This window comes from Pteropus medius, unplaced genomic scaffold (genome assembly GCF_902729225.1).
Source record: "Pteropus medius unplaced genomic scaffold, Ma_sr-lr_union100, whole genome shotgun sequence".
Classification (NCBI taxonomy): domain Eukaryota; kingdom Metazoa; phylum Chordata; class Mammalia; order Chiroptera; family Pteropodidae; genus Pteropus; species Pteropus medius.
Window position 1 is genome coordinate 15,007,923 of NW_024354502.1, and position 72,089 is coordinate 15,080,011.

General features: G+C 33.4%; 1 protein-coding gene and 1 long non-coding RNA gene across 4 annotated transcripts in view; both read right to left on the reverse strand.

Moving 5' to 3' along the window:
* Window positions 1-311, reverse strand: part of LOC120595649 (uncharacterized) — a 12,275-nt gene extending 11,964 nt beyond the window's left edge. Inside the window, exon 1 of the long non-coding RNA XR_005650927.1 lies at window positions 1-311. This exon is cut by the window's left edge and continues 426 nt beyond it. This is a non-coding gene — a long non-coding RNA (uncharacterized LOC120595649).
* A 5,828-nt stretch (window positions 312-6,139) lies between these two features.
* EMC2 (ER membrane protein complex subunit 2) lies at window positions 6,140-46,876 on the reverse strand. 3 transcript variants are annotated; one of them, XM_039853893.1, is made up of 11 exons: window positions 46,745-46,876; window positions 40,114-40,227; window positions 39,506-39,570; window positions 37,473-37,558; window positions 31,595-31,652; window positions 21,777-21,862; window positions 21,570-21,629; window positions 16,813-16,894; window positions 15,800-15,910; window positions 14,672-14,776; window positions 6,140-6,553 (listed from the first exon to the last, which is right to left on the reverse strand). In XM_039853893.1, exons 1-11 carry the CDS (start codon window positions 46,782-46,784, stop codon window positions 6,467-6,469), a joined length of 894 nt encoding a protein of 297 aa, XP_039709827.1. In that variant the 5' UTR covers window positions 46,785-46,876; the 3' UTR covers window positions 6,140-6,466. The 3 variants fall into 3 exon arrangements, with proteins under 3 accessions (XP_039709827.1, XP_039709829.1, XP_039709828.1); XM_039853895.1 differs by lacking the exon at window positions 6,140-6,553 and adding an exon at window positions 10,540-10,766; XM_039853894.1 differs by lacking the exon at window positions 6,140-6,553 and adding an exon at window positions 13,187-13,222.
* Window positions 46,877-72,089: the final 25,213 nt, after the last annotated feature.

Consider the following 72,089-nt stretch of genomic DNA (forward strand, 5'->3'; position numbering starts at 1 on the left):
TTTCTGGACACAATACCTTTATTGAATATGTTTGCAAATACTTTGTGGCTTGTCTTCTTTAATATGGTCTTCTCCGGCTTATCTTTCCATCTTCTTTAACAGGGTCTTTCTCAGAATAAGTTTTTTGTGACAAAGTTCAATTTGTTCATTTTTTATATAAATGATTATACCTTTGTTGTCACTTGAAGAATTTTGGCCTACTCTATGTCAGAGATTTCTTCCTGATTTTCCTATAACTTTCATTTTCTTATGTTATATTTAGATCCATGACCCATTTTAATTTTTTTATAAGGTGGGAAGTCTAGGTTGAGGGTTTTGCTATGTCCAATTGTTCCAATGTCATTTTCTGAAGAGTCAACTGTCCCAGCACGATTCCTCCATTGAATTGCTTAAGCACCTTCCTCAAAAATTAGCTTGTCATACTGGTGTGGATCTGTTCTGGACTCTCTTGTGTTCCACTACTCTATGTCTATATGCTGACAAAACCACACGAGTAGTAGCAATATCACATTGTTGTGATTACTTAACTACATAATTCTTACTATCTGGTAGTTTGATGATTCCTTCAAAATTATTTTCAAAGCTGTTTAGGCTATTCCAGTTTATCTTTTCATATAAATTTTACAAAGTTTGTCTATCTACAAAGTATCCATCTGGGATCTTGATAGAAACTGTATTAAACCTCCAGATAGTTCATTTGGGGGACTACTGACATTTTTTATTATCTTCCAATCCATAAACATGGTATCTCTCCATTTTCTAGGTCTTTCTTTCATTAGCATTTGTAGTTTTCAGCAAATATATCCTGTACATGGTTTTAAAATTTTATACTTAATATTTTTGAGTGTTTGTAAATGATATTGTTTATTGCTAACATGTAGAAATACAATTGATTTTTGTTGCCTTTGTATTCTATGATCTTGCTAAACTCATTAGTTAAGGATATTCTTGGAGATTTCCTGAGATTTTCTATGTAGACCATTAGGTTATCTGTAAAGTTACTTTCGCCTTTCCAATCTGCATGTCTTTTATTCCTTCCTTACTGCACCAATAGATTAAGCACTATGTCACACAGAAGTGGTTGAGAGTGCACATCCCTGCCTTGCTCCCAATCTCAGGAGGAATGCGTTTAGTCTCTCATCGAGTATAATGATAACTGTTATTGCTGATGTTTTTGGTCAGGTTTAGGAAGATTCCTTCTGCTACTGAATTAGTTTTTTAAAATCGTAAATGGGTATTTAATTTTTCTAAATGCTTTTTTATTATCAGTAGATATGATCATGAAGTTTTTATTTTCTTCTTAATAGATTGCATTGACCAGTTTTAAAATATTGAAGAAGACTCGCCTATCTGAAATAAACCCCACTGGATTGTGAAAAACCTCAAAATGTTTTTCCACAGTGAATGGATTACCACACTGTGGCACATCCAAACGATGGACTACTACTTAGCAATAAAAAGGAACACACTATTGACACATGGAACAACACTGATGAGTCTAAAAGGAAATATTTCTGAATAAAAGAAGCCAGTCTGAAAGAGTTATATATTGTATGATTCCATTTATATAACATTCTTAAGGTGACGAAATAATACTGATGGAGAAAAGATCAGTGGATGCCAGATATTAGTGTTAGAGGAGAGTGTAGCTCTTAAGGAGTAGGAAGAGGGAGTTTGTGCAGTTCTATACCCTGACTGGGGTGATGGTAACATGAACCCATGCATGTAATATTTCATAAACAAAAAAAAGAACACATAAAAATTGTGAAATCCAACTAAGGTCTGTACCTGAGTTAATAGTATTGTTGCAACATCAATTTCCTGGTCTGACAATACTGTAGTGACCTAAAATAACAGAAAGAAGCTAGTACACGGGAACTCTGTACTGTTCTTGCAACTTCTTGTGAGTCTCAAAAGTATTTTAAAATATTATTTAAAAAATACCAGTGGGAGAAAAAAAGAAGGGCCTAACCTCTGGAAGATGAGTCAAGGAAGGCTTTGTTCCATACAGAGGGAACAATGAGTACCAAGTTTGTGCAAGAAGGAAGCAAAACTTAAGCGTGGCTAAATTCAGAAATAAGAGTGGGAAAGTAAAGGGAGATAGTTGAATCCTCTTTCCTGGTTCTAATACTATATAGAACATTGAAGGCCATGTTTAGAGCAACGAATGGGAAACAACTGAAAAGTTTTAATGAAGGAGAGGATAAAATGGCATCATTTGTGATGTTAGTAACTTTCTAACTGCAGTGGAGAATGCACTGGGAGGAAGTGAAGATGCAGAAAATCTAGCTATCTGGCTACTGTTACAGTGCAGAAGTCAGGTGATGGTAGCTTGAACTAGGGTGGCGGCAGCAACGGAAATGAAGGAAAATTGACAGATCTGAGATATTTAAGGCTAAAACAGATGGAAAATTAAAAGACTGAAAATGTCCATTAGATTTGTGACGTGAAACTAAACTATTTCAAATGAATAATGGCGAGGAGGCAGATGCCAGACTGGAGCCAATTTAAAGAATGGAAAGAGAAGAAAGATATGAGTTTAGACTATTGAAGAAATCTGGCTGTAAGAAAAAAAAAAAAAATGAAAGAAATGGGGTGGTAGCTAGAGGGGGGGTTAAGGAAATAAGGGAACATAATTTAAAAAGTTGTAGTGAACTGAGCATATTTTAGTGTTAATAAGAAGAATCCAGTTGAAATACAAGAAAGAACAGATAATGAAGAAAGGAAACAGTCTAAGGATAAGCATGAAGAAATGGAGTAGTTTTTGAGAAAGCAGGAGGTCCAATGGTAGGAGGGAGTATGGTAATTTCAAGATACTAAAGTATAAAAAATGAGGGGGACAGTGGTGGTGGAAAATACCTCAGAGAAGAGGATAGCTACTTCTACTATAAGAGGAAAAGAGGTAAAGTTGGCTACAAGAGTATCTGATACCAGGTATGTTTTTATCTGGTAAATTCTTTTTCTCTATGAAATAGAGAGCTATATTAGTTTGCTAGGGCTGCCTTAATAAGTACACAGAGGACTGGGCATCTTAAACAACAAATTTATTTCATCACAGTTCTAGAGACCAGAAGTCCAAGATCAAGGTATCAGCAGAGTTGGTTTCTTTTGAGGAATCGCTCCTTGGTTTGTAGATGGCCATCTTCTCTTTGTCTTTACTTGGTCTTTCCTCTGAGTGTCTGTGTCCTAGTCTCTCTTATAAAAGTATCAATTATATTGGATTAGGGCCCACCCATATGGCTTAACTTTACCTTAATTACCTCTTTAAAGACTTTCTTTCCAAATAAAGTCACATTCTCAGGTACCAGGGGCTAAGACTGCAATATGAATTGGTGGGAGAGAGGACACAATTCAGTCCATAACGAGAGGTTACTAAGAGTAAAAAAGGAGATAGGATACGTCAGAGGTTCAAAGTGAAAGAGGTTTGAATTAGTTCTAGTCTGAAATAGTTCTCACACTGGCTATAAATGAAGCAACATTTTAAATGGGTAATTTAAATTCAATTTCATTCAAAATAAGAGTCTAACTTAATTATTCCACTAAAAAAATTGTTTTACAAGTCACAAAATCTGAAGTCTAATCCCCATCCTGCTAACAAGGAATATCCCTTGAATATATGTGGCCCTATCTTTGTTACTCTAAAATGAGAACAATACATCACAGAATAGATACATGCCTCAGGGTATACTACAAAGAGCGCTAACAGGAATCCCTGACATCCTGGTCCTATTCCCTGCTTTGTCAAAGAGCTTAAGTTCTCTGAAACTTGATTCTTCATGTTAAAATTAGGTACAACTAAATCAGCTCTACAGTCTCTTCTAAAATCCCATAGTTCTATAAAATGAAGTAAAATGAAATTATTAGAATAATTAGGTTGTGGCATTAGGGGAAAAAAGGTCTTTGAAATATTTGCCAGTAAAAATTGTATGCTTCCAGCATACTAAAACATCGGTCTTTCATTTCTATTTTTTCTACATCCTCCTCTGCTCCTGAGTCAACATTATCTTTACAATTAAACTTGTTTTAAAATGCCTTTTTCTTACTTCTGTTTGCTTAAATACTGGGTGTTGACTTACAACAAGACATTACTTCTTTTGTTATATATAATTATCTACTTAATTTTTAAGTGATGACATTCTGAAATAGCATTCCTATAGGATTTTGCATGGTAAAAAAATGTTGAATGATAGATATGTCAGAAACATACATGACTAAAGTAACAGAAATCAAGAGTTTATTTTTCTCATGTAGTAAGTACAGAGGTTTGCAATTGCTCATGTTGGCTGAGGTGTTCAACACTGCCAAAGGGACCCAGGCTCCCCCCTCATCTTTCTAAGGAAACTTCTTTGAAATGTGCTTTTCAGTCTCATATTTGCTGTTTCATAGGTTGTAAAGTAGGTGTTGTATTTCTAGGCATGTTGCTGGCATTCGTGGCCAGAGGGAGGAGAAAGAAGAAGTTTCACCTCACGAAGTTTTAACTTTTTAATTTGAAAGAAAGACCGTTCCCAATATTCTTCTAACCTTAAATAGATCATTTGCCCACATTTTAGATATCTGTGCTCTCTCATATGGTGGCCATGAGTCACATTCAGCTATTTAAATTTAAAGAAAGTTAAATTAAAAATTCAATTTCTCACTTGCATTGCACATTTGAAGAGCTCGATAGCCACACTAAAGGCTACCATACTAAATAGCAAAAATACAGAATATTTCCTTCACTGCAAAAAGTTCTGCTTGGAATAACAGAGTTAGAAGGAATGAAACCATTTGTTTTAAATCAACCGTGATGCAGCCCCTAGGGTTGAGGTAAGGTCCCAATCTCTTTGAGGAACAGGGATCTCTGCTCCTATCTGAACAATATAGGATACTGCTTATAAGGAAGAAGTGGGGGTAATTTGGTTGGGCAGCCAACTGTCTGCCACAATGGGATTGTCAGTACATTTAATATGCAATAATTTAAAAATTCTTGGCAAGAAGGTATCAAAATTAGCAAAAACAAAGTGAAACTAAAGCTGATAGTTATAAGAGGCACTAAATTACTTATTATACAAATTTAATTGCTAAAGAAAACACTACTTTAGTGACTGATGGGAGGAAGTTAGAGAGAAGAATCATAGTAGAATAGTATTTGGGCACTATTTTCTTTGTAGCAAACAAATTTGAAATAGCTGATTACGTTGAAAATGCACTTACTAAATTCATAGGCGAAAAGAGTACACCTTGTGATAACAAAGACTAGCTGAGAAGAATTATCTTCATAGGGGAAGAGTTATTTCAATATCTGCTCATTATGCACAGCAGAACAAATGAAAAGGACCATGATATGAAAGAATAAGATTAGATCTCCATGATCTCCATTTGCCTAAATCCAGCAATGACAAGTGTACAGGAGTTTCTAAATAACATTGGTATAAATAAGATTATGCATATAATCTATATATATATCTAATTTATGTGTATAAATTACAAACCAATACTTAAATATTTGCCCTGAATGAACAACTGCCTATTTAAAAAATTTATTTATGTCTAAATAAGGTGTTTAACTTCAAAGTTCTTTCTACTCTATTGAAACATGCAAAATACTGTTGAAGGTAGCATAATGGTTGTTTGGTATGCAAAGAAAAAGAGAAATTCTAATTATTACTAAAAAGGTAATGAGATATGAGAATTGTAAAAATTTTTCTTCTAAAGTAAAAATAACTCAGCACTGGAACTCCTTTAATTCCTATTCTCTATAATCTGCAAATACCCTTTTATGTAATTTACGATTAAAGGATCAATAAATATAAATTTCATAAAGGTTAAATTTGAGCATTATATGAACCTTAAAGCATTTTATAGGTTAAAAAAATCTCAATTATGTCCTATGGCAGAACAAATATTTTTACAAAGAGATAATGCTGCATTCTGGAGAATGACATTTCAGCATGATTTACCAGAGTAACATTATAGTACATAAAACAACAGCCTACTAAAATACAGAGCAAAATCCAATCTGACACTATAAAGTCAAAATAATTTACCAGCATTTGCTTCTGTCAGCTATTTTTGCTACGTATTTATCACAAATAAAAAGGAGTTAACTAGAAATTGAGTTCTAAAACAACATATTCACTAATTAAGTATGACAAAAATCTTCATGTGCAAGTTTAATAAATCATTATGGTTTATTTAATGAAGTTATTTCTACATCAGATTATGGTTTAAAAGCAGTTATATATGTGTGATATGAAGAGAATGATGTACAATCAATAAGACTCTTCATAAATCTTGCTTCCATAGACTTTCCCCATCTTGCTGCTTAGGAGTAAAAGGCCTTTTCGGTTTATATAAACACATTCTTTATGACTGCCGTAACAGAAAATTAGTACATAAACAGCAGTGGGCATTTAGTAAATAAGTCACAGGCCAATAAGTTCAAATGTACAGTTGTGAAGTATAATGTGAAAGAGTTTTTGAAACCTTAAGACTGGGTAATCTGCAGTGTTTCCAACATGTCTTCAACTGCCTTAAGAGAGTATTTGGTTTCCTTCTTACTTCGACCTGCAAACTAATTTAAAAAATGCAATTAGGCTCAATTTCAGTGGCAGTTTCAAAATCAAAATCTTACCTTCACATTGCTAATGAGAGTTAACATTATTTTATCACCAGCATGAAATCAAATATGTTATCTTCAATAAAAACAAAATTTGGGTTTTAAGGACATTAGTTTCATCTTCAGTTGAAGTGTATAAAAATTTCACTGCATAACTGGTCAATTTAAATGTTTAAACAGTTTGATACCTATAAAAACATAGATTTGATATTTAAATCTGTCCTTTTTGGACCAGAAAACTTTTATGAAATAAAAAGCATAATTTACAAATGAAATTTAAGTTTATATTTACGTAGGAGTGGGGACCATTTCCTACTTGTCTAGCCTCAACAAATTTTTACAATTTTAAACAAAGGTGAAATACAAAGTACTTTTTATTAAGCATTTTAAAGTGCAAGGTATCTAAAATTATTTAAAATTGTTCGTAATTTTTTTAAAAAACTTCCAGATTTGTTAGTTGCCTAGATAATATTATGTTTCTGCAGCAAAGATCTGTCAAATAAAACACTATGTTACATGTTACAAAGCTGTAAATATGTTTTAAAATATGCATTTCTAGTTTAAGCTGTTATTTAATATATAAAACCAAATTGGGATTGGATTTTACAATGAAAAAAATATTAAATACTATCTTTTTATATTTAAAAGCATATTCACGGCATACTAAATTCAATAAAGTACATATAATCAGTGAGGAAAACACTGTTGAATATCCTATGCTGATTTCAAAATGAGTTTTCTAACTAAACTGACAATACCCATCATCTATCAGTTAAACACTATAGACTTACTAGATAAGTATTCCTTATGGGGGTAGGTTTATAATATCTATATTACCTGTTTTCTCCCTGATCAAAGTATTGATTAACATTTACTACTAACATATAGTGTTTTCAAGTGACATTTTCATGTGACTGATCTTTCCTTCAAATACCAATGCTGTGTTAAGTACTTAGTGCTTGATTTATGATGTGTTCCTTCTCTTTTGTAATTAACTTAATTTGGCAAACTTCTCATGACCTGTTGAGAAAGATTAAGTGATCAAGTACAGGTAACATCATAGAAGCAATAGGTTTCAGGAATGGTAACCTGCCTCTGACCTTTCTGGCTACAGTTTAACATTATGATTTCCCTACTTCCTAAACCATCAGCTCTGTGATTCAATCTTGATTTGATAGAGTAAATAAAGGGGATTTCTAGAGGCAAAGCCAGGAAAAGGGAAAAGCTAAAGCTTCTCATAAGAATCAAGATAACTTTATCTTGCATAAGACATTGCTAATTTAAGGAATTTAAATGTTAAATACACAAGTCAGAATTACAAAATATGGTAAAAGCAACACCACATTTAAAACTTTGCCTTTTCATAATTTCCTTTGGTGAGTAAAGGATGTGGGGTGTGCTTATTACTCTTATTATCCAGTTGAGAAACTCACTTTCACAAGGACTTACCCAGAACAGAAAGCCTTTTCTTTTACCACTGCCTATCCAAAGTAAACAGGAATGGTCCTAATCAGATACTTAAAGGTCTAATTCTAAGAAAAAGCTTTGATGGGTTGGAGGAGGGGATACAAAATAGGATACCACATAGTAACATTTACATAGCAAAACAAAAATAAAAAATTTCTGCAGAGCTGAAGTCATAACAAGTATTTGAAAATACAGCATTTTTTTTTTTTTGGTTTGTATTTAAACACAGTAAAAAACAGTAAATATGAATTTGTGATTTATTTTAATTAGCTAATTTTAAAAAATCACTTAAGACTGTGTATCAATATTACTGACAATCAGTGCTATTTGGAATAAACCAAACTAACTTATTTGTGTCAGAACAAATAAAAAGAAAGTTGGAAATATAAATCTATCACTTTGAATTGTGTCTGACATGCAATTATTTTGTCTATTCCAGAATTATATGGCAATTTAACTGATTAAGCCGGAATCCTATTTTTCCCTCAAATCATGATTTAATTTTCTATTTCCCAAAAGGATAGTAACAGAATCACCTCTGCAATCATAAATAACATGGATCACTAGCACAGATGAATTTAACAGTGTACCAAAGAAGCATTTATCTGGAAAATTATTGCGTGTAGGTTCACATTAAAGTTTTCATGAGCATTAATCAAACTTGCCTGCTTCTACTGAACATGCTAAACCAATTACCTAATTGAAGAGCAAGTAGTAGCCATATTCTGTTTCATTATTAAATAGAAACAAAAAAAGCAGTTCTTAATACCTCATTTTCTCTAACTTATAAGTACCTAGAAAAATATTGTAATAAGGAGTATTTATTATATTCTTTATATCTGTTTATATGCCTCGACAAGAGTCATGAAGTTCTCAATTAGAACCCAGATTTTTCTAAATTACTAAAATGTCAATCTCTGAAAGTTATATTTCACATTAATCACAAATTCTGCATTTTTGTTTTCATATAGTTAGATTCTGCTTAAGTAAATTCTTCTTTCTTAATTCCCTGTTGGATCTTAAAGAAAACTTACCAGAAAGAACACAAATAATTAAAACTCGATTATCAAATTCAAAAGTCAACGAGTTATCCATTTTAATAACTGGGGTAAGTTGGACTAAAATTTACCTTTATATAGTTTGTGGGAAATAATGTGAGTGTACAAAGTAATAGGATAAATAAAATAGAACAGTTGATAGATGAATCTCAGAAACATTACACTGAGTGAAAGAAGCCAGGCACGAATGAGTATATAACCTATGTATGATCTCATTTATAGAAAGTTCTAGTACCGGCAAAACTAATAGATAGTGATAAAAATCAAATTGGTGCTTGTCTACAGTAGGGGGTGGGGATGACTGCAAAGCAGCAGAACGAAACTTTCTAGAGTAATAAAAATGCTGTATACTTTAAATGGGGTGGTAGTGAGAGGGGAATATACAATTGCCAAAACTTAACTGTACATTTAAAATGTGTGCACGCTATTATATGTAAATTATACCTCAATAACACAGATGAAAAGAAAAAGGCAAAACAGAAGCAGAAGGATGGGACTATGGAGTTATACAATAGTATAAAACATTGCCAAATTACCACATATTTCCCTTCTTATTCAAAGGTAATGTACTGCATCTCAATTCTAGGTTGACTATGTGATTTGCTTTACTCACTGGAATATTAGCAACATGTGACATATCCAGAGGTTTGAAAAAGCCCTTACAAATTGGAGTTTGCTTGCTTGCTACTCTTGGAACCCTGAGACCACCATGTTAGTAAGTCCAAGGTAGCCTGCCAAATGAGACACACAAGGCCTAGCATTCCCAGCTGACAGAGAGCCAACTTTCAGACATTTAAGTGAGGCCATCAACCATAGCATAGGACAGAAATATAAATAAGCTCAGTGGAGACCAGCAGAGTTACTAAACTAAGCCCAAGCCAAACAGCCTACCTACAGAATCTAAGGAAATAAGCCGATATTTTAAACCATTAAGTTAGCAAAGGGTAAAAGACACAATATTTATGGAATATGATTCACAGAAAGAGAACCCAGAACCTCTGCACAGAATATGAAGCTTCAAAAGCAACAAGAGATTTATTTAAAACCTGTTATTTGTGTCTAGAGGCAGAAATAAGTTTTGCATGATGGGTGATTCCTAGTTGAGGAGTACTGGATGCTGCCAAACAGAGACCTGACATGACCAAAGAAGAGTTGTGTTATCTTCCTGGACTGGTGTCCAAGACGACAGAAACTGACAAAAATTCTGTAGTATCCTGTCCTATCAATAAAGACGTGATTTGCCTTTTCTTGATTCTATAGGACAGGATACTACAGACTATGTGAATTCTGAAGACTATAGAATTCACAGGGCAAAACACAAAGACTGAAGAGCACAAATGATGTTCGCAGTGCTCTTTCCAAAAAAAATGAAACTTTATTAAATAAGTCTATGAAAAGAAAATGGATCTATTAAGATACAATGAAAAACTGTTTTAATGAGAATGGCAGGGAGGGCAAATATTACTAAAGAACAGTTTGGATCTTTGAACAAGGGCTTAAATTACTGAAATGGTGGAGTCATGTCTAGTGGCAAAGTGCATCTCATAAGGCAGGGAAAGGCATATTTCCTTGGTCTTGTATTACTGAAGAGATGCAGGGTAGGGGGGAACCTCTGAATTTAGTTACTACTGACAGCTTTAGATCTGAAATGAAAAAGAAACAAGTGAGGGAAGGATATCAGCTGTTCATATGAAAAAAATAATTGATAAGAAAGTTGGAAACTATAACTACAGCTTCAGATACATTTAAACCCAACACCTCTTTATAGAGGCAGTATACTGTGGCCATTAAGAGCACCAATTTTGGAGTCCAACTGCCTAGTTTTGAAAACAGCTTTGTCGTTAACCAGCTATGTCACCTTGAGAAATAATGTAATCTTTCAATGCTTTAATTTCTTCATTTGTAAAACAGCAAAAGTAACTAGCTTATAATAAATTTTCCATAAATGTTTGCTATTATAACTGTTGTTATAATTGCAATGAACATAGCAGGCATAATAAACTGAACTTAGAACATGTGATTAGTAAACACAATGTAATATGCATCACTGTGATTTGGTAAAAATTTTGTATTAACTCCTTTATTCCTTAGAAAACTTTTATTATGTCCATCTTGCAGATGAAAAACTAGGCCCAGAGATGGTAATAAATATCCGAGCCAAACTTTGAAGCCATACAACATGGATCTAACATCTGTGTTCTTCTCTTAACTACTACATGGTACTAGCTTCCATGGAATGGGACTCATGATAGAATATGGTGGTAGAAACATTCTGGATAGCTACATGGGGGTGGGGGGGCAGGGGAGGGGGTGACTCCTATCTCATATCATGCATAAAAAATCAGTTCCAAACAGATTCTGCATCTAAATGTGAAAAGCAGAAGTTAAAAAGGAGACTCTAAAGACATACAAGATTATCTTGATGAAAAAAAAGTATCTTTATGACCACAAATAGCAAATGATTTCTTAAACAGAACACAAAATGTACAAACTGTAAATGAAATGAATGATTAGGTTGAACATATTTAACTTTAGAACTTCTAATCATCAAAATCATTTGAAAGTAAAATTAAGAAGATGAAGAGATTTCCTACACATATTCCAAACACAGGGTTCATAATCAGGAAACTAAAAAACAAAATAAAAAGTTTTTAAACCAATGAAAAAGACTGCAAGAAAGAGGTTATCTAAATGGCCAATAAACATATAAAAAACTATTGAAATACACTAGTAATCAGGGACATGCAAAATGAAACCATGAGATACCACTACACAGACAACACAATGGCTGTAACTACAAAAACTGACAGGACCAAGTGTTAGTGAAGGTGTGGAACTGAGAACTCTCTAACACTGCTAATGGTACTGAAAACTACTAATATGAAAAACAACCTTTATCTACTAAAGTTAAATATACATAAGCCCTATGATCTAGCATTTCCACTCAAAGGCATACTATTAGAAGTATACGTATATGCACACCAAAAGTCATGTACAGTAATATTCAGTGTAGTATTATTCATAATAGCCCTAAACAGCAAATAATCTAAATGCCTATCAACTAAATAGAATGTAGTATGTCCACACAATAGACTTCAGTACAATGAAAATGAATGAACTACAGGACAGATAAAGCTCATAAATATAATAGTGAAATTAGCCAGACAGAAATGAAAACATACTATGTAATTTCACTAAGTTCAAAAAAAGCCAAAATCACAGGATTATATATCAGTACTTCTGAGTAGGATAGAAGTAGAAACTAAAAGGACTTATCATGAGGGCTTTAGAGTGCTGTAATGTTTCTACTTATTGATCTGGATACAGTACGATTCATTAAATTGTACAGTTATGACTTGGGTTTCTTTTTACTATATATAATTTAATAAAAATTAATTTTAAAAATATACTCATCCCATGTCAAAAAACACACTCTGAGCAGCTAGTTGTTTCTCAAAAATGTCTTAAAAACAAGAATGTAGTTTGCATTTCATTAGTTTTATATTATACAAGTCTTATCTTTAAAACTGTCTCTCTCTCTCTCAGCCTACTGTGTGTGAAAGAAACACCATCATAGATCTGAGCTATCTCAAACTGCACTTGAAGAAGCACAGTCTAGCTAGTTAATACTTTGATTTACATGTCAACAGAACAATCTCTACTATATACAGGAAAAATACAAAGTTACTTTAAATGATGTGATTATGGAGTCAATAAATTTTTTGACTCTCCCCAACATTCTCAGGAGTACAAAAACAAAGAAACAAACGGCACCAAAACCAAAATAACAGAAAATGAGACCAAAAGACATCTTCAAAACAACTACACTGTAGGCAATTCTCCAAATCTTTAGAATGCGGTTGTATCGACAACAGCAGTAGGACCCACAAAATACCAATAGCTGTGTGATAGGAGCAATACGAAGTGAAAAAGAGGACAACTATTACTCTACAAGCCCCAGAAAGGAAAAAAGTATAAACTGATGAATCTGTAAAAGGCTCGCAAAACCAGGAGTCTCAAAGGCTCCAAATTAAAGATAAGTGCAAAAAACTTCATGTAAATGTAACATTAAACAAGTCTAATAGTCTGAGACCTCAAACTTGCTGAAATATCCGGCTAAAACTCTCTTCAGAATGAAAAAAATAAACATCTCATTGAAAGAAAACTACTGGAAAGTGAAACCAAATTGACCAGGACAGAAACACTGCGGGAAAGAGGCAAGGTGGGTTCAGGTTGGTTCAGATAAGAAGGGGAGAACAGTGACGAAGTGATGCCCGGAGGCAGCAAATTCCAGAAGAAAAGGCAAAACAAAAGAAAACAAAATGCAACTTTTAAAGCTGAGCACAGCACCTCAAAATTCAAGACCTAAACTCGCAACACTGTTTCTGAGAAAGACTGGATACACAGAGAAGTCATATTTGAGTTCTTAACAAAGAAGAGGAAGCTATAGAGAAGCCAGTTGGAAAAGTTATCCTATCTTCCGACTCCCCCTATTCCATGGAAACTTCTTCCTAATAGGCCAGGAAAACTATCTCACTGAAACATGAAGAACAAGAAAAAGAATATGAATTTCCCTATAATTATTATAGAGGAAAAATAAATGACAAAGGATCTGAAAGAAAATGAATGATATAGGAGGTGGGAAAGGAGAGCTAATGAGCTTATAACTAGAGACCTACAAAAAAAAATCAAACTAACAAAAAAACATTTAAAACTATAATTTTAAAAGTAAATTTCTCAAAAGAGAACTGAATCTGCATATTAAAGGGTCTACTGTATATTTGGAAAAACTGACCCAAGAAATATCAACAACACATACTTTAGTAAAACTACTGAATTTTAAATATAAATTATTTTGGACAACTTATTAGGGAAAGAAAATCAGGATGGCATCAAACTTCTTGACAATATTTTATCCTAAAAAACAATGAAACAATATGTTTGAGACTTAATTATATAAGCCAAAGTTTGTATAAAAAGCCTATCATCTTTCAAATATAAGGACTATAGACAGGTAAGTTATAAACATACAAGACGTAAGGTTTTCCATGAGTTGCTCCTCAAGAATCTATCTCCTCAGGACGAGCTTCAGAAAATCAGATAAGATCTGACTTGTAAGCAGGGTACATAAGCTTTGTTATATACTCTGGTTGGTTTACTTTTAGGGTTTTCTTCCTCTTATTACTTGAGAAATCTCTGATTAATAGCACACTCATATATCTGATCTGCTTCTGAAATGCATCTTGCAATTTGTTTATCCTTTACTGGATTTTCGGAATTACTTTTTATTTGCCAAATACAGAAATACTGAGACTTCTAGATGGCAAGGGTAATTATGGGATCATAACAGTAACAGCCTCCTTTTGGGAAATAAAAGGGATCCTACAAGGTAATTCTACATACACAGTTTTTTAGAACATATTTGATAAAGACTCAAAGGCATAAAAGTCCAATGACAGACATCTGGCTTTGTAGTTGGTAAAAACAAAAACAATTAAAAAAATACATTAACTGACCTTTGTCATAATATAAAATTATCAATACTAACCTGATAAGCTCTGTTTATTTGATTAGCTGCCCAACTAGCATATTTCATGTTGTCCTTTTTTGTTTTTGCACTTGCTTTTGGATTAGAAGCAATATGACTTGCCGACTAAAAACAAAAAAGAAACATTAAAAACAAAATGTCTTTTTTCAAGCAAGATAATCAAAAACATGTAAGAGTCACAGTTACAATGGGATAGACAATAACAAAGAATTTTTAATACTTGTACCAAAACTATTTTTAAAATAAAGTTGAATGAAATTGTTTAAAAATGAAAATCCATTTTAAAATACAGAATAATGTGAAGTAATAGGAAGAGAAAGGCTATCTTAGATAATATCTAAAATCATTTTATTAGCTCTTAAAAGTAAAATTCCATTTATTGCCTGAAAATTATTTCATTTGTTTTTTCTTGCCTCCATCTCTGCAATTAATTCTTTTACATGGAGCCTCAGTAAGACATTCATCTAAAAGTCCATGAAAAGACTAGGATAAATTAAAATTTCAAAGAACTGGCCTATTAAAGTTTATTTCTTCCATGATTCTGATTATAGAGAGGATCTCATTTTATTTATATGTAAAAGCTCAACAAATTCTTCCTATACCAAAGCCATTATTAACTGACTTTACTAAGCTTGTCATTTGGCACACATAAACAATAGAAATATTTAATTACATGTTTCACACAATTTTCAAACTGTCTATGCCATAAAAATATTTTAATTTGACATTAGAGATTTTATTTCTAATGTCTTTTGTTGGCATAGTTTAAAAATATCTCATACAATTATTGTTTAGGGTAAGAAGTACAATAATGTTGGGCATAAACCAAAGAATATCAAAATAATCAAGGAACAGATAATATGGTTTGTTATCTGTTACTATTAAATTTTATGAGGGAAGATTTCATTTCTGATACAATAAAAAATACTTTACAACAAAATGTCAAATAGCTAGAATGTTCTTACATTCAAAATCAAAACTACCTTACAATATATTACTCACAATTAACTAAAGGGAAAAAATTCATATGCTTACAAAAAAAAAAGAGGGAAGTGACTAGATAGGATAGTTAATGGATTTTAAATGACAAATTTCGTAAAATAACATTAAACAGGCACCTCAGCTCACCATGTAAAGTCCAAACAAAGCTCTCATGTTTCTGTTGTTCAGTTTCAATGCCTGTGCAAAATACTTTCTTGAAAGTTCAAGATTTTCAAGTCCACCTTGGGTATATTTAACCTGTTAAAAATTGCAGAGTGCTGAAACTTGTTTATTTTACTACTTTGAAATATAGCATGTTTCATCATATCATAGGCATTAGTAACTGAAACAGATATTCTGTAAACAAAGATGTTTAAAAAATTCACCTTAAAGTTGTTAAAGCTAATCTTTAAAGCATAATCTCCTCAAAAAAACTATTCTATTAACAGTCTTTAATAATAAAGTCCAACTAACCTTATAGCATTCAATTATATTGCTATCTTTAATAGTAAGAAAATAAGATAGTAAGAAAATACTTCCTACTTCCCAAAATAATGACTTTAACATAAATTTCCTAGACTACAGATTTAAAAATAAAAATCAAGACAAAACAAATAAAAGCTCAGACACAAACAATAGTTTAGTAGTTACCAGAGGGAAAGGGGGGCGGCAGGGAGGGAGATAGGGTAAGGGGGTCAAATATATGTTGATGAAGGAAATTTGACTTTGGGTGGTAAACACACAATGCAATACAAAGATGATATATTATTATAGAATTATATACTTGAAACCTATAAAATTTTATTAACCAATGACACTCCAATAAATTAAGCAAAATTTTTAAAAAATCATAATCACTGTATATGTCATAAAAGCTATTAAGTGGTGACAACTGTGACACAATTCTTAATCAGAAAAGAAAATAGTGTACAAAAAAAAATCACAAAGAATTTCAGTTTTAAATAGTGCTTTTAACTGAGAAGTATTTCCATTACAGTATTAAAAATTTAAAAGTTTTACTCTCACAAGTCAATTTTCATCAGATGTTTTAAATATTTATATACTTGCCTAACATTAAACACATAATCTTAGTTCCATAATAATACCCAATACCGACAAAAATAAAATCACATACAATTCTTGTTTTTGAAAACACTTACTTCAGCATACTGCTGACAGTATAAGTGGCTGTGTGGATTAGTCATCATAAGCTCCTCTAAACAAAAGGCTGCTTTAGCGTAGCTGAAAATTATCAAGAGAAGAAATTAATTTTAAGAGTCAAAAATTTTATCTTAGCTATGCCTTAAAATAATTTTAAAACAATTTTAGTGATATTAGACATTTTACTCCCTAAATAATTTAAATAATTTTATTAATAAAGTACTTATTACCCTGAATTCATGAATATAAATAACATTAAATTTTTAATGAAATGAATAAACAGAGGCTTAAATCCTAAAGCAACCTATGAACAATCAATAAACATTACATTTTTATAACTGGGTCACTACTAAGACATCCAAACATTAAGAACACAGACTTCAAGACCTTGGATTAGGTTACATATAAAATAACTTCTAGAAGTCCGCAATCATTTGAGAAAATATTCAAAGAGCTAAAGTTGTAAGGAGGAAATCAACATTTTATTAAATATTCTCAACTAAAAATTATCTGCAGACTTATATTTACCAACATATTCTATTACAAAGACTATTCATTACTTAAGCTTACTGTCAAATACAAAATTATAATGAAGTTATAAATTTCTAAACCCATGAAAACTAGTCAAGTTCGTGGCTTTGTTATGCACTCTACTACTATTTAATCATGTGGGAGAAACAAAAATCTTGCTGAAAATCTAAGGAGAGAACTGCTGCAAGGGTTCTGGAAAAATGGTTTTACACATGTAACTTTAATTCCCTTCAATGTATTTTATATGTTTAAAGCCATGTGAATATCCTCCCTATTTACAGTAAATACTAAAGAGCACACGTGTTCTAAGATTTATTCCCAGTGAGGAGGTGCTAAGAATACCCAACAGAAAAAGGCTACGTACAGTTATTTTTGGTACTTGTCACAAATATACAATGTCTAATACACTTTATTTTCAAATTATACATGTTGCAGTTTCACACATGTGATTAATAAGAGCTAATTTCTGTTACATGCTTATTACGTGTTATGTCTCTGTGTTACACGTATTAACTTGTTTAATCCAACCCAAACTCTAGGAAGCAGGAAACTACTATTAGCATTCTATAGTTGAGAACACTGAGGCAGAGATTAAACTGAAGCCCAGGCTGTGCCACTCCAGGCAGTCTACACTCTTAACCACTCACTACGAGTACTGCCTGTAAGTACTACATTCCATAATGAAAAACATTGGTGGTGATGGTAGTAATGAAGATGTTAATGACAACATGAAAATAGGTACAGCGATCAAATCCAAAAGGCCTGAGGAACCAAAAACATCCTGCTGATCACCCAAAACTCACAGCATATAGATTTATGAAGGATGTTCTATATAGACTCTTATCAAAGGTCATGCAGCTTTTTAGTCCTTTTCATTTTTATATTTAAAATCTAGTACTGGTTCTTGACACATGATAGATATATAATAAATGACTGAGCAAATGAATAAACAAATGACTAAACTCTTTAGAACGAAAGTATTATATTTATTTATCTATCTGACATTTATTCATCATTCCATAAGAGAAGAGGAAAGTGGTCTCTCCCTTAAACATCTAACTTCATCAGAAAGACAGTTCCTTTCTAAATGTGTTCCTTTTTCTAGGATGATGCCAAAAATTCAAATTAATGCTAGGAATAAATGTTCTTAGAAATTTAAATAGGTTAAGCACAGCTATGGCTCTAGTTCTTATGCAGCACAAAGTAAGATAAAATGGGTGGATAGGAGTTTCTACTGAAAAATGAATGCCAAGATATTTTTCTTAAAAATGATATAGCATCGCATACAAGGATAAGGATCCCTTCCCCCGACTTTACAAAGTATAAAATCAAACTAATTTTGCAAATAGAGTAAATAAATATCTCACTCAATATGGTCAACTGGTATGACTAAATATATACTAGAATTTATAAATGAGAAGCAAACTTAAATGAAAGTTAAAGATATTAAAAAAGTATATGGCCCCTTTTTTCTCCAGAAAAACACTAAATACACTTATATGACACCCTACTGTGGAAATTTGGAGTAAAAAATGCTAAATCTAGACTAGCAAAACTATTACCTATGACCTCTTACATATAAAGTAGCTTGTAACTATTCATATGCAGAAAAGAATGACAAAATGTTAAATATATCTAGCAAATCCTAAATTGCTACATTTTTGCCATTGTGTCCACAAAACAATACTAAACTGACATCCCACAATAAGTTACCACTTCTACCAAAAAAGTCCTACCTACTACAATGACTGGCCCACATAAGTCAAATGAATTAAGTGAACAGATTTTGAGTTTCATGTTGTTTCAAAGCATCTGAAGATATTTATTTCCACCCACCCTAAATCTTAATATTCCTAAGTGTTCAACTGGAAAAACTAAATGGTCATTTTGTGAATGACTAGCTTTAAGATCAAAAACAGTTTTGTGATATAAGATAAAGAAGGCTAAATACAATTATCATTTCCTCTGAAAATAAATTTTTCAAGTGCTTTTCTGTTTTTGTATTTCATTTCTTGGAATTTTTCAGTTATTTCTCTTAAGTATACATTCAACCCTATCTCAACAAACTCTTTAGAGATTCAAAATAAAACAAAACTGAATGTGGTCATTACAAGGTAAAGCAAATAATAAATTTAACGATAGGTTAAAATAAAGTGTAATCTATTTGAGAACTAAATATAGAAATATTATAAACACATGTAAAAAGAATAAAATTGAGAAGAAAATAAAAAAAACAAAGGTGATATATTTATATAGTTCTTAGAGGATAAAAAAGATGAAAGCAATAAAAATTGATATATCTGACCATCTAAAAATATAAAGTTTCTTTAGTTAAAAATCAATATAAAAAAGACATATAACAAGGATATATTTCTGAAAGGACAAAGGTTCTCATCATTTATATACAAAGCTCTTACAATTTTTTTTAATAATTGTAACCAATTTTCACTCATCGAAATTTGCAAAGATTAAAAAGAATGATAACATCCAGTATTGTTAAAGGGATACTCTAATAATTGCTGGTGTAAGAGTAAACTGATATTACCTTTCTAGTGAACAATCAGGAACAATTTATCAAAACCACAGAAAATGTGCATGCCATTTAATCAAGTAATTCTAAAAATTTAGCTAAAGGAAATAAAATAATCAGTACAGCATTACAGTTAAAATGAAAAAAGAATCTTCATATCCCCCTAGGAAATGAGTTAATACTAGTGAACATTAATAAGATGAACAATATAAAACCATTGAAATCACTTTGTGGAATGTTTAGTGTGATAAGAATTTTTGATAAAATATAATTAAGTGAAAAGCATTAAGCTATGAAAGATAATTCTATTTTACGTTTGTTTCAAGAGGTATTGAAAAGAATCAAATATAAACTGAAGTTAACTTACAATGATGCAATTATACGTGATTTTTGTGTTTGTCTTTATGGGGTTTTCCAAATTTTCTGTATTAGGTATCTCTTTAATTAAAATAGAACATTGCCTTGATGATTTGAAATGTTTTTAAATGCTTTTAATTACAAGATCTTCAAAAAGCACAAAAACTTAAATGACTGTATTCTGTTTTAGGGACAAAATAAAACTAATGTTACTTTTTTTACTATGCTCTGAAAATTCAGTTTCATGTTATTCAAATTATATACTGTATACTTTATAAATATTAACTTAAAAACTATGAAAAATGAAATTCTTGCCGTCTAAACCAAATATGCCACCACTTTCACATATATAAGAGAATTCTGAGTATGTTTACATATGTGAACATATAAGCATATATACATCTATACTGAACATGATTTGGCAAATAATTTTATAAGGGAAAACAAAGACAATCTGATAGCCATAGTATAGTAGAAAACTTAAGAATGCTTCCCAGAATACAGTACACCTTCATTAAATTATGTGGATAACTATCTTAATTCTTCATTTCACATTACACATATAACCCTCGGCAAATGCAAGAGACAAATGTCTTCATTCTATTTCCTGTGTCAGCTATTTGTAGCACGAGAATGAGAGTAACATATGCCTAGTGAGAACATGTACATGAGAATCTGATTCTATTCTCTCAAAAAGAAGGAAAGAAACCATGTGATGTACTTCGGATTTAGAAGAACTAAGGGGAAAAAAAGAAAAAAAAACTCCTGCCTCTAGATGGAGGTTGGCATTAATGCTGTGATATTAGAAAACCTGCACTAAGACTGGGCTAATCCTCTCACACTGGGATTTCCTCCTGTCACTGGAGCAATAAAAAAGCTAACAAAAACATTAAATATCCAATAAGCCAGTTCCTACAGCATTCAACATTCTTGATTATTCTTGGTTTTTTACCCAGGCAACAGAATTTTTAAACAGCAGGGAGTTTAATACTCTTTGTATATAAGAACAATTTAAACTCTAAAAATTCACAATTTTGATTCACTAAAAACAACCTTAGCTCAGTAAATGCAAGCCTTTCTAATTCCAAACAATGCCACATGTATTTGAAAGAAATATTTCCCAGACAAAAATAATTTAGCAAAACACAAATGACTTAGAGCAATTCACATATTATAATCAAGTGTTGATTTATTTTTCATTTAATTGTTTATTTTGTTCATTTAAAATAGCACGATTCATACCTTCTCACCAATCCTTTGGAAACCGCTATGCCTTCTAAACTTATATAGTAATGAAAGTTGCACTCTTAACAAAATTTGATTTGTGTAACAACTTACTCATGTTCATTGATATAAAGTTCTGCAAGTTCATGCCAGGCCTCTTGGTCTCCAACAAATCTGGTGAGAGGAAAGAGGAAAAAAGTATGTAGATATTCTGTAAATAAACAGCATGTAGGCAAAAAAGGAAAATCAAATGCAAATTCCATTTTAATTAAAAAAGATTTATCAGAATAACAAAACACAATCCTCTTGTAAGACACTCACTGTTCCAGATACTCATTCAGTTCCCGAATGGCTTCTACATTTTTTCCCTGGGCTTTTCGAATGGCAATCTTACGCTTTCTTGCAGCCTGTGGGTTGACATTAATAAAGGATTAGGCCCTCATGATTCCCTGGGTTTTGTAAAGAAGGTAATTTGACTGTGCAAATTATTATCTCAATGCCAGCGAAATTCCATTGTAGAACTACTGCTTAGTGGGAGTTTATAAACACACCCCATGACATCTCATCGGGGAATTCAAACATTCCTCTAACAATCACATATGCTTTACTTTTGATGTACACAATGCATGCATCATTTCGTTCAAATAAATACCCATCCAGATTCTGATAATTACAAACCAGCAGGAAACCCTAATCTTTATCCAGCCTAAAGTCCTTTACTCTGTCTCATTCATAAGATCTGTATCTTAAGAGATAGAGGGATAGTGGATTAGAAAAAAAATCTCACCATAGCCACTTGAATGTAATTATACAAATATGGCTTCTGATAACTCTTTTCACAGTTTAAAAGGAAAATCTACCTATGAGTCTTTCAGACGAATAATACAGGTCCTGAAAAACATTTTATAATAGATGAAACATTTAAAACTTGAATGTTAAAGTTTTCTTAAATGATAAATATAAAAATCAATGCCATTTATTTATGCATTATCAAATATGTACTGAACAGCTAAGTATTTGATAGGCACTGCGCTAGACAACAAAAATATAAGGAGAAAGACACACCAAATAAAAAAAAAACTGACGGAGCTCTATAATATTAGCTAACATACGTTGTGGCACAGTGGAAGAGGTGGAAGGGGAGGAATCAAAGAGGGTTCCAGATGTGATACCTGTACTGAAGTAGAAAGGGCAAGTAAATATTTAGAAAGCAAAAGAGGAAACTGTGTGGGAGACACTCCATAACTGCAGCAACTGTGGAGCAAAGGCACTGAAGACAGCAACACTGTGTGCAATCAAAACTACACAACTGAGGCTGGAGTGAACAGTCAGGGACTGGAGGGCACTACAAGAATTATTAAATTTACATCCCATCCATCTCTGTTTAATTCAATGCAGAAGACTAAACAATGAAACACACGAGGGCCAGACTGTTATTGTTTTATAATATACACGCTCCACAAAATGCAGACAAGGGAAGCAAAATGAATGGGTCCTCTTGAGACTAATGGAGCTACCTGCCATGGGGTGAGAAAGGTGGAGAGTTTTGCTCTGAAGAAGTGGAAGTTAAAAAACCAGAGAGATAAAGAGACTTCCCAAGAAGACAAAGAGCAATATTTATTATAATAGTGATAATAAAAAAATGACCTATATGTTTGAAATGTATATTCTGGAGTATTTGGCTCATTTTGAAGGCCTAACACAATGCCTGCCACACAGAAGGTACTGAAGTATATTTGAAATAATTTTACTATCTAATAAATGTAAAGTTTAGAAAGTCTCAAAAATCACAAGGAAATTAAAAGTTCTAAACATAACTCAATCCTAAAGCCTTTAGGAAAAATATTAGATTTCAAATAAAAGCCTTATCCCATATCCTTTGGAAAACAGGTGAGGGATAAATTAATATATAATTAAGATACTAATTTCTTTTAGACATATAATATCTAATTTCTCCAATCCAACAAAATTTGAAATATATTTGTTTATCCCTTTCATTTTTCATGATACTATTTCTTCCACAGGCAATATGGTAGACAGCAGAGAGTCCAGATTTTTTCACTTACCAGCTTTCTAATCAAGGGCAAAATATTTGATGTCCTTACTTGGTACCACCACCAATTTCCAAGTATCAAGGCAAAGTAACTCACACAATACACTGAATATAATAGTATTAAATGAATGCTATCTTCCTTCTTTCTACCTCTGGTTTGTGCTTAACACTTATGTGTTAAGACTTGCCAAAAGGTATGCCTATGAGATCTTTAAAGAACTGGCACAGGCTTGCTTAGTTTGACTTGATATCTCGCCCCAATCTTTATAGGAGATACACCAGCTGAAATGAGATATTGTATAGATACGGTGAAACTTGTTGAAAATATTGCATTCAAATGCCATAAATCAGACAAAAAGTCAAAGCATAAACATGAAGAGCAACTAATACTTCTATAGTTATAGTAAGAGGCGTGGTATGAACACTGTTAACGGACACCATTATGCATGAGTTTTGTGAAGAAGGGTGTACTAAAAATGCCTGTCTTACTTTAATTCATTTCTCAGTGACTTGACAATAGAACCAACCATTCCTCTACTGTCGAACACACCCAGTATTTTCAGGTCAGCAGCATTCTGCAGAATACAGTTGTAAAGTATTGCTATAGTGTTTTAAAGATAACCTTTAAAAATGTATTTTAAAAAACATTTCTTTTATAAATTATGAAAAATAGAGGTTTAAAACTTAAATGCATCAAAAGAGGTAGAAGTATGATCTGAAAGTTGATTCCCATCCTAGATCCTTCTATGAAACTTTTTAAAAGAATCCAAAATATTACAAATAAAATAATTTATTAACTAAGAGTTTTCCACCTAACAAAACTTCAGTGAGGTATAAGATTTTAAATATAAGGCTTTACTAACTAATTTGAGAAACATGCCCCCAAATCTCTAATATAGAAGCAATATTGTGCTTAATCATGTAAAATCTAAGATTTGGGATTTTACCTCCTAATATTCTAAAGTTTAAAACAAACTTTTAAGTGGTAACTATTCAATTATGCAAAGCCAGTCTTCCTAATGAAACTAAATACGACTGCTTAAAAAAAAAAAAAACCTATATGGCAATTACTATCACACATACAATACACTATTAAGTCACATATTAAAAATCAACCCTTTCAGGGTTACAAGAAAAATAATACCACATTCTGACAAAAGAACCAATCTTTATTTATCATGATCATTTTAAATCTAACATTAAGCAAGGATTTCATTTCTGGCCAAGATGAAGTAACAGGGACCAGATTTACTCTCTTGCCTGAAACAAAGAACTGGACTAAATATATAAAACAACCATTTTTAAAGCACAAAGTAACAGGCAACAAAGGAGAGTGATCCCTGAGAGGCAGGAAATAAATGAGGTGAGCCCTATTTTTATAGCCCTGGCATGCTGCCTTGAGAGTTTCAAGGGTGCTGTGCAGAGAAAACCCTGGCTGAGCCCAGCAGACTCTGGGAGTTCAGGAGGAGCACAGAGTCCAGGAACATCAAAGAGGCTACAGATCATAGGACAGAGTACTGGAGAAGAGAAAAAAAAATTCAAAATAAGGACTCTGAAGGTTCCCTTTGAGTACTCAGCTTGGTACTTGGTCAGTGTATGTGTGTTAGGAAACTACCCAAGGCCAAGCAAAGAACTATCAGAAAGGTTTAGGAGGGAAAGTGCCCAGAGCTCATACAGAGCTGAGAATTGTGCCTCTTCCTACCAGCCACACCGGACAACATCATGATTCCTGGGGTACTGGACAGAATATCCAGAAAGATGTAATGGGGATTAGCTCTGGTGTAAACACTGATCTGGTCCTATCTTACAAAGACCCAAAATTTTGCAAGTAACTTAATTGTATCCCACAAGAAAGTACAATAATATTTATAGGAATACAAAAATGAAAAAGGGCAAAAGAAACTTTTGAGGATGATGGTTTTATTTACTATCTTGACTGTGGTGATTGTTTCTCAGGTATATACAAATGTCAAAACTTATCAAATTGTATACCCTAAGTATGTGCTGTCATTTCTAAGACAATTGTATGTCAAAATAGTATAAAAATAGCATTAATTAGACTAAACATTATGTAGACTTGAGTAATTATATACATTTCCATTTGTATTTCTTTGTTGTACTTTTTTTTCCCCTCATAAAATATGCCAATGATCTGAATCTTCTAAATTTCTAGTTTGGATCAATATTTGCAAAAGTCCATTTAAGTCTTAAAAATGAAAACTGTTCCACATTTTATAAGTGATTTTAAAAATGGAGTTAGAATTTGTGTTGTAAAATATGAAACTTCAAAAAGTATTTACTACCATGAATAAATCTTCATCAAACTCGCTACATGCCCTGTGTAACATTACATACAAGGGGATCATTACATACAAGGGGACCAGCTAGCAAGTTTTCCTGAAAGATATATAGCATCTTAAAAAAAATAGGCTACTTAGGGAGAGCTACTACCTAGAAAAGATTAAAGGATTAAGGTCTACCAGCAAAGCACAATCTAGAACTCCCCCTACTTCAGATTTTGGGACCCAGAAAGAAACAGACCATTGGCCAACAGAGTAAAAGCAGAGTTCCAGGTTCTCCTGTCTCCAGTACTTATGCCCATAACCGTGGGAAATGTTGCATTCTAAAAGCATCTTCACCCTTGGCAGAGGCAATTACATTTAACTGCAAAATAAAGCTAGAAATACTTGCTGTTTCACAATATACAGTCCAAAATTCAAGGCAAAATCTGATCTTTCTGAAATATGAAATTCAATGAAAGACAATTATTACTGTACTTTCCTTCTGAAAGGCATTCATTCAACAAGTATTCACTGAAGGCCTACCCTAGGCTAGGCATTGTTCCATGCAGTAGAAATAGTTTTTTCCAAGGAGCTTTCAAAGGATGAAAAGCCTACCTTTATTTTAAAAGCAAGAAAACAAAAAACTGGTGTTGAAGGAATCTAAAAGATAAAAGCTGACAGTGAGCCTAATCCAGCACTTGATTTTGATAGGCTAGTGACTAAAATTTTCACACATGAGAGTTACTTTTCTAAAGTATCATTCACACCTAAGTTTTGTTTGTGTACTTTTATTATAAAATATACTTTCATCCATTACCCCACCCCTTTCAATTCCACTCGTCCTGAGTTTAGATCACCATAAACTCTGACCTAAGACAGAACAGCCTCCAAATTACTTATTTCATATCTTTTCAACTCCTTCAAATCATCCCCCAGATTACTGATAAAGTTCTCTCTAAAAATATCTGCTGGGATTTATTTCCCTAGTCCAAATCTGACTCATTCTCTATTTTCTAATAAAAATTAAAAATTTAAAGAGTAACACACAGGTTGTTCACAAAAATAAACTTTCGTTTACATCTCCTGTCACTCAATACAGTGAACCAATTCAGAGGCATAAAATACTGTTCCTCAGAGCCCTAGTTTCCTCTGAGCTAAGTCAGTGAGGAAGACGGGGGAGGTTAACCAGGCAGAGCACCAGAACCATGCCCTCTTCAACCAGAACAGATAAAAAATTTCATCTGAAGAAAGTGTTAAAGGAAACAGTTCAGAAAAATACAAACGGCTTTTTAAGCATATTAAAGGATATTCAACATCACTCACAATGCAAATTATAAGATATTTTTAACCAATCAGACTGGCAAAAGCTAAAAAAAAAAAAAGCTCATAATATGCCATCATGTGGCAGGATACAGGGAAAGCACTGTCATACACCACAGAAATGAGTATAAACAGCTAAAAAAGCCTCTGTGAAGGTAAATCTGGTGCCAGCTACCAAAATTTAAAATGCATGGAGCCTCCTGACTCAGATATTTCACTTCTAGGAATCTATCCTACCAATGACATCAACTGCAATGCTATTTCTGGGAAGAAACTATCAGAATCCACCTAAAGATTCACCAAAGGAGACTTAAAGAAACTTTTTAACATTAAGACATCTATGCTATGCAATGCAATGGAATGCAATGCTATGCAGCTACTCAAAGCATGGTGTAAAAGATGTGTTGACATGGCATGACCTCTCGAACATATTGTTAGGTAAAGAATGCCACCATTTGCATTTCTAGGAATTCTATCAAAAGGAATACACATACCTGAGTGCACATATTTTAGTGTGTGTACAAGAAAAAAAATCTCTGGAAGAATATATAATTGTTAACAATGTTTGACTAAGTAAAGGAAGACGAGATCAAGAATGGGAGGAAAGACTTATTTCTCACCATACATTCTTTTATATTTTTCATAACTTTTAACATGGGCATAAATTACTTTTTCAAAAAAATATTTTGCAAATTTTAAAAAATACATGGGGAGAAGGTGTCCCATTTCAGCACTCTCCTGAAAAAAAAATTTGAAAACTGTCATACTAATCACTTTATTCTTTCTTCCCTAGGTAGGCCTGTGCTTTAATAATGCTAAGGCTTACTCAAGCCATTCATGAAATATGATCTTTTGCCAAAGCCCACCATCTTTGTCTCAAGCCACACTCATCTTTCAAGGTCTACAAGGCTCAAAAATCACATAGTAAGAAACTAAAGAATCAGGATTTAATAAATTTATTTCCAAGTCCATAATCTGTTCCTTCATTACATCATGCTGCCTCCCTAAAAGCGAAGTCAAGGACAGTATCTCATTCCATTTACGCCCAGCACTGACATACTGGGAACACTCAACAAATGTTTTTTGAAAGACTAATAAATGCATGTGAGAGGCAAGGAGAGCTCCTTAAAGTTTGAATGAGCAACCTCATTTCTATATTGGATATCTAGGAACACAGAAGCACAAGACCAATAAAAAAAAATCACATAATTGCTTTTAGACAATGCAAAGAACTACAGTATAAAAGCTTGAATTGTAACTATAGATGAGGACAAAACTGGACTTTCCCACCTTTGAGATAATTAAAAGTTGCTTTGAAAAAAGAAACTGTGCTGTCTTCTTCATAATTATTTAATCTAAGTAATCTTTCCCTACAAGACTTTATTAGTTCTAGTCGTGGACAGCTTTGTTAACTCCCTCAGTGTCCACCACAGTGCTTTCTGTGGATACAGTAACAGAGACAGTGTCTTTGTTCTTAGTAACACCAACACTTTGGTATCTCATGAAATATACTCAATAAACATTTACAGAAAGACAGAACAGGAGGGACTGAGGAGAGATTAAATAAAGATAATATTTGATGAAAGAATCACATATTTAGCAAAGCTGAATTTAGTCACCTTGTTCTAAATGTTTACCTAACATGGAAGGGATTTAGTTACTCCCACTTCATACACTGGCTATGGGGGTGGGGAGGCCATCTGGATTTTTCTTTTAGCCAGTCTTAAAGCCATAAAACGTAGAAAGTACTACAAAAACTGAACAATATTTAGTTCCATATTATTTTAGATCTTGAAAAAGTAAACTAATTTATTTAAAATATCAACTTAAACTGACACAAAAGTAAAATGCTTGACTCTCAATTCCCAGAAAATAAAGTACAAACTATTGGTTCTTAGCCTAGCATGAGAAAAATATATGAAGATCAAATTTTTCTCAGAAATGTGATTTCACTTTTTCAATATACTGCTGTGTGAAAAATGAATACTTTTTTTAAAAAAGTATTGAAAAACCAATACTTTTGAATACTTTTGAATTAACTGTATAAGAAAATCTTCAAGAAAAGAAAAATGGTGGTTTTTATAAGGTATTATTTTATTAAGACATTAGGATAGTTAAGATTAGGAAATTACTCAAAACTTTCTAATTTTAGCTTTCTTCTTATTGAGATTATCTAGGAAAAATTAATAAAAGCTGTTTCTTATATTTGTTTTTTATAACAGGTAAGATTGCAGCTCTGCCAAAACTTTTCCCTGAATTTTCTATATTTTGAAAATCTTCATAAAATAATAAATCCTTGCCATTCAAATATCTGCCAAAAAAAAAAAACCAAAACCTAGGATGTTTCCCTGGGATGGGATAATATTAAAAGCTCAAATATAAACCATTTCACTATATATAGATATGTCAAATCACTACACTGTATAATTTAAACTTACATTATATTACTGGTCAATTACATCGAAATAAAGCTGGAATAAACTATTATTTAAAGACTATATAAGTAGTATTGTAGAATATCAAAAGAGGCAAGCACAGACCAGAGATTTATGACCAGTGAATGCATGGGATAAATGCTTTCTAGAAATTGCAGACTTCAATAGTAGATCATTTCCCAACTTAGCATAAATAATTTATTTAAAATGAATCAAGTTACTGACATTCAATTATTAAACATTTCTGCATTTTACAGTCCACAATCACATATTATTTTTTAAATGTGATTTTTAATGAAATACTTGCCAAATAAGAGAAAACCATCATATGTATTATGTGTTAATATAAGAATTTGTCCTTTTATAAGAGGAAAATACAAACTCAAACTGGTGTTTAAAAAACCCTAAAAATATTTTTCTTTTAGCAGGCATATGTATGCATGGACATAATAACAAAAACATTAAAACGCTGACATGGTATCTAAAGTCTTTTACTTTTCATTTAGTAAAAGGTAAATCTAAAGAAGGCCATTATACCAATAGTAAATGAAAATGTTTTCAGCAATAAAATTGTTTTTCACCAGGATATTTTTAAAATAAGTAATACTATATAAGTATATTTGGAACAAATATTCTGTCCAATAAACAAATATAAATATTTGTTCAGAATCAGGGTAAATTAAAGATATTTGTATATATTTATTTACGTATATATATATATGGCAGAAAAAAGTAAACCCAAAACCAAATATCTTCATTAACTCTATATACTAATTACTGAGATAACTTTCATTTTTCATTAAGACAACTAAAACATAATTAAGCAAACAAGTCAAGTTCCTGTTTCATAAACTTCAACAAAATATTATAAAAACACTGAGTCTGCTAGGCTTTTATACAAGCACATAAAATTCTTTTCAAATCACTAGTTCTTTCTAATAAGACATCTTATAAGTGAAATTTTAATGAAGTTTTAAATCTATTTTTTAAAATGGCTCATCAGAGGACCAGAACAGACACTTCTCCCTAGAGGACATACAAATGGCCAACAATTATTTGAAAAGATGCTCAACATCGCTAGTTATTAGGGAAATGCAAATCAAACCCACAATAAGATACCATCTCACACCTGTTAAAATAGCTATAATCAACTGGACAAGTAATAACAAATGTTGGAGAGAATGTGGAGAAAAAGGAACCCTCATACACTGCTGGTGGGACTGCAAAATGGTACAGCCACTATGGAAAACAGTATGGAGGTTCCTCAAAAAACTAAGAATTGATATACCACATGATCCAGCAAGCCCTCTAATGAGTATTTACCTCAAAGACTTGAAAACCCATATCTGAAAAGATATTTGCACACCGATGTTCACAGCAGCATTATTCACAGTGGTCAGGACATGGAAGCAACCAAAATGTCCTACGATAGATGACTGGCTAAAGAAGCTGTGGTACATATATACAATGGACTATTACACAGCCATAAGAAGAGATGAAATACTGCCATTTGTGACAACATGGATGGACCTCAAGATAATCATATTAAGCAAAATAAGCCAGACAGAAAAAGTTGAAAATTACATGATATCACTTATATGTGAGATATAAACCTAAAAGCAATAAATGAACAGGACAAATAAACAGGGACTCATGGACATGGACTATAAACTAGTGGTTACCAGAGGGCAGGTAGGTGGGGGAGGAGGGAGAAGGTAGACGGGATAAAGCGGGTCAAATATTGGAGGGTAGGGGGTAGGGTGAAGTGGGTAAAGGGGACCAAATATATGGTAGCTAAAGGAAACCGGACTTTGGGTGGTAAACACACAATAGAATATACAGATGTCAAATTATAATGTACACCTGAAAATTATATAATTGTATTAACCAATGCTACTCCAATAAACTTAATTTTTAAAAAATGGCCTATTATGAAATAGTCAAAATAAGAAAACAGAACATATGTGTTTTTCCATTATTTCCAAAATGAAATGATTTTGCCTTTTGAAATAAACTTTAGATGATCTTCAGGATAATCAGCTGACTTACAGTGTTAGTTGGATCTTCATGTAAAATTCGATCATATAGCTGTACAGCATCATCATATCTATTTAAAAAGAAAAATAAACATCAAAAATCATGACCTTAAAATTTAGTGACAAATAGTAAATACAAAAAAAAATTAAACTGACAGGGCTTTAAATGCATTTACAATTGCTATCTAACCTTTAAAAGCGTAGTTTCTTCCTATCTTCATATATAAACAGTAGAGTTTGCTACAGTGTCATTTTTTTTTAAGGAAAAAAGTAACATATAGAAATACTTCCTTCAAATATATACTGATTCAATTTGGCCTAAATATGAAAGTAAAAACTAGCAGCACAAAGAAATACTTTTGTGGTCTTAGTTATTATACCAAGAATTGCAGCCAATAAAACTTAAGAAAAAGTTTAATTTTACCAAATACATCCACAAGGAAATGATTACGTATAAATTTTCCTTTAATGAATATGTATATTTTTCTCTTAATGACATTCTCTAAAGATATCTCATAATGATAGATATGAATATCTTTATCAACATGATGACACATCTTTTAACTGAACACTGCCCTGCAATTTTAGTGTCCATCCCTGTATTTGTGATTATGATAACACCGACAAGTATGAATACTTTACCTGTAAGACTACTGGGAAAAACAAAAGCAGACTTAATTTGTAAATGTGTCCATACCACGTGAAGGACAAACAGTATCCCTGCACACAAGTCAATCAGACTTAGCAATACTTCAATAAAGTAAATTAGTTTGAACATTAAATACATGGTAATAGGTATGCTAGTGTCATAACAATCTGCAACTAAATGGGGAATCAAAATCATTAAATAATAAAACAAAACTATCGAGTATATAAATAAGGGCAAAATTAATTCTATGGAATAGATTTTCTCACAAGACAGTACATGAGAATCACCTGAGAATCGTTTTCCAACCATAAAACCTCTGGGAAACATATCGGAAAAGACATAAGAAGATATGAAACCATTCATTGTTTTCATAGTTGTACAAAAATCATACACACAAGGCATTCATACCTAGTTTTATATTTGAACATATTGAAGTTATACTATAATTAAAAATAATAATTTATGTAAAAATTGACTGTGATTTTATGTGTCAACTTGCTTGACTGGCCATGGGGTTCTCAGATTAAACATTATTTCTGGGTGTGTCTGAAGGTGTTTCAAGATGAGATTAGCATTTGAATCTATGAACTCAGTAAAACAGATTGCCCTCCCCAATGTGGACCTGAATAGAACAAAAGTGGAGAAAGGAAGAATTCAACCCTTTTTAAGGCCTCACTGTGGAGCTGGGACATCTCATCTCATCAACCCCCACCCTGAGATTGGATTTATACTATGGGCTCCCTTAGCTCTCAGGCCCTGGACTCAGACTCAGACTGAATTACAGCACCAGCTTTCCTGGATCTCCGGCTTACAGATGGCAGACCCTGGGACTTCAAAGCTTCCAAAATTGAGCTGAGCCAATTCCTCATAGTAAATTCCCATTTATATATGGTTCTGAACACACACACACACACACACACAAGGTTCTATATCCTACTGGTTCTGTTTCCCTAGAGAATCCTAACACACTGAAGTTCCACAAAAATTTACCTTCAGTCAGCAATGTTCTCATACTTTACCTATTACCTATTGGGCTTTTTTAAAGAAAATCTGGATTACATCCCTAACAGATTGATCTCAGTAAAGTGAGGACCAGGCAACTACTTATTTTTTAAAATGCCACAGATTATCACAATTTATTCAATTATGTATGAGAATCGATGGCTAACGGTCCTATGTGACAAAGACACATAATAGCCACTCTTTCAGATTAAAAACTGTAAAACTTTACTAAGTAAAATGGTGATGTGAATTTCAATTAAAGAATAAGGCTTAAGGAAGTCTAAATTCAATGAGTTTCTCAGAAAACCTGAGTTAATACTTAAGAACAAATTATTTTATATGGCTGGGAGCAGGGTAGAGGAATACTAACTATTAAAATGTGTGTGCTTTGGAAACTAGTACTTCTCAAATCTTTACAACATAATTTTAAAAATCATTCACCTTGGACTATGAGATGTGTTTTGCTATTCACATATTTTAAGAATGGTCTAGGAATTCATACTACTTGAAATAAAATAAAAAGTGATATTAGAGTAGAACACTGACTGATTCAGGAGAAATCCTTTGCAAATTTCTTCCATTCTGTCCTCTGGTTCAAAATTAGTTTCTGCTAACCTATATTATTTATTTTCCTCTATCTATACCCTTTGATTACTTACGATGAAGATCTAAGGAGATTAAAATTTGCACATACACAAACACATAAGCCAAGGAATAAAGGAGTTGAGAAAAATTCTATTAATTCATTTGGCTTGAGAAAAACTACTACCATCGTGGTACAAGTTAACTCTGCCTTACCTAAAACACCAAACTAAAAAGGTAACAAGTAATAAGCTGATTTTAAAATTCATATGTAAATCCAAAGAACTCAGAATAGAAAATAATCTTGAAAAGAAAAAAAGCTGAAGGACTCAGACTGTTCAATTTCATAACTTACTACAAAACTATAATATCAATAGAGAGTGGAATCAATATGGGTGTGGTATATGACAAACACATAGATCAATGAAATAGAACTAAAAGCCCAGAAATCAATCCTCACATTTACATTCAACTGCTTTTCAATAAGAGTGCCAAAACAAATAAGGAAAGCACAGTTTTTTCATGAAATGGTGTTGAGACAACTGAATATTAGAAGAATGAAAAGACAGGTATAATCTTTGTGACCCTGGATTAGGCAATGGTTTCTAGACGTGACACCAAAGTACAATCAACATCAACAACAACAAAATGAGCTGAACTTCATACTATATCAAAAACTTCTGTAATCAAAGAACACCTTTAAGCAAATGAAAATGACAACCTACAGAATGCCAGAAAATTCTAGCAAATGATATATCTGATAAGAAACTTATATCCAGGCTATATATGAACTTGTGGGCCCACCCAAGCTGCTTCCAATGGTTTATTCCATACAAATGGGTTGTTTTGGCTGTGGAGTTTCATAAAATACCTCAAGGGCTCATAATACCCAAAGGAGAAGCGTCTGGCCTTGCTGTGCCCTGTACCTCTTGCTGAGCAGTCCCAAGCCCCGCTCTAGTGGCAGCCGACCTTGGTTTCTGACTTGGCCAATCAAGGCATCTATAAGCCTAGCACAGGTGGCGACCATCTGTGGATTGCTCTGTGACTCTTATCAGGTGGCCCCAGAGGTGTACAAACAGTGGATAAATTTGGCCTGCAGCTGGACCCCTCCCAGGATAGCAAGTCTATTACATAAAGCCACTCCACTAAGACCAGGAGACTTAAGAACCCGACCTAATACTTAGAAACAGACCCAGGGAAGCAGCCAAAATGGTGAGACAAAGAAGCATGTCGCACATGAAAAAAAAAACAGAACAAAGTTCTAGAAAAAGAACTCACCAGAATGAAGACAAGCAATATACTATATGCAGAATTCAAAATACTGGTTACAACCATGCACAAGAAACTTAGGGGAAGAGTAGATGAACTCAGTGAGAATTTTAACAAAGAGAGAGAAAACAAAATGGAGATGGAGGACATAATCGGGAACCGGTCAGAAATGAAGAATATACTATCAGATGAAGAGTACATTAGAGGGAATCAACAGAATGGATGAAACAGAGGATCGAATCGGCAACACAGAAGATGGGGTAATGGAGGACACCCAATCAGAACAGCGACAAGAAAAAAGAATCCAAAAAAAATGAAGATAGTTTAAGAAGCTTAGAGGACAACATCAAGCGTAACAACATTTGCATCGCAGGGGTTCTAGAAGGAGGAGAGAGAGAACAAGGATTGAAAATCCATTTGAAGAAATAATGACAGAAAACTTCCCTAATCTGGTTAAAGAAATAGACATACAACCCCAATAAGTACAGAGAGCCCCAAACAAGATGAACCCAAAGAGGCCCACATCAAGACATATAATTAAAATGCTAAAGGTTAAAAACAAAGAGAAAATCTTAAAAGCTGCAAGAGAAAAGCAATTAGTTACCTAAAGGGATTCCTTTAATACTGTCAGCCGATTTCTCAATAGAAACTGTAGGCTAGAAGGGACTGGCAGAAAATATTTAAAGTGATGAAAAGCAAGGACTTACAACCAAGATTACTTTACCCATCAAAGTTATCATTTTGAATTGAAGGACAAAGAGCTTCCCAGACAAGAAAAAGCTAAAGAAGTTCATCACCACCAATTCATTATTTACAGGAAATGTTGGAGGGACTTAAGAAGAAAAAATATATATATCAAAAATATAAATAAAGAATGGCAATAACTACATATCTATCAACAAGTACTTCAAATGAAAAAGAATTCAATGCTCCAATCAAAAGATGGGGTGGCTGAATGGTTAAGAAATAAGACCCTTACATATGCTGCCTACAAGAGGCCATTCACATTAAAAGACACACATAGACTAAAAGTAAATAGATGGAAAAAGTATTTCATGATAGACCTAGAGGGTACTGTGCTGAGTGGAGTAAGTCACATAGGGAAAGATATGCCATATGATTTCACATATATGTGAACTCTAAAGAACAAAAACAAACAAATAATAGATACAGAGAACATTTTGAAGGTTACCAAATGGAAAGGGGTGGGGGAGTCGGTAAAAAGAGGAGAAGGGATTAATGGGTAGTTACAAAATAGTCATGGAGATATAAAGAATAGCATAAAGAATATATTCAATAATTCTGTAGTAACCATACATAGTTACTACAGAATTATTGAATATATTCTTTATGAATATATTCTTTATCAGAGGGGCACTAGTTATTTGAGTGATCACTTTGTGAGGTATAAAGATGTCTAATTACTATGTTGTACACTTGAAACTAATGTAATATTGTATGTCAATTATAACTGAAAAGTAAAAGATATTATTAGAAAAAAACAGAGATATTAACTCATACCATTTATGACAACCTAGATAAACCTTGAGAGCATTATGCGAATTATAATAAGTCAGACAGAAAAAAAAATACTGTAGGACTCATATATGTGGAATTAAAAGAACCTGAACTCACAAATACAGAAAGCAGATTGGTGGTTACCAGATGTAGGGATAAGGGATAGGTGAAATGAGTGAAGGTTCAAAAGATACAACCTTCCAGTTATAAAATAAGTCCTGCGGATATAATGTACAGCATGGTTACTACAGCTGACAATATTGTTTTGTATATTTGAAAGTTGCTAAGATCTTAAAACCTCTCATAAGAAAAAAAATTTGTTAACATCTGTGTGATGTCAGATGTTAACTAAATTTACAGTAATCATTTTACTATACATATATGAAATCATTATGTTAAATATCTGAAACTAATACACTGTTACGTGTCAATTATATATCTATAAATAATAATAGCCTCTATACCTTGAGGCCTGTGAGGGTCCCACACATACAGCATTACCGATTCCCAAAATAACCCTGAGAAGTTGGTAACATTCTTGTTTTACAGAAGAGTAAGGCTGAAAAAGCTCAGAGTTAAATAATTTGCTAGGTAAATGTCTAACAAATCCTAGAACCAGGATTTAAAGCCACATTTACTCCGAAGCATGATCCCATTTCACCAGACCACAGATGGTAAGTAGATTATATTCTCACTCAAATCTTTCTTACTGGGAGTAACTGCCAGGATTTATGCTGAGAAGCACTCTGAAGCTGAGCAACAAAAGATCTTGCACAATCAACAATGTTGCCAGGGGTGCAGAAGGACCTAAAGGTAAGCCCCATATTTGCCATTTTAAAATGGGATCACACTATTTACAAGATTTAGTTACCTTTCCATGGCTTCGAATCTCATTCCAGTTAGCCGCTTGACTCTGTGACTGCCAGGGAACTGTCTTCTCAACTCCTGAAGACAAAACTGAGAAAATAATTGGTAAAAAAGACTTGAAGAGTAATAATTACATTACATATACTAAATGGGCTACAAGGAATGGCCAATATAAGCCTTCAATGTATCTTCTAAAATAATTTCCTTAGCATGATTTAATGACATGAAGTAAAATTCATCAGTAAGAAATAACGGGGTGAAAGAAAAACTCTGAAATTACAAATAAAAGCAACAATCAGTTCTCAGACACTGATCATATTGTTAACTGGGAAAATGAGCATATCATGACATCTACTAATAATTCTGCAAATACTACTACCATTTACTCCTTAAAAATTGCTTACATAATGTGTCGGGCTCCACTTAAATGCCTCCAGTGGTTTCCTGGTCTTTTCTTCCTTTTACACAAGCATTCTCTTAATAAAAATTAAGTTCTTTGATAGTACTCTCAAGACCCTAGCAAACAGTACTAACACTCTTTTTAATTTTTCTCTGTTGAAATCATGTATTAATTGTCCTGTCAGCATACATATCCTGATCTGGGGTCATAAAATACAACCTCCATATCTATGAAGTATCAATCTCCTTTGGGCAGATATCTATAATTCACCTCTCAACTCAACTAAATAAATAATCATATCTATTGAGCACCTACTATGTTCTCAGCAACATATGAGGGATTATACGAGTCTCGAATATGCTAGAAATGGTAAGGATTATAAAAACGGTCCCTTATAGTGTCCCAAAGAGTAATTAACAAAAAAATGCCTTTAACTAGTAAAGAAACTATTAAGCAGTAATAAAATAAGTTTTAATATGATCTGGAAGAATAGCTTCAAAGTCAATGGCTGAAAATGTGCCATACTAAGAAAAATATTTAAGTTAGTCAAAACTGAAGATGATGTTCATTTATTTGACATCATGCAAAACTCATACTACTAGGTGAGTCAATCAAGCTAACTGTGTAGAAATTCTGAACCATTAAAAAATACTGTTACAAAGAATTATCTATATATCTCCTGTTTTATCAATATTATCTAATTTTTATCTCCTACTTTATCAAATGACATATGGCTATTTAAAAAAGAAAATCAAAATTTCCCTGCAGATATAAGCTGCGACCTATGTGGATATTCAAAAGGCTGTGTGTCATAAGTTTTAAAAGTAATCCAAAAAAGTTTTGTGGAATATTTTGTACCACTGGCAGCTCCACTGAAATTATGTATGTAGCCACCCTAACATTAATTACCTTGAAAAGGATAATACTAATTCAGACATGCTTATGTTCTCCTGGTATTTCACCTTTGTTTTTGTGTAACTCTTTTTGGCTTAAATGAGGAAGCAGCATGAAGCAGTACTTAGGAAATAAGAATTATAATAACAAAAGAACAGAAACTGCTGCTTCCTGACTTATAAATGAATATGATGATAATATCAAAGCAAAAAAAATAATTGTGAAGATTAAGCACTATGTAAAGCATTTTGCATAGTGCCTAGCAGATGAGTGTTCAAAATATAGCTATTTTCTTCTGTTTAAAAGCAGTATTAATATTTTACGTCATGTCCTGTATATGTTAGGATTTTCTAATAATTTAAGATATACATTTATAATACCGCAAAACAAAATTTAACAATATATACTATGAAAGTCACTAAACAACCCAAAAAATAAAGTTGTTTTAAACTATCTGCTTCTTATTGTAAATGCTATAATTCACCTAGTAAGCAGATAATCTTCACCAATTAATTTAACCTCTTCAGTAACATTGGGATACTAAACATCTACTTCTCAAGACTTAAAAAAATTTAACAACACACTGTGTTCCCAAGTACCTAGTTAGTCCCACCTCCTCTTGAGTAGCATTGAAAAACAGCTACAGAAAACATTCTATACAAGCCATAAACCAAGTCTTAACCGCTTACAATTCATGAAGCATATGAAATAAAAAATAAAATATAATTAGTTTAAATACCTACCGATGCCAAGTCATCCCGACCATAGTCAAGGGCTGCAATCATCACCTGTTCATATATAATCCAAACTAGAGAAAAAAAGCTGAATTTAATTTTAAAAATCTCCCAACAGAAACTAGATAATAATTTCTTCATGTTTCTGATATTTTAGATAATAGTACCTATAATTGAATAGATTTACTGTATTATATCTGCAATTAAGAATCATCCTCATATGCTTTCAGCAATGTAAAATATTTTAATATCTTATCAAGTCAAAAAAATCTCCAATTATTTAATATCTTTACTGTTCTAAAAGGTTCTTTATGAAATGCATTTTGACCAGACCAGGACTGCAGCCTTGTGAGTTCTAACAGCAATTATAAATACTTCCCAAAATAAAGTATCATTAGACTTTCTAAGAAGTTTTATCAAAAGTAACAAGTCACGGATAGCTTGACATGAACAGCAAAAAAAAACATAATAAAAAATGTTTTTTTAAAAAACTAAGAGGAAATTTAGTGGATTTTGTTCATCAATGTCACCATAATAAATATGAAAAATTACTTAAAAAGTTAAGAACTGTAAATGGACATGTGCTGAGCAAAGATATGATAAATTAAAGAACTTACTATCATCTCCAAGCTTAGAAGCATATTCATTAATTAATTCCTCTCCAACTTCCACAATTTGCTCACTATTTCGTGAGTTTTCTTCTCTCCATTTTCTCATTTTATCTCGCATTTCTGAAAAGAATAAACTTATTATGTGTATTTGATCAATGTCAAAAAACTGACAAGAAAAAAATCAGTTTTTTTAGTAAAGAAAGTAAATTCACACTAATTCACATTATATTAGTAAATGCACACTAATATAAATCTATGGTATCTCAAAGCAGAAAATCAACTTAATAAGAGCAATAGATCCTTTGAATATTAATGATATTACAACTATCTTTAAAAGTCATAAATGAAATGGATCCATTACAAAGACCCTCTATCCCTTTTATGCAACTGTGGATATTAACCTTTTTGAAGTTACAGACAATGTTTAGAATTTGACAATAAGTAGGGGTTATATTTCCAGAAAAACATATAAAATTATATATAAAAATCTTAAAAAGTTCAAGGTGACTCAAGAATATATAATTTTATTAATCAGAGTATCATATTAGGCTATAAGCACTGAAGAGATAGTCATCACAAAACTTCCTTAGTAACATTACTACAACAGTACATAAAATGTATAAACAACTACACAAGAAAATAAATAACAAAAAATTAGAACAAAGAATTCTTTTAATTATATTTACAATTAGGAATAAAATGAATACATGTGAAGTCAAAGGCACTAGCAAATAAAAGTCAAGAGAACAACTTTTCATATTGTTAACACAACAGAAATTCAGGTTTTCAAGAACAGTATTTTGATAACAGAAATAATAACAAAGAAAAAAAAATGGTACCTAATCCAGCAATTAAAATATCACTTTTTTTATATAGCTAAAGTAGAATTAAGTGCCCAATTCGCAGATCACATACATATTTTCTGACTTCTATCTTGAAAATTTTACAGATTCATCTGAAGTACCATCTTTTTTCTATAGACAGAGATATTGAAGAGATCTTATAAGATGAATTACTCATTGAACAGATGAGTTAAACAATATGCTAGGTCCCTAGAGAATAAATATAAGAGAAGCACATGAATTTTCACTACTTTTATATGCATTATCTGAATCTCTACAGTTCGAAAATCATCAATCATCAAAGAAAAATAGAACCTAACTGCATTTACAAAAATGGTCTTAGAAGATCATTACAAAGTAATATACTTAAAACTAGAAATCAGCTTGACTCTCACTCTGCACAGGAAGTAACCTTGAACTGAATCTGAAAGGCTGAAGAGGAATTCAGTAAGCAAACAAAAAAGTAGGTTATTCCACAAAGAAAGAACTCTAGGATCAGAAGATAAGTGGGTAGGAAGTAAAAAGATTAAGTTTCTAAAAGGCCTTATATTTCACACTAAAGAAGTAGTTTATTTTTGAAGGTGCAGAAGAACAACTAAAAATATTAAGCAAAAGGAAAGCAGCATGACCAAATCTGCATGTCAGAAAATGACCCAAGTTCTTCAACAGATAAATTTTAAGGGAAAAAAATAGATAGAATGGAAACCTAAAGATCAAGAGACTTTTAAAATATATCAAACTTTATAAAAATTGTCAAGACTAAAGTATAGTGTCTAGGGATACATATTTAGAGAACAAAATTATTTTAAAATGCAAGGCGATATTAAACTAGAAAAGTCAGGATAATGGTTACTGATGAGAGGAGTTGTGACAGGAATGGAGCACATGAAAACTACTTCTGGGAGAGATGGCAAAGTACTATTTCTTGACCTGGGTGGTAGTTTTGAGGGTTTTCATTTTTAAAAAATAATTCAACTATAAATTTGTTTTATGCAAATTTCTCTCCATTTTATAATAAAAAGATACTTAGAATGAAAGAGGGAAAGGAAGAGAAGGGAAGGAGAGCGAAGGGACGGAAGAAGAGAGGGAGGAAGAGAGAGAAAGAGAGGAAAGAAAAAAAGAGAGAGAGAGAGGAGCAGAAGTCCTTTAAAATAGAGATGGAAGAAAATCATTTATCTTTTACCAAATAAAACACTAGGAGGTTCAAAAAATATTTAAGTTGAGTAGCAACATAATTTCCTTGAAATCCTGACACAGAAGTTTATTAACTAAACGGGTTTAAAATACAAAGCTTATGTTTGCTGTAAATGATCTCAAATCTCTCATAAAACTGTTATTGTATAATATTTTATAATCTGAAAATCAACCAAAACCACCATGGAGATATATTTCCTGTGCCTGGTTAAAAACACATGGTTCTTGACATAAAGAACCCAAGGAATAAAGTTAGACTGAAAAAGCATTAGTAAATGCAAATGATTTTCAGACAATGGCAGCTTAACATACACATACACACACACACACACACACACACACACACACACACACACACAGCCCATACATCTCCAAACTTTATCCCATTAACTCATCAAATTTTATAGCTTGCCTAAAGCTTTAACCACTAAAGAATGCAACAGCAACAGTCACTCATTTAATCACTGATATAAAACTATTGTTGGAAAAAAACCAACAAAATTTATTCACTTAACAGAACTCAGAGAAAAAAAAAATGGTGCTATTGTATTTCAATCCAATGATGGATATCTGTCTAAAAATATTCTCTTAAAAATGAGGTTAGCCAAGTAGGATTAAAACAATGTAGCAATATACTATCAAGAAAGCTGCTGGATTTACTGTGTAAATCCTAGTGTCTTTATCTAATCTGTATTTTCATACACAGTTAAGATCTGTTTCTACCCAAAGAACACTTTTGACACCAAATGTTTTGGGAGTAGTTTTCCCCAAACCAATCAATTCTCCAACGCTCTAAACACTAACTTGGTGTCTAATAATTCAGTTCGATTTTGGCACCAACAACTACAAAGAGTTAGTTTCAGGCCCCACAGGTTAAGGGCTCAGTCCCACCAGATTGTCCCCACTTCAGACACCAATCACAAGTCAGGGCCATCTCTATTCTGACCAACTGGCTATAAAGTTGGAGGTTACCACAATCGCTTCCAGCAGGTTCTATCCTAGCTATAATGGCTCACAGAACTCAGGAAAATGCTTTACTTATTATTATTGGTTTATTATGAAAGATAGAACTCAAGAACAGCCAAACAGAAGAGGGGGAACAGAGGTGCTTCCATGCCCTTTCTGGGCATGCCACCCTCCCAGCACCTTGATATGTTCACCATCCCTAGAAGCTCTCTGACTCTGATATTTTGGAGGTTTTATGGAAGCTTTATTCTGTAGGAATGATTAAATTGTTGGTGAACTAACTCAATGTCCAGGTCCTCTCCCCTCCAAAGGAGTCAAGGGGTAGGACTGAAAGTTCAAAGTTCAAACCCTTAATCATGCCTTGATCTTTCTGGTGACCAGGCCCCATTCTGAAGCTATCCAGCTACCAGTCATCTCAATAGTATACAAAAAGATACCCTTATCACTCTAGAAATTCTAATGGATATTTGTTGAAAATAGTATGTATTAAAAATGAAGGAATCTTAGTTGTTTATGCTATTTCTTTTCATTCAGTCCTTCCTCTCTTTTCATTCAGTCCTTCAAACCACAATTTAGTTTCCATGCCCTATTATTCCAGTAAGGTTTCTTGGGAGACTTACTGCCAGGTCTAACGTATATACGTGCTTTGTACATCCACACTATTTGTCATTATAGATCACTCCTATGAAAATTCTTTCCTTGGTTTCTTAAGGTTCCCCTCTTACTTTTCAAACCGTTCCTTTGCTGAGTTCTCTACATTCATTTGCTCCTTAATTTTTGGTGTCCCAAAGCTTCTTTCCTTAGCCTTCATCTTCATTTATTATCAGTGGTTATTAAACCTCAGATCAATAGACTCCTTATTGACACAGGCATAAGCATTAAGTGGTCTATGAATGCTCTGAAATTATTTGCAAAATTGAATGTGTATGTAAAACATGTATTTTTCTCAACAAATTTTCATGTAGTGCCTACTATATGCCAGTCATTATGCTAGATACTCTATCCATATTCAGCCCAAATACCTTGTTCTCGAGAAACTTGACTACATCTTCCTTAAAACTCTTTCTCGCCACCAAACCTGTAATAACTCCCTATATAATAAACCTCAATAACTTCAAACTGACTGAATAAACAAACTGTATATTCTACTTTTTTTATAGAACCCAACAGAGACAAGGATATTAGATGTACTATATAGGTCTTTTAAAGACATATGATCACTTTTCCTATCACAAGAATTACAGTAGTCTTTGAACTGACCATTTCCACACTTTAATTAATGATGCTGTTCAATGGAATTTTTAAGGATCTATGACGCTTCCTCCTAAAAAAATTATCCCTGTAGTCCTATCACCCACTTACATCCTAAAAATCTATTACTAAAAGTGTCTGAAAGAAAAATCTACAATACTCTTTTCTTAAAGGTTCCCTAAAATAGAATTTTAATTCTGGAAAGGTCTAAATCCTTTTACAAATGAGAAAACTATATCCTAGTAGTTGCCTATGTCTAAGATATTAATTATTCCAACACTAGACAAATGACTGAGTCTTTTTTATAACAATCTGTTAATGTCTATTGTTAATCTCATTAACAATTCATTTAGCTAGCAAATAATTACTGAGTTCCTCTCTTATGCCAGGCACTAGAAGACAGACCTTCACTCTAAGAGGCAGAATTTTAAAATTTAACATAATCGGGTAAGTGCTTCAAGAGTACGGAAACACATAGTTAAAGGATCAGGAGTAGGTTGGTTGCTTGTTTTCACTATTCTCTCTTTTTTTTTTTCCTTCAAATTTTAGTGCAGGGATGGGGAAGGGCTTTGGGGTAGGGTAGTCAAGGAAAGTTCTCTGAAATACATGACCTTTCAGGGGAATTCTGAGAAATGACAAAGTATAATGGGAGCAAGAGTGGGACAAGGAGAGAACATTCCTAGGACAAATAGCATGCGTTCAGCCCTAATACAAGAAAAGTATAGCACACTTATGGAATTCAACAAAAGCCAACATTGCCAGCTCATAGTGAGGCAGACAACAGTTTAAGACAAAGCTAGAGACACAGGCAGTAAGTAACCAGATCATCTTTTTATACAATACTTAATTTAAAAGCACTTTAACATGTTTTCTCTTTCGTTCCTCAACAACTTGTGAAGTAGTCATTATTCTAAACCTAATTACATCACTATTCTTTAGAATGTCTACTGAATAAGGTCCAACTTAGTTAACCCGCCTTGTCTGCTGGTAGTTACACACCTACTCGTTCTTTAAGATTTTATACATGATATCATCATCTAAGAAACCTATACTCAACATCCCTTTAAAATGTTCCTAAAAAGCATGAAATATTTGAAACATTTTTAAAAAGCATTAAAAATAACAGCCACGTATCTACCATCCAGTTTAAGGGACTATATCCTGGCAAGCCTTTTAAAACTATGTATTTACAGTTCTGTCTTCTCCATTAGACTGTGAATTCCTTAAAGGTAGAGACTGTGTGTTACTTAATTTGATACATCCAAAATCTAGCACTAAGCACTTAATACATTTAACATAATGGAATCCTCCAATACAGATAGAAACACTGAGGTTTACAGTGTGCTGTAATTCAATAATAAACCATCGAATTCAGTTCAAGTACAATGGAATTTTACCTTTCCCATACATGTTTGCAACTTTGTAACACTGGAGAAATTTACTCAACATCCATCAATATAACTTTCAGTCCACAGGTTATCAGGCCATTGTGTAAACATCTGAAGGCATTCCTTCAACAAATAAGCTATTGCAGTCTGCTATTAAATGCTGGGAATATAAATTCCAATTAAAGAAATTTCATGCATTAGAGAAACTCAAGGCTTGTCTCTCACGCATGTATCCCCCTAAAGTTTTTTAGAAAAGAAAATACCGCTTACAAAATTGGGCCAACGTCTGGCTGCTTCCAGATTTAAAGAACACACTCTATCTTACATTAAACTAGGATGGGGAAAGAGATCCACCATACTTGCGCACATGCCCAATATAACCAGTTCTTTTCACCTTCAGAAAAGGAATTACTAGTAGGGAGTGAAAAGGAAGTTGTGTTGTGTGTGTAGATGTGTTTTGAGGGGGGAATGAGACAGGGAGTAATTTAAAAAAGAAGAAATCAGAAACCTAGTTTTGAAGCGGGATCGAAATGTAAAGTGGCATGCAGGAGAAAGATTTGTTCATGGGTCTCCTACATGTGTATTTTTTCTGGACAGCTGTAACCCTTACACAGCACTTAATAAAAGCCTTACAGGTCCTGTATTTCTTGGCCGCAAAGAAGCTTCAACAAGACCTATCCCGCCTCCTCCGCGCCGCCCCAGGTCCCTCCCGCCTCGTCATTGAAGCTGCCCTGGGCCGTAGGATTAACGCGGAGGTAGGTCGGTCAGTCTATCCACGAGCACAAGCGGTAGGGAACACCACAGACTACAGTCGGTGTCGGGGCCAAGGAACAGAGGTCAGCCTCTACCTGCACCTCAATCACCACCTCAGCTCACCCAGTCCAGTGAGTGCTCTAGTGCCGAAGAGAGACCAGAGCAGGTCTCCAAGAGCAGTAAGTATCCCGAATCGTTTACCATTTCTTTTGGTCTTTCCACGCCCGCCCCGCCCGTAGTTACCTTCCCAAGTGACGTCGTAAAGCTCTGAGACCTTCGCCATCTTCTCAAAAGCTAGAGGCAGCTGAATGAGGGGGCGGAGAGATACGATCACGTGACCTGAGACCGGCGTTGGCGAATTACGACTCCACTTCTCATTGGCCGAGAAAGCGGAGGGGGCGGGATTCGCCGCGCACGTGTACGCGGTTCTGAGGCCCGGCTGTTGGAGTCGGAGGCGGGGCCAGCTGACCGGCGGGCTGCGTGCGGCATTCCCGGATGCCGAAGACGCCCTGGGGGCTCGTCCCGCAGCCAAGCTTGTTTGGGGTGAGGTGTGTTTTACCACGGGTTTTTAACAAGTGCTGGGATTTTACTGTACGCCATTCCTGGTTTTCTTTTTTCTCAGCACCCACTAGTCAGTTCTTTCTCGTCGTGGTCTGCTGCGGCGCAGCGTTCTGGCTGAAGCACTTGCTTGTTCTCCACTCCTTTCTTAATGAGATTAGCTTTCCATTTCTTTTTTAATATTCAACTAAACTGACACGTCCCAAATTTTTCATTAAATCCCTTTGAGGGACTAAGTGGGATTCAGGCTTTGCATATTATGTTCCAGTGGCCGAGGGTTTCATTTCTTTATGTTATAAATAAATGTCTTCGTCCCAACCCATATCCTTAGTTAACACTCCTCCTGGATCTGTTTGACTGCCACTCTAGATTTGAAATTCCATACGAGCAGCCGATAGGCAAGTGCTCATAAGTAAGTGAATAAATGAAATACTGAGTAAATGTACGAATGAGATGGATTACCACAGTCCCTTCACTCCGCACCTCCTCTTAACCTCACAGGGAGCCTCCTTCCCCACCCTTTCTCACCAGGCTAATTGATTTCAAGAACGTTTGGCCCTAGTCTCCAAGAGCCAGAGAGAAATGTCAGGAGTGAAAGCAAAAAATATGAGGGTCATAAGCATCTATTTAGTATTCGAAGCAATGAGAACATGGAGTTGTAAAAGGGGAATAGGTAAAGTGAGAAAAGAAGGCTAAAAATTCCTGCATAACAGACATAGTTAAGGGTCAGCGAAAAGAAGCAATCAACGTATGAGAAAGAAAAGTTATATCTCACAAGCTAGGGGAGTAAAGTTAAAAAAAAAAAGAACTGCCAATGGTAAGTAAGAATGATAATACATCAGAATGAACTAGGGTCAGAAGCTAATTATATCTGAAACTACCTTGACGTTATCAAAATTAAAAGAACTACTGAATGACACTCTCATGAAAGTACAGGTTCTGTGGCTATAAGTTCTATTTGTAAACTGATAATTCCCACATTCCTAAATCCAGCAGTCCTTATTTCTCCCCTGAAACCGAGTTCTGCTTTCTTGACAAATTCACTGAAGTAGCAAATATGTCTCTCAAAGTTAGTATATCCCAAACAGAACTCTGGACTTCTGCCACCAAGCACCCCAAGTTGCTCTTCTCCATCACAGTTGATGAAACCGTCTATTTACACAAACTGAAATTCTGGGAAGTATCCTCGATTCCCTTCCTTGCCAACCACTTTGTATCTAGTGTTGTCAAGAAATTCTCCATTGTACTTCCAAAACATTCCCCCAAATCCATCTTTGCTTTAATCTCCATTGCTACTTCTTTAAACCACAGCCAACTCTCACCTGAATAACTGTAGTAGCCTCCTAACCTCCTTAGTTTCATTTTTGCTGTGTACAATCTATTTTCTATACAGCAGCCCTACTGGTCTTAAAAAAGAAAAAAAGAAATCTGATCACAGAAGTCTTTTGTTTACAGTTCTCAGATGGCTCCCCTGGCAATAAAATGTATTCTAAACACTTTACCATGGTTTCACTGAGTCTGGCTCCCTCCTACATTTCTTACTTCATCTCTTACCATTCTCTCTCCACTAGATCTCAGCCACTCTCACCTACTTCACACATGCCAAACTCCTACCTACATTGGGTCTGACATTTGCCCAACTGTTCCCTTTTCCTAGAATGCTCCGCTACAGATTAAGTGGCTGTCTTCTTTTCATCATTCATATTTCAAATTTAAATGTATCTACTCAGAGGACTACTTTGACTATCCAATAAAACGTAGCCCTAGTTAATGCCTGTTATTATGACACATCACTGTGATATATTTTTTATTATTTTCTGTATTTTCCATTTTTTATAAATGAGAGTATGTATTTTGTCATTTTAACCTTAGAAGATCCAACCTAGAAAAACACCTGGCACACGGTAAATGTTTGTTTAATGAATAAATGAATTAAATACTCAAAAAATGACAACTCATAATAGTGATTCTTAGGATAATGTTTCATAGTAGTACACATAAATCTACTGTTTGGTTATGGATTGGATGTTTTCTTTTTGTATTGAATGCTTTCCTAAAAATCATAATGAGTGCAAGGACCAGACCATGCCAATTCATTTTGTATCACCCAGGTCCTTACCACTGTATATGACATATGTATTTGTGGCATACACATGTAAATATTTGTATTAAATTGTTGAATTCCAACATTTTATTGGATTTTTTGAGGGTGTGAAAGCCCAAGAAGGTATCTTTAAAAAACTTATAATGGATATTAACAGTTACAAATAATTGAGGGAGTAAATATTTTCTAGTCACTTTAATAAAACGCCATTGTAGCTAGCAACTATTGTCTATCAGGCAATAAACCATATCTGATACTAAGTTTAAAAAGGTCACTTTTAGAACTTTTGAGCTGGAATCTAGAACAATTTTATTCTAGACTTAAAAGGTACTTATGGTTCTTTAGAACAATATTTTTTAAAGTTTTTTGCTTGCAATCATATTAAAGAATACATTTTATTTATATTATCACACAATATGCATACATATATTTAAAACTAAAAAAATATTTACTAGCCTTACAATGCGTCTTATCCTCTACATTTTCTATTCAAATTGAGTCAATTCCATTTATTCTCGTGTGTGACCCACTAATGGAGTAATGACCTATATTTTGAAAAACACTAATGGACACTGCACATGTTTTCCAAACTGAGGCCCTGAAGTGAAATGATTTTCTCGAGTTCTTGCCACTAGTAGGTAACAAAGATGAGAAATTCATATGGGGGAGATGAGTTGTTTAGATCAATATTTACAGGAAAAATATATTTAAGAGAAATTTTGTCATCAGTAGTACTCTGAAATGGGAAAAGTGATTGTTTTTATATTGTAACATTTCAGATATCTGATAAAACCTGCCTTCCTCAGGCACACTTAGGAAGAAATTGGTATGCTAGTGACAATATTCTCTTTTACAGTCTTCCTTAAAATTTTATAATATAACTGTAAATAAAAAAGAAATATCTTCTATAGATAAAACCATAATCCTAAAAACATAAACACCAACTTCGCTTTCTACAAATCCACCTTTATAATGTATTCTCACAGTTTATTCTCACCTTCTCACTGCTTTGAAAAAGAAGAGTTTTCATTCATGTATATTAAAAATATATAATTCAGTTTCTCTGATTGAGCACTGCCCAATATTGGCGAAAAATATCAAGGAAATGCTCAAGTAGCCAAATATTAGACTGCTGTGTCATGCACCAGTGGAAGCACTATCTCATTTAATGACCTTAAAAGCACAGTGAAAAGGGTACATGACTATGCTCTATAATATGCTTTTTTTTTTATGCGAAGCTGTCCTATGACTCATTTTTTTTTCCTACAAGATCATGTTTGAATAGTAAGAATGATAATACATCAGAATGAACTAGGGTCAGAAAGGAATAACTTTAACTCACAAATTCTGTGAGATGGGATAAGCTTTGATTATTTATCATGCCAAATTGGCCCACAAAGCACTTTAAAGTGCTTCTCTTTTATGGTTAGGGTTTACTTAGTTGAATTTATATCTTCAGACATTATGAAAAACTAAAGACTAAATTTAATAAACCTTATGGCATTTATTAAATGGACATTATTTAACAGAACATCATAATTGATTTTTCAGTGTTCAACATCTTTATCAAATCATTTTAGAATCTGCTGTTTTGTCCTGTCTTAATCATAGTGAATTAAAGTATCCCACATTATGTAGCACAGTTTATAACCTTTATTTATTTTGATAATTATCCATCAAAGTTAATTAGCTCACTCATAAAAATTACTATAGATTTTAAATCATGTCATTGTTTTTAATTAGTGGATCATAACCATAATTCTTTCTTATTTAAGGGAAAATATTACTTATTTCATCTTCATTCCATGTCAATAGATTTTCACTGTGACACATTCACAACTGGAAGGAAGTTTTCCTTGGAGTTTTATTTACCAAAAGTTAGATTAATATGGAATTGTTTTAGGAACCTTTGGAACACTTTTTATTATATTTTTAAAAGATTATGTAACTTAATATGTTCCCCCAAACACAAGAGCCTATGCCCCCTTTGCTGACACAATCATAGCATTTAGGCACTTCTGGTTTTTCCAAGTTTGCCATCATATGCAATATACATGTTTTAAAATGTGCCAGCCATTTCTTTCACATCCAATTATATTATTTTAGAAAGCAAAGGAGAGTCTCTGGGAAACATTTCCAATGAGGTCACTTTGGTCCTTTCACGGTAGAAATCACAAACTGATAATTACCCCTCTGTGCCATGGTTGTAACAGTGAAGAGGAAAGTACATCCAGAAAGAGTACACCCAGAATTTCTTCCACATGGGCAATAAATTAGAGCTGTTTCTTTCCGAGATTTATAACTATACTTGAGTCTACTTTTTCAGGCAGTATTTATTTAACTTCCCCAAAGTGTATATTCTGTTCTGATACACACATACATCTGTGCATAGGTAACAGTCCCTGTGCAAAAATGTATTTTCATAAACATCCCTTTTGGGTACCAGGGATCCAGGAGTCCCTATGTACTATAACTGTGATCTGATGATCTCTGGAGCCCATCTAGATTCCATTTTCTACAATAGAACTATAGCTGAAATTCTTTACTTGAAAAATGTTCAAAAAAGTATCCACAACAAACAAATTGCATCATTGGTAAACTCAGGCAAAAATATACTAAATATTATCATACACACTTTTTATAAGTTATTCTAAGTGTCCTTTTTATTTTTTAACAATCCCTCTCTTTGATGTGGTTTAGTAGCATTACTCTAGCCACAGGTGAGTAAGTTATCTGCTCAGACTTGTAGTTCTGAGGTGTCTTACCCTTGCCACCAGGCCACAAGGACTTTTACTTTACTGGTCATCTTTTTCTTGCTATGGTCATGCAGACCACTCTCGGCCACAATTGGCTTAAAGGCCAATAAGCACACTGGGCATAAAAGGGCCATCTCATCTTTCAGATCATATGCTTTTTTACACATAGAAGAGCTTATTTAGGATTAAATAAATCCACTCCATGGATTTATTTGGGAAAAAGACTGGTTTCCTGCCAGAATGTCTGTTAAGAAAACTGCCCTCCCCCTATATCTATTCCACCAACCCCATCCATTATCACCTCATTTCTGAGGAAACAGCACAATATCAAATGTTTTTTTTTTAACTTTATATTCCATAATTTAAAAAATTATACTTAAAATTTCTTATCTTAAAACTGAGGTAAGGAACAATATAGGCGTGTTGCCACTTGGTTCAAATTGCTGCCACCTCACTAGAAATTCTTTTAGCATTTTAATAACTTTGTTTTGCTTATTATGCTTTTATTATAAATTTCTTTTGCATCTTTTAATAATGCACTTGAACATTTGTCCTGTGGGTAGGGCAGAGGTGGAGACAGGCAAAAAAGGAATGATTTCAGTTGATGTAATTTTTCTAGCAATAGCAGTATTATGGAATATTAAACATAACCCAGTCTAATCATGGGAAAACATCAGACAAACCCAAATTGAAGGCCATTCTACAAAAATAACTCCAGTACTCATTAGGGAGTACCACTGGCACTATAACTCTTCTAAGCTTTTAGACAAATGCTTAGTCTTAAGCACCCACTGACAGATTCTAATGTCATATGTGATGGAATTAAGAGCATAGACTTACAGTTATGAAAGAATCTTCAAAGTAGGATGTATTAATTACAAAGTGTACATATACGTCATAGGGGGTGTGGAGCTCCTTACATCCTAGGTAACAGCGATGGATTCTTTGCCAGCATACACATACATTGCTAGGGCTTTAATCCCAGGTTACTTATTCTGGCTATGTAAATTAATTTAAGCAAGTTATTTTGACTTCATGGAACCCTACTTTCTTCATATGTAAAATGAGCATAATACTTACAGATTATAACAAGGATTACAAGTAATAACTAGCAATTCCTCACACAGAATATGGCTTATGGCATAATAACACTCTTAGTGTTATATTTACTGTACACCACACACTGTAGATTATTTTAGTTAATTCCTGCAACTACCTCACTTTACAGATAAGGGAACAGTTGAGAGAGGTTAAATAAATTCCCCCATACACACTATAAAATACCTTTTCACGTAGTAGGTTCTTAGTAAATAGCTGTGTCATTTTGGTCCTTTGAGAAGCAGATATTGCCAAAGAGTTAGGAATGCAAGAGGTTTACTAGAAAGGCACTCCTTGTGAAAGAGTGCACTCCTAGGAGGAGGAAGCAAGGTAGGGTTGTGAGGGCTTTCAAACCGTGATGTGCATCTGATAGCTGTGAAAGAAAGAATTAGGAAGCAGGACTGGACAAAAAGAACCTCACATTGTGATTGAGATCTGGTGAAATGTCAGGCAATTCTATGAGAAAAGCTCCAGAAGCAAAGATTACCCATCAGAGGATGCCTCCATTAGGCAAAAGTGGCCCAGTCCTAGACCCCCACATGTTCAGTCATTGACTGGGGGCTTTAAGAGCTAGAGTCTCTCAGTTCCCTGCACTCCTTGCAGCTGAATAGCAAGTGTTTTCTTGAAGGGAGAGTCTAATTGCACCTTAAGTAGCTATTATTATTATTCTTTCATTTTGGTTGTAATCTTTCATTTTTGATGAGAGAGAGAGTCGTGTATTCTCTTGCAGTACTAGCTAGATTCAGAAGCTATTGGACATACGGAAACTGTATTTCAACTCCACAGAATGTCTTTTTCTGGTATATGATTAATAGCTCAGCAATGGCTGTCTTATGCTGAAGAAAAGACACAGTAGAATATATATAATATAGCTCACAAAGGCTTGACAATTTGCTTGTTTTTTATGAGAGAAATCAGTAATTATTCATTCTTTTCTTGGGTTGGGAATTAATACTACTACCATTGATAAATTACCTATAATTTCATATTTTTTTCATTCAGACTCCAAATATATCCAAGTGATTTTAAAGTCTTACCAAGAATAACAGTATAACTTCAAAAAAATTGCAGCATTTCTAAAATTCTAGAACTCAAAAGCTCCATGAAGTGCTAGAAAATTCCAAAGATATTATACCAAGAATGCCCCTTGATAATTCATTGGGTAGCTGCCATGCTATCATTGGTGGTTGCTTGTTAATAAACTTAAACAAGGCCAAGTTTTATCAATATTTTACCCTCAGGAAAGACCCTCGTTGTCAACCTGCTGCTCTTCTCCCTTCTAAATGCCAAGGCCTAAATGCCTTAGTTAGCCTTTGCTGTGCTGCATAAATGCCCTTTGAGGAAGGACATTACAAGTGGTCCATATTCTAGGCTGCCAGAAGGAATGATAGAATGAAATTGGTACACAATGGGAGGAGGCAGAGTACATATATCCCAGACTCACATGAATAGCAAAGTTATTGACAGATTATACATTTTAAAGAAAGAATTACAGCAGCAGAAGAGGAACAGTGAACAAAGAAAACTTTGGCAGTTAATTTTAGGGAACATTTACTGAGACACAGTAGCTATGAATCTCAATACACAAATTCAGGTGTGCAAAAACAATTTTCATTTTTATAAAATTTAATTTCCATTTGAGGTACCATTCTTGGAGAAAGACAAAAATGTAATATCAGTAAGGTTGGAATTTGCTCTACACTGCTGCCTCTTCTTTCAAAGCTACTCTGACTCAAGTTTGAAAGTAATATTCAGTATCTTTAACAACCTGTAGGGCAAGGTCACCTTCAAGATGGTCACCTCCCGATTATTATACTCTGTACAGTCCTCCATTAAATAGGGATGAGCCCTATCGTCAGTAGGATATTTCAGAAACGAAGGAGTATGACTTCTTGGCCAAGTTATAAAAGACATTGTAGCTTCTGCCTTGCTCTCTCTTAGATCACTTATTACGAGGAAAGGCAGCTGCCATATCATAAGGGCACTCAAGCAGCTTCACGAAGAGATCCATGTGGCGAGGAACTAAGGCCTCCTGCAACAGCCAGAATTAACTTACTAGCCATGTAGTGAGACATTTTAGGTTTGATCCTCCAGCCCCAGTCAAGACTGAAGACCACCTGTCTTGATTGCAAGCTCATGATATACCTTGAGCCAGAACATCCAGCTAAGCTGCTCCCAAATCCCTGACCCACAGAAACAGTGTGAGATAACAAATATTTATTATTATTTAAGCTGCCAATTTTTGGAGTAAAATGTTATATAATAGATAACTTGATATACCAACCAATCAGAAAGGGTGCAGACACTGGCTTTAGTGATTATGCAGCGTGCTGGAGGCTTCTCTGCTATACTATGCATTAATCCTTTAGTTTGGGGAGAGTGAATGACTCTGAGTAAATGGCTATTTATCAACAAATACAAAGTACTTTGGTAATTTATCAACCCGTACAGCCATATCAGTTACATATCAGTCCTGCTTATGTAGTCTCAAGGCATCAGGAAGTCCACCTGCTCTTCCACTTGGCATTATAGCCCTTGTCTGTCTCCACAAGCACCTCCTGTCACTCTCCTCACTACTTTTGGATCACACAGAAATTTGAGGTTCCCTCTCTAGACATACCATCCAGCCTTTTATTTTCCTGGATTCTCTTACCTCCCTGAGACTCTGACTGGACATAGGGCATCTCTCTCTCGGAGCCACCAAACTCTACTTTTATCAGCTCCCCTTAATTCTCCTCTTCTTCTCTACAGCCCTTTTGCCTCCATTTCCCAGCCCTGCAATATTTCATTCTCAGAGGAGGTTCCCCCACATCCTCAGTGTTTGTTCCCTAGGCATTGTTGTACTTGTGACTTATTCAGAGGCACCTATATATACTCTCTTTGATAGGTTTTGAAAACCAAAACCGGAGAGAAGAGGTTCCTGCCTTCCCACTTTTCTCCCTCTGAGACAACGATTTGGTCTGGAGGAGAGTGCGGCAAATTTCACTCTCAGAGAGTGAGAGAAAGAGAGTATCACTTTGTACGTCAAAAATTTTATCCCACTACCCTGTCTCAAGAGAAATTAATATCTGCTCACTAAAGAAATATTGTATTGGCTTGGACATGATTATTTCATCAAAGTTCAGCAAGCTCTAATTATGGCCATTTGCTCTAATTCTATAAAGACAAAGTAATTCTTTGGTTTGCTTTTCCAAGTACCTGGATACTCCAAAGAAGGTACTTTGCTCACAAGGTCAATATACCCTACTCATATTTTTTATTGCTTTCCTAGAGAAATCCTTGCCTGACTTCCCTAGATAGGGGTTAGGTGCTCTGCTCATATGTTACAGTATTCCATGATTTTCCTTTCCTTAAAAGCACTTTTCCCACTGTAGTGTTATCATTACTTATCATTACTTATTTGTATCACTAGACTCAGCTCTATTCGACACCTTATTGATGTCCCCAGAACCTCAATATAGTGTCTGGAAAGTCTTTGTTTTATTAGATCAGCGCTCACGAATTTGGGGCTTTATGAACCAGGAAAATTTCAAGGAAAAAGGTAGGGGCATCAATATAAGTTTGCCGACTTTTTATATTGCTAAGTGATGACATTAAAACTAACAACTGCAATTTAGTTTTGCAATAATTTCATCTTAAAGGCACTATTTTAACACCAAAAGAGTTAAAAGATTTACCAAAAAAGTAGTCCCTGGAAAGGAATTTAAATTTAACTTCTTTACCAGAGGCCAGTGACAACTTCTTCCTGAATTGGCACCACATGGCAGACACATTTGAGAACTGCTGATAACTTCTTAAATCCCTTTTTATTCTCAGGTAAATTAAGGTGATTTGAAATGGTAATTCATCCATTTTCAAGGTAGCGATGTCCAGATTTTTTTTAAAAGAAAACACTTCCAAATAGCTAAAACTTGTTTCCTATCCTTATTATCTAGGTCTTTAAAGGAAAAAAAAAAGTCACTGAGCATGTTGGCACATGATTCTCAGCTGGGACCCATTATCCTCTTCAAGATCTTTTATTCCTCAGTAAATCACTGAAGGAGTGAACATATTAGAAAGTGAGAACTACTGTAATTTTGTTTATTTTTAAAACATGTTTGGCATAAGGGTTGCTCCAGTCTGATCTAAGAAGAAAAATAAAATTATAGTTGAAGTGTCTCATGACGCAAAGTATTTCTGGCAAATTTATTTTGGATATAGCTCTTGTCTCATAAATTCAGCAAAATTCATTTTAGTTAAATTGCACAGTAAAGCAGAGTAAATGTATTATTAGTGTTTCATTTAACAAATAACAAAAATTCTTGATCTCATTAACAAAATATTGGATATATAAAGAGCATTTTCATTGGAACTGGCGCAGAAGGTACTGTTATCTCTGCAAATAGGTGTGGTAGGAACAAATGGCAAAGACAATAAAGAAAACACAGAAGCAGTGTTTCTATTTTAAATTTCCCTTATTTTGAGGACCCATGGGATAAATTACAGCAGCCCTTGGGAAAGTAAAGCCATTAAATTTAAGAGATGGAAAAGATGAAATCAATGATGATGTAATCTAGACCCCTGATGACACAGGAGAGTTCAAGATCCTGCCTGCATGCTCTCTGTCGTAATGCTTCAGGCTAGGAGAGATTTCCGAATGTGACTTGCACCTTCACAAATCTATGCGTTCTGCTTATTTTTATTTTACTTTGTATTGTAACTTCCTTGTTGTCCTTAGGAAGAAAAAAAAAAAGGAGGCCTTGATATGCTAGTTTTAATTCATTTACTCTTATAATAGTGGTACTGAAAGCAAAAGCATGTTATTTTCTGTTATAAAACAATTTTGCATGTAAATTTCACAGCTAAAGTCCAGTCTCAATAAAATAGTAGATTAAACAATATTCATGTGCAGGAATAAAAATTAGAAATCTCATGAATTACAGATCTCTGTACACTGTAAACTCTCGAGAGGAATTCTTTTTTCACAGTATTTTTTGCTTCATCAGCATTATTTGAAAATAAGGGTCTTGTACATTTAACTGTTTTGAAATTCACAATATCTAAAATCAATTTTGTGTTTTACCAGATTTCGTTAAGCAATGTCACCATAAAAAAATAAATTAATAAATAAAATAAAGTCAACATACATTTATTGAGCAACTATCATGAGTAAAACAACAATAAAATAAAATACATTTTGTGAAAAGTAATCTATTTTAATGCCTTGGTTGCCCCAATTTTGATACTACCTAATATATTAATTCAAGAAATAATTAATTTAGTAGCCAGAAATGGTATTTATGATTATTACCATTAATCTAGCTTGATTCAATGAGTGTAGGACATAACAGGTCAGATTTGCACTACATATTTGAAAAAATGTAAACTAGTCTTAAAGGTTTTCATATAGTTCATAAATAGCTAATAACACCTTTAACCATTAATTTTGAACAAAAGTTTCTCCCATTCTAAACATGTTGGAAATGAAAAAATAAGATGTTGATATTTTTGAAAAGTGTTAATGATAACAGCTAAATATTTTTTAACTATCAGGAGCTAAATTTGGTTTATCATTTATGAAAATAGTTATAACTGGCAGTCTAATAGCAATGAGTAGATATTTTAGTGTCAACACAGACAAGATTATCAGCCTGTGCTGCATGCTAAGCACAATTAACTTAAAAACAAAAGTTCAACCAGAGTACACTAGTCTGTTTTGAGAGTTCTCTAAAGATCACAATCACTTAAGAGTAGTTACATAAAGCTAACTTAAATAGGCAGTTTTTTAAATTAGAAGAGATAAATAATTTTTTTAATTTGAGGAAGAAAAAGTATGTATTACTCAATAAAATATAAAAACTTTCTGCCAAAAGACTCTGGCCTTCTGAAATATAACTTTGAATCACCAGTGGACAAACCTATGAGGAGACAATTGTTTTTGAAAAAACATTGTCACTCAGGATAGACACCCAAATGAAACTATAGGCATGCAAATAATAATCTGAATAAATGATGCAAATATGAGAACATGACATTTCTCATGGTTGCTACCAAAAATAAACTATTGAATTAGTTGATTTTTTTCAGTTGCAGCTAATATTCTAAAACAGTGATACTCGAATCCTAAAAGTTTGCCTTGATTTCTCGATTTACCAGTTATTAATAATACGACCTTGCATAAGTGCTTGAGTATCTCATTCAATATAAGATAATACCTACCTCAGATGGTTATTAAGAAGATTAAATGTGAAAATGGCTGTGAAAGCATAGCACAATACCTGAAACAAGAATAAAACAAATTTTGAGTGGTTAAAAATAATCACTGTAATGAAGTCATCATTTCTATTTTCTTTTCCATTCATCATTCAGCTCTAGGACAGGATGATCTAGCAAACTGTGTACTATTTCCTTGGTGACAGTTAAATAGAAGCCTGATGTAGATCTAAAAATATCATCTTTGGAAGAAGCAATGATAATTTATCTTTGTTACATTTTAATCTATACTTTACTAATCCATCTATTTTAAATATGTAAGACCTGCAGGCAATTGTCTTGGGTTTTCGGCCAGATATCCAAGAAGCTCCAATGGTTTCTTAAGTTTATAAAGTAAGCAGCTACCTGCTCTAAACTAACTTGTCTGTGATGATGTGGAATGAAATGAAATTATAATCATGCCTTTTTTACATCTCTTACCACACATAACCTAAATTTGAAACTCTTTAACCCATAAAAGCACTACTGATAAACCCTGCTAACACAGAGTTTTTTCCCCCATGTCATTTCTTTGGAATTTCCCCGTACTGTCCTTAGGATTCTAGTGTATACATGTGAAAATAATTATTCAAGAAGGAAAAGAGTGACATATATTCTTTTTAAAACTTTTCCCATTTTACCACTTCGTTTGGGATACCCATCAGTCACTCCAATTTACTGAGTATTCACTTTGTTTGAAGGAATTGGGCTAAGGAGAGAAAGAAACTTTTTGAGTCCATGCCAAGGGAGCTGAAAAGGTAAAACAAATGTGTTACTCAGTTTGCCTGTTTGTCAACCTCTTCTCCCACAATCCCTTTTGAGTGAGCATCAAATCACATGACATCCACACATAGAGCCCACAGCCAATTGGGTCAATTGTAAGCATCTGACTTAAGCTAAGTGAATCAGATTCTGTCTTCCAAGCATTTTGAATTGGGACTTAGAAATTCTAGTCATCAACTTCAAGACACTTAGGGAGATAATATAAAACTCACCCCAGAATGGCCATGGTTGGCTTGTATAAGTGAAACACAAAATGGGCTCCAGGAATAGAGTAGAGAAGGAGGCTAGAGTCTCACCAGTCAGTATGGCCACTGAATGAAGAATAGAAGACAAAGTTTAGACCTAGCTTATTTTCTAAATTTCTGAGTGTCCGTTTCCCAGAGTTGTGTGACTCGAACAAGAACAAATATATAAAATATAAATTATAGAGAAATTTATATAATTAATTCAACTATTTTTAGTTTTTCAAAGAACACCGAGCAATGATTCTGTTTAAAATGATAAGGAATGAACATTTTAATCATTGTAATAAAAAGAATTTCAATGGATTTATTTGATAGGCCTACCTTTTAATTGAGATGTTATGACTACACAAAAGAAAAATATCTTAAGGCCTTCTCCGAGTTATGCATTTTCCCTGTAACTAACTATAATGTTTGCTGATGTCTCATTTGTGCACCCACCCCCCAAATTCGTATTTTGAAGCTCAACCCCGAATACCTTAGAATGTGACTGTATTTGGAGATAGGGTCTTTAAGAGGTGAGTAAATTAAAATGTGGTTGTTAGGGTGGACCCTAATCCAATATAACTGGTTTCTTTATAAGAAGAGATTAGGACATAGAGGGAAGACCATATACAGACTGGGAGAAGATCACAACCTACGAGCCAAGAGAGAGTCCTCAGAAGAAATAACTCTGCACACAACCTTGGTCTTGTCCTCGAGTTGTGAGAAAATACATTTCTGTTGTCTAAGCCACCCAGTCTGTGACATTTTATCTCAGCCATAGCAAACAAACACACTGTTTAATTAACATACACACACAAAAGGTCAGTGGCCCATGTTTGTCTCACGATAATATACATTCTTTGTTAAATATTTCGCTAATATTCAAAAGATTATTTTCTAGAAACAGAAAAAGGTTGATAATTTTGTTAATTTTATGTTGTATTTCACATTATTCATGATTGTTTATTTTAGTTTAAATTTTATTAACAGATAAGGTGGTAACATTTTATACATTATGAATAAAACTGCTATATTGTCAAGCATTCTGTAGTACCATTAAAGCACATGTGGAATTTGTGTTGTATTTTTGTCTTAACAGACTAAATTAGCTGGACTAAATACAGCCAGTATGCAAGCCATTCTCTTGGCAATTTATACATATATTCAGTAAATTATAAAGGTCTAGGCAGGAGATACAAAGTTAGAAGTCACTGTCTTTGAAAAATACTACCTCACACCTGTTAGAATGTCTATCATCAACAGGACAAGTAATAATAAGTGTTGTAGAGGATGTGGGGAAAAAGGAACCCTCATACACTGCTGGTGGGAATGTAAATTGGTACAACCACTATGCAAACAGTATGGAGGTTCATCAAAAAACTAAGAATAGAACTACCGTATGACCCAGCAATCCCTCTTCTGGGTATTTACCCCAAAAATCTGAAAACATTTATCTGCAAAGATATATGCACCCTGATGTTCATAGCATTATTCATGGTGGCCAGGACATGGAAGCAACCAAAGTGTCCTTCAATAGATGATTTGATAAAGAAGATGTGTGTGTATTGTTGAATTGTACACTTGAAACACTTGATTTTATTAACCTATTTCACCCCCAACAATTTTAATTTTTAAAAAAAATTAAAAATAAATGAAAATATTTCTTTTATCTTTGAAAATAATGTAATTTCTCATTTAGATTTAAGACAATTTGAATTTTTGAAACTATGTGTTCTGGTATGTTAGGTTATTAGATTATTATTGTTAAATCAATAAAAAATATTTGAAAAATCTGAATAATTTACTGGTATCACCTTATTTGTTCCAATTTATGAATCATAGGAAAGAGAATAAATGTATTTTATTTGACCTAAATATAACAAATGCCAGTGTTATCTCCCTGAATTTAGATAACTTGAATATTAATATCCTGGGATAAAGAACATACAAGAAGATTATATTTAATGTTGCTAATATAGAGTAAAAAGAATATTATCCCTGTTAATGGAATGCCCTTATAAGGTATTCTGGTAACTTTTTTCTTGGTTAAGAAAAACAATAAAGAGACTTGGAATCTGAGTTATCTGAGTCCTCTATGAATCTGAGTTATTTCTGCCATTTGGTATTGCAGCAGCGTTGGAATTGCTTGAGCTGCAAGCGAGTCTTTGTACTGAAAAGAGATACTACAGAATCTCTATAGTATAGTATATAGTATTTAGATTGATAAAGAAAGCCACTGTTTTGTTGATATATTTAGAATGATATAGAAAGCCACTGTTTTGTTATGTATAAAAATAAAACGAACAGAAATAAAAGAGTTATTTTACTTCTAAAATAATGAGCTCATAAATAAAAGATAAAATATGAATCTAAGACAGGTTATAATAAGCTGTTTTGTGTAAACAATATATATTCTGACTTCTCTCTTGTTCCTATTTGTGAGTTGTTTGTGTTCCTATCTAAAGCCAATCCCTGCACTTGGTAACTAGATTCCATGCCCTTTCTTCAACTCAGGCTGTCATTCCAGTAATTCTTCCTTCTCCTGCTTGATCTTTTCTCTTTCTCATGGATCATAAACCTAAAAACATTTAGTTTCTACCATCAGACTTCTGTACACTCCTTTCCTCAGATATCTCTTATCAAGGACACAAATAACCTTTACCTTTCTAAATCCAGTGGTTCATTTTCAGCCCTCATCTTACTTGACCTATGAGCAGCATTTTAAACAGTGACTTCCAGGTCACTCACTCTCTTGGTTTCCTCCTGCCCTACTGGCCACTTCTTCTTAAACCCCTTTATTGGATCCTCTGTTTAGACCTGGCAATATTAGATGCCCCAAGCCGAGTCATTAAACGTTTCTGTAATGTCATCCAGATACATAGTTTTAAATGCTGTCTATCTGCTGGTTATTTCTAAGTTTGTTTTCTCTTCACTACCTCTCTCCTCTGACTTCAGACTCACATACTTAACTACCTACTTTACATTCTTAATTGGATATATAAAAAGCATTTCATACTTAAGGTGAGTAAAATTAAATTCCTGATATTCCATTCTTCAATCCCATCCAAGCCAGCATCTCCCATAGTCTTCCTCGGTAATGGCAACTCCATCCTTTCAGGTGTTCAGAAAACCATATAGTCTTTCTTTCATACCCCACATCCAATCTGTCAGCAAGTCCTGTTGGCTTTGCCTTTGAAATATATCTGGAATTTTAATCACTTCTCACCACATCTGTCTCACCTGGGTTATTGCAACTGCTTTCTTACTAGTTCCTGCTTAACTTCTTGTTCTCTTATAGTCAATATAAAAGTCAGAGTGGATCTTTCAAAAGACAAGGTAGATCACATTATTTCTTTACTCAAAAGTCCTCCAACATCTTTCTCATTCTATACATAAGGCCTTATAGCAACCTGCTACCCTAATACCTTTCTATTGTTATTGCCTATTAATCCATCCTTCCCTCTGCTTCCGTCCATTGGCCTCCATATTCTGGCCTCTTGTTCATGAAACTGTTCATGAAACATGTTAGAAATAGAACCACCTCAAAGCTTTTGCACTTGCTTTTCATTCTGCCTAAAATGTCACATCCCCAAATCCTCCCATTTACCTACAGTGTCCTCTTCCCCTGTCCTTCACCCCTAACCAAGTCATTTCATGGCTTGTTCCTTCTCCTATGTCAGGTCTTTGCTTTAATATTGACACCTTAGAATTTCCCCAATAACCCTGTTTAGAATACTCTTAGCTCTCCCTCCACCCCACTCTTGGCAATTAGTATACCCCTTTCTGCTCTGTTATTTTATCATACTTCTCGCCATCTAATATAATGCAGTTTGTTTATTCAATTTTATATTGTCACTCTTCATTAGAATATGAGACCAAAATTGTAATTATTATCTGTTCTGTTCCCTATTGTATCCCCACAGCCTAGAAGAGTTCCTAGAAGAGTTATAGGCTCCTAATAAATAAATATTTTTAAGAATACATCGATATACTCATTTTTATTTTTGACCTGTTCATAGTTAGGTTTTAAATAACCATAGTCCATTTTTATTTTTATAAATTATAGCCAATTATTTTGCATATTTCTCACTATTGCCCATAACCTATTCATAGATTTTCTTTTTGATCATAGTATAATAGATTTTTAAAACTAGGATGGACCTTGTAAGGTGAAGAAAATTGCTTGACCACCATGAACTATTTATCGAACCTCTTTAGACCTTAGTTTCTTTATCTGTAATTGCATAAGTCAAAGTCAAGTTGCAAATACAGCCCATCTTTTAAATTAATATTCAATTTTTGTATTACAGTGTTAAGAAGGTTCATATTCAGTTTTTTTCCTGTGTACTCAAAAGCCACTACTGAAATCATTTTCTATAAAGGAAAATTTTCTTCTAGTACTTTTGGAGGCAGAGAGCAGGAGAATGAGGGAGTTTGGGCTGAATGTCTTTATTTTATTAGTAAAGCTGAAAATGAGAGGGCTAAGAATTGGAATGGACATTTGGAAAGAATAGAAAAGATTGAGAACAATGACTGTGAACAGTAAGATTGAGAATTCACCTAGTTTCGTTAAATGTATATGAATCATGCAAATAAATTCTCAGGGGAAAAATCCATTAAAATAGCAACAAGAAATTATAACGGTTCTTTATAGAGGAAAAACAAAAATATTTTAAAGAATCGAGGTTTGCTAAGTAACTTCAATAGTATTAAAAGAGCTTTATATTTTATTAGTAAAATATCTTCAGGTTTATAACATACTTTAGGTATCAAAAAAATAAAGATAGTTAGCCTTTAGCCTTGTAAAGTCTTTCATGTGTTTTGACTCTTAAGACTTTGGAAGAAGTTGTACTTTCTGGGCCTTGGAAACAATTGTTGTTTCCTGAGATTCTATTTTAAAATTCTTTCTTCTGACTATCCCAAGAATCTGAAATTACGAACATTTATTTCTCTACAATTCATTTGGTCATTCATCGAACAAACAATTTTTGAGTCTTCTGACTGTTGCATTCTGCAGGAATTGTAAGGTATAAAAATGTGTAAGTAATTTATGTTTTGTGCTAGTAATTTGAGAAAGCTTCTTATCTGGAACTACCCAAATGTTTTCTTAACAAGACTCCGAAAGAATTCCTCTTCAACTTCACTCTCAATATCCACTGAGTCTTCGAATAATATCAAATCTACTTTCTAAATATTCCTATCTCATGTCTTCTCTTTTCCGTGTTCATTACCTCTACCATGTTTATACCTTAGTAATTGCCCACCTCAAATACCACAAAGGCCTTCTAAGTGGTTTCTCTGTTTCAGTCTTACCTCTCCGATCACCTTCATGTTGCAATTTGGATTGCCTTCTAAAATCTAAATATATCATTCTCCAGATTAAAACCTCTGCAAACTCTTTGTATTCTATCAATATTTAACTGTTTGAATTTTCTCTCAAAGATTATATTATCTCATACATTATACGTGTTTTTCCTTCTGCTGCAATGTGCCTTCCTCTCCCTGCCCTGCATTCTATGCCTAACTAAATTCAACCTGTTCTTCCATACTTCAGACATCACACTTTCCTTGAGCCACTCCATTCCTGCCCCTCTCTGAGTAAGAACTATGTGAGCCTCTTGAATGTTTCCATATCACTATGGAAACACCTCTAACATTCCATTTATCATGCTGAATGTTCAATAATACTTGATTTGCCTATCTCCCACACTTATTTTTGAGCAACCTGAAGAAAAGAAATGTGTCTTTGAACTCTATATTCTCAACAGCTCTTGCAGTATCTAAAAATAGTTGACATCTTTAAATGCGAAACCAGTTTTCTCTTAGGAAATATATAAGTACTCAAACACATAGAATGTTATGTCTCCAGTGTATCTGCAGTCGTCAAAAATAACTTTAAGAAACTTTTCTTCATTTTTATAAATATAAATATATAAATATAAAATGTAAATACATTGAAACATAAGATTATATATATATACTATATATTACATATAGCATAGAACACTATGAAGACTTATGTATGATAAAAAATAGCAAAATATTTTCAGTAAAAAATAATCTTAGAAAACTTTGAGTTATAAAGTATTTAAACCAGTTCCTTTTTGAAGTATTTCTGAGAGACTTTTTTTGCTCGAATTAGGTTCATTGAGGTGTAATTTACCTGCAGTAAAATTTGCCCTTTTTAAATGTACAGTTCTACCAGTTTTGGCAATGTATGCAGTTGTATAACTTCCCCGCAGTCAAGATACAGGATGTTTTCATAACTCCAAAAAGTTCCTTCCATCCGCTTTGCAGTCACTCCCCTCCCCCATCCCCAGTCCCATGGCAAACACCGCTCTGATTTTTGTCCCTATAGTTTTGATCTTTCCGGGTCTTATAATCATACGGTCTGTAGCTTTTTGTGTCTGATTTCTCTCACTTAGCGTAATGTCTTGAGATTCATCTTGATGTTGCATATATTAGCAAATAATTACTTTTATTGCTAAATAGTATTAAATTACAACATAAATGGACTACAACTTGTTTATCCTTTCAGCAATTGAGGGTTGTTTACAGTTTATGGCATTCTGGATAAAGCTGCTATAATTATTCGTAAATAAGTCTTTGTGTGGACATATATCTTCATTTCTCATTGGGAAATGACTAGAAGTGACATAGTTTGGTCATATGGTAATTGTTTGAAAAGGTAATTGTCTTTTCAAGCAGTTGAAAACAATTGAAATTTCAATTTCCCCATTGAATTTCCTTGGCACTTTTGTCAGAAATCGAATATATATATATATATATATATTTCTGGACTCTATTCTGTTCCATTTAGTTATATGTTTATATTTAGGCTAATGCCACAGTGATTACTGTAGCATTATAGCTTTATGACCTTGAAATCAAATGATGTGAGTCCTCCAATTTTGTTCTTTTCAAAAATGATTTTGGCTATTCTGGATCATTTGTGTTTCCATAACAATTTTGAAATTAGCTTGTTAATCTACAGAAAAGCCTGGTGGGATTTGATTGGAATTTTGTTGAATCTAGAGATAAATTTGGGGAGAACTGACATCTTAACAATATTAAGCTTCCTATCCATGAATTCGGTATATGTCTCCATTCACTTAGACATTCTTTAATTTGTTTTTAAATTAATGTTCTGCAATTTTCACATAAATGTTACATATTTTTAAAAGATACCCCTAAGTTTTTAAATATTTTATGCTATTATAAATGGTTTCTTTTAAATTGTAAATTGTAATTATTTGTTGCCACAATTTAGAAATATAATTGATTTTCTATAGTTGCTATTCTATCCTGCAAGTTGCAAGTTTACTTCTAGTGGCTTTTGTTTTTTAGATTGTAGGATTTTCTGTATTGGCAATCATGTCATCTGCGAATAAAGGAAATTTATTTCTTCCTTTCTGATCTGATTAGTTATATTTCTTTTTCTTGCTTCATTTCACTGGATAGAATCTTCAGGACAGTGTGGGACAGAAGTAGTGAGGGGAATGTCGTTGACTTGTTCCTGACCTTAGAGAAAAAGTGTTCAGTCTTTCACTGTTCAATATGATAGGTAACTCTGGGTTTTTAATAAATTCTCTTCATCAGGTTCAAAGAGTAACCCTTTTTTCTTAGTTTGATGAGAGATTTCTCATGAATGTTGAATCTTGCCAAATTATTTTTCTGTGGCTATTGAAAAGATTGTATTTTCTTTTTTCAGCCTGTTAACATGGTTAATTTTCATATTGTTTATAAAGTATATTTTCAGTCTCCAAGAGGAACAACAATACAGATTTTGACCACAGGATCCTCTTTTTCATTGGACATTTTGTAGAGCTAATGATCTATGGCAGGAGTCCCCAAACCCCTGGCTACCTGTTAGGACCTAGGCCACACAGCACTAAGTGAGCAGCATCAAGCTTCATCTGTATTTGCAGCCGCTCCCCAGAGCTAGCATCACCACCTCAGCTCCAGCTCAAATCATCAGGCATTAGATTCTCATAGGAGCACTGGTCCCTTGTGCCAAAAAGATTGGGGACCGCTGATCTATGGAATATACTGGGAAGTGCTATTAACAGAGAATAAATGTATAACATAGACATAATCCTTTTTAAACTCATAGGGTTATTAATGAAGGATAACCAAGATAATGTAGATAAAGCACGTAGCTTAATATTGAGCACATCATAAATGTTTAAGAGATATTCAAACATTAAAACCTAATTCATATATTAATTTGAACATGAATTCTACATTTATTGCATGCTTACTCTTTCAATGTCACTGTTAGCAACATTACAAATGCTATTAACATGAAAATTAAAATGATTTATATGTGTTTAAGTTACCTTGAGTTTTGTTTGTTTGTTTGTTTGTTTATCCCGCAAGGAAAATGGATGTATATTCTTTCAGAATTATAAGGACAGTTTTTTCACAGCTCAAATTCACCAGATTTCGAACAGAGTCTGGATTAAATTAAAAGGTGTTCGTCAGCACCAACATAATTATTATTTTAAATTATTTCACAGGTTGGACATAGCTTTTGTGAAATTCTTTTCACATGAATAAGAAAAGGGGTAAGCATGCCTACTTTATGAACTAGCCTTGTTCATGAGGAATAAGGATACAGTTGACCCTTTCATGTTTTCATGTGTCCCATCATACATATAAGAAGGCTTCAGCTATGTGAGAAGTCTTGGAGATCATTAACTGAGTTTTAACCATCACTCGTTTCAGAGCAAATAAAAATACATCTATGAACTCATGGAAGGCAAGGATATGATTGCTGAACACACACACACACACACACACACACACACACACACACACACACACAAGTAAATGCAGCTTTACCTTATATTTTTGACTTAGAGAGTCCCAAATTTACTGTCTACAGTCTTGATATACAGCCATAGATAACTTTATTGATCAATAACAGACTGACTTCATTTGCTTAGCATGAAGGGCTTGTTTCTTTTAGCATAAGAATTCTTAGGAAAGGAGAAGAACCTTTGTAAGCGACACACTAAATATCTCTTTCCTGTTACAAGTTTTGCTGTAAAACTAAGTAATTATGTGGCTCTGATGATTTGCTATCCCTCAGACAATAGTTTCCTGACATTTCAGAACAGCAGTTTATAATAATGCTTACATATGGGTTTGATATTGGATGTTGTTAAAAAATCAGCAGGTCTAGACTGGAGTTTATTTTTTAAGTATATGGTAATGATCTGCTGTATTCCAAACAGAAGGGCATGTGTGCCTACCTCAAAGCAAGTATAATTGGGTACCAGGAATTAGCCATACTGCTTTTGCTATTGGGGGTTTGGGCAGGGGGCGAGTGAAGAGAAAAGATTCATTAGGCCTTCAGTCCCTGGCTCTGGGAATGCATAAAGGAAAAGTATCTGGATCAATAAATATACTATGTACTTGGTATGATTTTGTCTCAAAGTAGTCATAAAGGCCAGGAGACCAACTGTAAAATCAAGAAACCTAAGTTCAAGCCCCGCCAATACCATTTACCTTAGGTAAATATGTGAATTTCTCTGAGTTTTTTTATCTTCAAAATTCTCATCTTAATCTTAACTCACAGTTTTATAGTAAAACTATAAAAGTCACATGCAAAATACTTTATAAACTACAAATCATTATCATATTACTATTTCTTACTCAAATGCAAAAACTTAGAAATAATCACTGTGATTGTTTTTAATATTCAAAGAAAAATAACCAAATTGGATTTTGTTTTGTTTTAATTTTTATCCATGGTCTAACTGATTGCAAATCTTTATCTTTAAATATCTATTGGTATTTTCAGAGTTATGTAGTTGATGTTAGGAATCTATAGCTTCTAACATTGCTTTCCCTCCCAGTGGTTATAAGCACTTATAACCTAGCCCATTGGTATCTGGCCAGTCTCCCCAAGTCTTGAAAATAATTGTTAGTAACTTGTGATGACTTCAGCTAATTTCTTAAGAAATCTAAGAGGAAAGAATTAGAATTTGCAAATTGAGAACTTCGTTTAGAAAAATATCAATTTTGTCATGTATTTTAGGGCTTGCTTTCTCCCCCCTTTTATAGCCCTTAGACAAATTAGAAAACAAGTGAGTTTAAAAGTAAATAAAACTCATCAATCTAATCATTAGGATAGTTGAGATAGTCTTTTATTTTATTTCTCATACTTAATATAAAATATCATTCTGTTTTTTGTATCTTTCTGCATAATTATAGCTTATTTCTTTTGGCTTCTTGCTTGAACCCTGCAAGAATATCCTAAGATACTTTCAATAGTTTAAGTAGGTTATTTCCTATGGGCATTTTGAAGACAGATTTTTAAGTTGCTTTAAATGTTAGCTTCCAAGTGCCGTTATACTTTATGCCTGATTTCATTTATGAATATAAAATTCATAATTTTGTGTTTATCAGACTTCTAAGTAAATATTTTTAAAGTGTTGTTATGTTTTTTAAAGTACTGCTATCTGAACATTTCTGTTGACCTCATGAAGCCACAAACCTTTTCAATGAGTTTAGAACTCTGAGTAGGGTTCTTATAAATTTACAAAATATCATCTTAAGAAGATTCTTTATCAATCTCTTAAAACAGACAACTACTTCTTAACTATGTTATTATAATATACTAGGCATACAAAATGCTGTATTTTTATTTCACAGTCATGTGGATTTTAAAATTTAATTCATGAAATTTAATTAAATGAGAGTCCATGGCTTCTATTAATGTTTTGGATAACTCATCTAATCAGTGAGATATTCTTAGACAAATGTTTTTATTTTTATTAATTTGCCTTATTAAAATGGTTAATGGTCAACTATTAAGACACATGCCAAAGGTTTCATTCACATTAATAACACTAGTATCGAATAATTTCATCTGTTTTCAGTAAATGTAGCGGCTCTTCTTTCACTCTCTGTGAGCTTTTAGTTTTCATTTCCTATTTCCAAACATCATAATCATTATTGATTTCAGTGTTTTTATATTTTTTCTCCATTCTTTCATTTTCCACATAGAAATTCCAAGATAAAGAAAGGATTCTTTACTCCTAACTTGCTTTAAATGGAGACATTGGCATAAACATTAAATACTTTAATCAAAGTACCATGAACTTATAATATCGTAAGAGATGTTTCAGGTATTAAACAGGCTTAGAAATTTTAAGTAAAACTTAATGTAGCCAAATGGCAGAATCAATACTCAAATCCAGGTCTTCAAACTCCTAGACCTATCCTTAATTTCCCTCCTTGACCCCTCAAAAAAGGAACTCTTACTTTTTTCTTATCACATATGTAAGACATGTTCATTTGTAAACCTTAGAAATAGAAAGCCAAAAGAAGAAATCATAACCCCTGTAAACAGCAAATCATAACCCCTGTAAACATCATGTTATATACCCTTCTTTTTTTTTTTTCATCATCTCTGCCATTTCATCTAAAAACTGTTTTTCCTCCTTATTCCGGGTCAGATTTTTCTACTTCTTTATATGCCTGATAATTTTTTTATTAAGTTTATTGGGGTAACATTGGTTAATATAATTACATAATTTTCAGATGTATATTATAATTTGACATCTGTATATTCTATTGTGTGTTTACCACCTAAAGTCCAGTTTCCTTCAGCTACCATATATTTGGTCCCCTTTACCCACTTCACCTTCTCCCTACCCGCCTATATTTGATTCCCTTTACCCTGTTTACCTCCCCTTCCTCCCCTACTCCCTAACCTCTGGTAACCACTAGTCCATTGTCCATGTCCCTGAGTCTCTGTTTGTTTGTCCTGTTCATTTGTTGCTTTTAGGTTTATATCCCACATATAAGTGATATCATGT

Bases quoted from the DNA above. Each gene is read 5' to 3' on its own strand.
- EMC2 (XM_039853893.1), bottom strand. From the start codon at position 46,784: ATGGCGAAGGTCTCAGAGCTTTACGACGTCACTTGGGAAG. The intron at 21,863-31,594 runs GTAAGTCAGCTG...GTCAACCCACAG, and splicing joins ATGAAGATCCAACTAACACT to GCTGCAAGAAAGCGTAAGAT. The intron at 15,911-16,812 runs GTAAGTGTTTTC...AATTTTTAACAG, and splicing joins ACTGTCAGCAGTATGCTGAA to GTTAAATATACCCAAGGTGG.